Source organism: Urtica dioica, chromosome 11, assembly GCF_054948205.1.
Source record: "Urtica dioica subsp. dioica isolate 48M chromosome 11, U.dioica_male_clone48M_v1_H2, whole genome shotgun sequence".
Lineage (NCBI taxonomy): Eukaryota > Viridiplantae > Streptophyta > Magnoliopsida > Rosales > Urticaceae > Urtica > Urtica dioica.
This window is the reverse complement of record NC_142766.1, coordinates 21,085,155-21,153,254: the sequence shown is the minus strand read 5'-3', so window position 1 is coordinate 21,153,254 and position 68,100 is coordinate 21,085,155. Positions and strand designations below refer to the sequence as shown.

At 35.7% G+C, this 68,100-nt stretch overlaps 11 protein-coding genes and 3 non-coding genes across 15 annotated transcripts in view; 7 read left to right on the top strand and 7 right to left on the bottom strand.

Moving 5' to 3' along the window:
• The window catches only part of LOC149382295 (myelin-associated oligodendrocyte basic protein), a 3,240-nt gene extending 234 nt beyond the window's left edge, over window positions 1-3,006 (bottom strand). Inside the window, exons 1-6 of the mRNA XM_089601815.1 lie at window positions 2,134-3,006; window positions 1,539-1,641; window positions 1,352-1,407; window positions 1,023-1,187; window positions 263-376; window positions 1-151 (exon numbers count right to left, since the gene is read on the bottom strand). The exon at window positions 1-151 is cut by the window's left edge and continues 234 nt beyond it. Coding sequence (XP_089457941.1) covers window positions 59-151; window positions 263-376; window positions 1,023-1,187; window positions 1,352-1,407; window positions 1,539-1,641; window positions 2,134-2,811 — 1,209 coding nt within the window. The 5' untranslated portion in view covers window positions 2,812-3,006 and the 3' untranslated portion in view covers window positions 1-58. The remainder of the gene's footprint in view (window positions 152-262; window positions 377-1,022; window positions 1,188-1,351; window positions 1,408-1,538; window positions 1,642-2,133) is intronic.
• A 2,191-nt stretch (window positions 3,007-5,197) lies between these two features.
• On the top strand, window positions 5,198-7,146 carry LOC149382294 (Ribosomal protein S24e family protein). The gene is made up of 5 exons (XM_089600903.1): window positions 5,198-5,370; window positions 5,775-5,816; window positions 5,927-6,097; window positions 6,667-6,753; window positions 6,856-7,146. The coding sequence occupies exons 1-5, from the start codon at window positions 5,299-5,301 to the stop codon at window positions 6,886-6,888; spliced, it is 405 nt and encodes a 134-aa protein (XP_089457029.1). The 5' UTR covers window positions 5,198-5,298; the 3' UTR covers window positions 6,889-7,146.
• A 3,087-nt stretch (window positions 7,147-10,233) lies between these two features.
• LOC149382293 (Cytidine/deoxycytidylate deaminase family protein) lies at window positions 10,234-13,063 on the top strand. The gene is made up of 5 exons (XM_089601750.1): window positions 10,234-10,420; window positions 10,914-10,973; window positions 11,575-11,765; window positions 12,318-12,422; window positions 12,565-13,063. Exons 1-5 carry the CDS (start codon window positions 10,258-10,260, stop codon window positions 12,751-12,753), a joined length of 708 nt encoding a protein of 235 aa, XP_089457876.1. The 5' UTR covers window positions 10,234-10,257; the 3' UTR covers window positions 12,754-13,063.
• A 1,098-nt stretch (window positions 13,064-14,161) lies between these two features.
• On the bottom strand, window positions 14,162-16,265 carry LOC149382292 (putative transcription factor At3g04930). Its single transcript, XM_089630562.1, has one exon. The coding sequence runs from the start codon at window positions 15,854-15,856 to the stop codon at window positions 14,582-14,584; it is 1,275 nt and encodes a 424-aa protein (XP_089486688.1). The 5' UTR covers window positions 15,857-16,265; the 3' UTR covers window positions 14,162-14,581.
• Window positions 16,266-20,919: 4,654 nt separating this feature from the next.
• LOC149382291 (uncharacterized) lies at window positions 20,920-21,993 on the top strand. Its single transcript, XM_089630563.1, has one exon. It carries the CDS (start codon window positions 20,972-20,974, stop codon window positions 21,842-21,844), a length of 873 nt encoding a protein of 290 aa, XP_089486689.1. The 5' UTR covers window positions 20,920-20,971; the 3' UTR covers window positions 21,845-21,993.
• Window positions 21,994-22,967: 974 nt separating this feature from the next.
• On the top strand, window positions 22,968-23,886 carry LOC149382290 (Rubredoxin-like superfamily protein). The gene has a single exon (XM_089630564.1). It carries the CDS (start codon window positions 23,183-23,185, stop codon window positions 23,792-23,794), a length of 612 nt encoding a protein of 203 aa, XP_089486690.1. The 5' UTR covers window positions 22,968-23,182; the 3' UTR covers window positions 23,795-23,886.
• A 420-nt stretch (window positions 23,887-24,306) lies between these two features.
• Window positions 24,307-32,793, bottom strand: XRN4 (exoribonuclease 4). Its single transcript, XM_089630561.1, has 22 exons — window positions 32,353-32,793; window positions 31,547-31,649; window positions 31,396-31,472; window positions 31,129-31,320; window positions 30,846-30,965; window positions 30,650-30,712; window positions 30,404-30,544; window positions 30,157-30,321; window positions 29,907-29,984; window positions 29,220-29,306; window positions 28,538-28,630; window positions 27,999-28,094; window positions 27,855-27,925; window positions 27,322-27,450; window positions 27,127-27,203; window positions 26,992-27,032; window positions 26,818-26,892; window positions 26,395-26,546; window positions 26,210-26,314; window positions 26,023-26,098; window positions 25,543-25,619; window positions 24,307-25,347 (listed from the first exon to the last, which is right to left on the bottom strand). Exons 1-22 carry the CDS (start codon window positions 32,545-32,547, stop codon window positions 24,810-24,812), a joined length of 2,751 nt encoding a protein of 916 aa, XP_089486687.1. The 5' UTR covers window positions 32,548-32,793; the 3' UTR covers window positions 24,307-24,809.
• A 7,432-nt stretch (window positions 32,794-40,225) lies between these two features.
• Window positions 40,226-43,472, top strand: LOC149382288 (cysteine synthase). Its single transcript, XM_089601569.1, has 11 exons — window positions 40,226-40,418; window positions 40,742-40,796; window positions 40,898-41,007; window positions 41,184-41,241; window positions 41,339-41,602; window positions 41,723-41,860; window positions 41,953-42,004; window positions 42,193-42,272; window positions 42,492-42,551; window positions 42,743-42,823; window positions 43,159-43,472. Exons 2-11 carry the CDS (start codon window positions 40,755-40,757, stop codon window positions 43,249-43,251), a joined length of 978 nt encoding a protein of 325 aa, XP_089457695.1. The 5' UTR covers window positions 40,226-40,418; window positions 40,742-40,754; the 3' UTR covers window positions 43,252-43,472.
• Window positions 43,473-46,383: 2,911 nt separating this feature from the next.
• On the bottom strand, window positions 46,384-46,547 carry LOC149382287 (U1 spliceosomal RNA). Its single transcript, XR_016293975.1, has one exon. It is a non-coding gene; the product is annotated as a U1 spliceosomal RNA (small nuclear RNA).
• Window positions 46,548-47,112: 565 nt separating this feature from the next.
• Window positions 47,113-49,009, bottom strand: LOC149382286 (F-box protein At4g09920-like). The gene is made up of 2 exons (XM_089601472.1): window positions 47,771-49,009; window positions 47,113-47,289 (listed from the first exon to the last, which is right to left on the bottom strand). The coding sequence occupies exons 1-2, from the start codon at window positions 49,007-49,009 to the stop codon at window positions 47,113-47,115; spliced, it is 1,416 nt and encodes a 471-aa protein (XP_089457598.1).
• Window positions 49,010-51,457: 2,448 nt separating this feature from the next.
• On the bottom strand, window positions 51,458-51,624 carry LOC149382285 (U1 spliceosomal RNA). Its single transcript, XR_016293979.1, has one exon. It is a non-coding gene; the product is annotated as a U1 spliceosomal RNA (small nuclear RNA).
• A 4,579-nt stretch (window positions 51,625-56,203) lies between these two features.
• On the bottom strand, window positions 56,204-56,366 carry LOC149382284 (U1 spliceosomal RNA). Its single transcript, XR_016293978.1, has one exon. It is a non-coding gene; the product is annotated as a U1 spliceosomal RNA (small nuclear RNA).
• Window positions 56,367-56,915: 549 nt separating this feature from the next.
• Window positions 56,916-60,026, top strand: LOC149382283 (cysteine synthase-like). Its single transcript, XM_089601585.1, has 11 exons — window positions 56,916-57,064; window positions 57,306-57,356; window positions 57,460-57,572; window positions 57,661-57,718; window positions 57,822-58,085; window positions 58,333-58,470; window positions 58,570-58,621; window positions 59,126-59,205; window positions 59,422-59,481; window positions 59,572-59,652; window positions 59,765-60,026. The coding sequence occupies exons 2-11, from the start codon at window positions 57,318-57,320 to the stop codon at window positions 59,852-59,854; spliced, it is 975 nt and encodes a 324-aa protein (XP_089457711.1). The 5' UTR covers window positions 56,916-57,064; window positions 57,306-57,317; the 3' UTR covers window positions 59,855-60,026.
• Window positions 60,027-61,865: 1,839 nt separating this feature from the next.
• On the top strand, window positions 61,866-65,769 carry LOC149382282 (bifunctional L-3-cyanoalanine synthase/cysteine synthase D1-like). 2 transcript variants are annotated; one of them, XM_089601849.1, is made up of 10 exons: window positions 61,866-62,018; window positions 62,177-62,289; window positions 62,375-62,432; window positions 62,938-63,201; window positions 63,305-63,442; window positions 63,867-63,918; window positions 64,913-64,992; window positions 65,075-65,134; window positions 65,231-65,311; window positions 65,424-65,769. In XM_089601849.1, the coding sequence occupies exons 1-10, from the start codon at window positions 61,980-61,982 to the stop codon at window positions 65,511-65,513; spliced, it is 975 nt and encodes a 324-aa protein (XP_089457975.1). In that variant the 5' UTR covers window positions 61,866-61,979; the 3' UTR covers window positions 65,514-65,769. The 2 variants fall into 2 exon arrangements, with proteins under 2 accessions (XP_089457975.1, XP_089457977.1); XM_089601851.1 differs by lacking the exon at window positions 61,866-62,018 and having other exon boundaries at window positions 62,226-62,289; window positions 62,380-62,432.
• The last annotated feature ends 2,331 nt before the right edge of the window (window positions 65,770-68,100 follow it).

Below are 68,100 nucleotides of genomic sequence, written 5' to 3'. Positions count from 1 at the left end.
ACAAATCGATTCTTACCCCATTAAATATTCCATCAAGCGAAATAGCATACATCTGCGCTTACAAAGGCCTCAGAAGAGGATAATCTTCAAGTAATTCACGCTCTGACAGTGTGTCGTTTTCATTCTGCGGGGTCCACAGAACTTCTACTGCCTGCATCGAGTATGAAAATAGATTGTTACTCCAAGGAATTCTAGTTTCTAGAGCAGACACGGAATATAGTTGCAGATATGAAGCAAAAATTGGTGATAGTATAGATCTTACAAGAATTTTGCTCGAAGGAATGGAACCAAGCTTTTGCAAGGCTTCCTTTAGCTCCCTACCACCATTGATAAGAGGAAGCTTATGGACTCCTTCAGCGGCCACCAAAATTGTTATCTGAGATAGAAATTAAAAACACCAGAAAGAAAAGATAAATTAATCACACACTTCATCGCTACGAGATACGCCTACAAGTACTGGACCAGTCATGAATTTAGTATTCCAAAAGCAAACGAGAGGAAATTGTGTGTGTGCGTGTTGAGTTTTTCTCTGGCACGAACAAAGAATCAAAATTCAGAACCATGAGATAGAACGTTAAAATCTAGGTCTTTTCCATCATTCAAAGCTAAAGAGAGACTGGGGATTATATCGTGTAACCAGTGAATACGTAAACTTAATAGCTTAGTCAACTATCAGACAACCTTTAACATCCAAGAGCAACATCATATGTTTGTAGTTCATTGTTAGGACCTCAGATATTAAGGGATTTATAATAATTAGTAGAGAAGTTAGGGGTTGATATAGAATATCTAGAAGTTGGTTAGCTTATAAATGTCAATGGTTAGTAGAGAAATGAGGAAGAGAAAAGAATAGTCTGAGCATTTTGTGAAGGAGAAATTCCTATTTGTCAAATGTCCGATATCTTGTTTCGTTTATATTCAAATTAGTACAACAAAAATTTCAGTGCGTATCATTCATACCATCAACAAAAAAACCTGAACTGTATAAAAACTTAAAGTAGGCAACCATAAGCTGAATTTACCACTATGTACTCATTGCTAAAGCCACTGGCTCTCTGGGTTGAGGTGCTTTGCCTTTTTATGTTGTTCACATTGACAAGTGTCTCTTCGTCAAATTTCCCACGCTCTTCAATAGAGAGTTGATTAAAGCGCTTCTCTCCATCCTCCATGCTGCGCTTTATGTCCACCTAGTACATCACATCAAGGTCCGAATTCACAGTATAAGATGTAAAATCCCTCCGTGGTGATAGAAAACCTCATATCACAGGACATTCAATTATATCATAGAATCCAAAATGAAAAGCAGAAGACACAAATTCACGTTGTCAAGTAACTGTTACTGTAGACTTACTGATGTATAACCAGATATGCAATAGTCTGGGTGCCGAAGCAAGGATAACGTTGTCTCTGCAAAAAAAAAAAAAAAAAAGGTATGTTTCATTAATATCTAGAATCTCTATTAATCAAACACTGATAGAAATGGAATATGCTTTGCTCAAAGAATAACTAGAAAAGAAAAAAAAAATTATATGTTTCACCTGTTAATACATAGCTTAATCCCGAAGGAGTAGAGGTATCTGCAGTTTTGGCAATCCGATCAAGATCCCTTTGTAGTGCCCTACCCATGCCCAACAACGCAACCTGTTTTTAAGTTCATAAATTATGATGATGAAAAGCCATGTTCAAAACTCTTGATAGTATACAACCATATCAGCTGATACATTAGCACCAAATTAATCAAAAAACCTTCCAGGGCTCAATAGCACAGCATATTTTGACGTAAAGCCGATAAACTTTGTCCTTTGTATCTCCCAACATCAGAATTTAATTTTTCTCTAATGAAGGAGTGAACTTTGAATCATTAAATTTGTGAAATGCCGCCAAATAGTCATTCACCAAACTTCAAAAACAAACCTCGCACCACCACATTATTTCAATTCACTACATTATTACAAAATTGACGGCGAATTCAGGACCTTCAAATTATCATTCCTACTTAAGAGAACTAGACATAATACAACATCGCGTAGAACTATCCCTACTCAACTATTTAGAAATGTTAGCAACATTACTAGCTTCGATTTCTCCAACACTACCGATTAACAACTAAATAGAATCCCAATTCCGGATTACCTGAACCTTGAGAACGCTTGTTTTCTGAGTGGCAGTAAGAACACTATCATCGGAGCGGTCCGATAGAAATCCGGAGACCAGTACAAAGGCCGCAAAGCCCGCCAGTATAAGGAAGAAGCTCGAACCGGCACCGAACCCCACCGCGGGCCCCAGGAAACCCCCACCTCCGAATCCAAACGGCGACGGAGCGTAGTACGGCGCAGAATACGAGAAACCCGAGTTCCCCGGCACCGAGTAGCTCCTCGACGAGGAAGCCGCCGGAGCGCGCGAAGAGAACGACCTACCGCCCATCCTCCCGCCGGAAGCCGCCATGGCCGACCTCGGATCGTACATGAGAAGAAGACCTAGCAGGACCGCCGCGATAGCTGGTTTCTTCAGCGACTCTATGGCCTTGACGATGCTCGTGGCTACGATTTCGATTGGACTCCGACGGTTCTCGGCGGGTACAGAGACAGGGTCGACCGGTTTCTTGGATGATAAGCAATTGACGGTGAGCTTGGCTGAGTAGCTAGGGCTCGCGAGGGAGCTAGGTCTGCGGATAAGGATACCGTTGCACCGTGGACGATGACGACGACGGTCGTTCTCGAGGAGAGCCGGGAAGCTCCGGTTCCATTTCGATGGCCTTGTTTCAAGAAGCAAAGAAGCCATCGTCGTCATCGACGTTGTTGTTGCAGCCATAGATTTGCTTTTTCTTCAGTTGAAAGTGAAATAAGGGAATTTGATTGTCGATTTGGGGTTTCTGGTTTTGATCGAATGCTCAGAGATTTTTTTTTTCTTTCTTATTTTTTTCTAATTTCCGAAATGGTAGTTTAGTGTTGTGGACAGGGAGCTCTCTCAGCCTAATCTTCAGATCCCCGAAAAAAATCATTTACTTGCATTTATTTATTTATTTAGGGACTCTTAAAACCCTAAACACTTAAAAAAAATTAAAAAAAAAAAATAAAAAAAAAAATTAAAAAATATAATCAATCTTATAGCATTTTTAATAAAAATTTAAATATGTTTTAAAATAGTAACAAAATTAACAAGCTCATAATTGAGACATTAATTATTTATTTAACTAAATTTAATTTAATTTCTTCCGTACAAACATACCTGGATTGAGATATTTAATTATGTAGACCTACTAGTAAACTTAGGTTGTGATATATAATTAAAATTCGGTTTCGATCCGACGTAAATAAATGAAAAATATACTAATTTTGTAAATTAAAAAAAATGGTTAAACGGTTCTTATAAATAACAAAATGAGTAATTATAATTGTTAACGCTTTTTGGGAGGGTACAAGTGTGCAATGTACTTTTACCTCGATGGAAAGTCACCGGAGGACAATGCCACGTATGGTTCTCTCTTCATAGCGCTCGCTAGCGACGGACAGACATCAAAGCTCTATTTGAGTTGCCTCTGCACGAACGGATCGAGAGAGGCAGGCACAAAGTTCACAGCCATTTCGACCAACTGCTCGAGGTTGGTCCAAATAAGCTCAAGTTCTGTGGCAGGATATCAAACATTAAAATAGTCTATTTGCATTGTCTGAAGAATCAAGTTAAAATTCAAGAAGTATTGGATACTTCATAATGTTAAGCATTGATGATGTACTTGTTTATCAATTGCAATAAATTTAGGTCAAAATTTACATCATTAGCTTAGAATTAATATATAAATCCATCCAGTCCAATAACAACACTGTGATCTCCTTGATCCAATCCATGAACTTTATGTCCGCTGAACTTTGATAACTACTATTAATCAAAGGATATACTTCTTATAAATCTATGTTATTTATTGTGAATTGTTAATAATGGCTATTCATAATTTTTTGGGAACTATCTCTAGAATCCTATGACAAATTATGATGAGCCATGTGACATTATACTTAAAACTCAACAAAAAGGTCGAGCATAATTTTTATCACCCATTAAATTTTACATTGCCAAAACACTATATTTTGTTGGTACATCAACTCTAAAAAAGTGGGCAAAAGAACAAAAGAAGAACCCAACAACGCAACTTATTCCACCACCAAAAAAATAAGAATTACTCCTACTTGTTGATTTCATAAATATCAAGATTAAGGTATCAAATAATTCTTATTTGTCAATTTTGTTCGATTAATATTGTCATTGTCTAAAGGATTGAATGCGAGCAGGAGAATAAATTTGGAAATTATTGTATTGTGTCAAAACAACGGCATCAAACACAAATTATGAACAGCATTTCTACTATAATGCATGTTCAAAATGCAAGAGAGGAACCAATTTACCGAATAATCGATGCACATGCCAAAATCGTAAAACTGAGAAAAGTAAAGTCCATGGTATGTGCTATACGTATAGTAGTTGTTAATTCAAAAACTAAAATTACAAACAATATTTTTCTCATGTGACTTTATACTTTGTAGGTTATCCATTCAATTTATTTTGACGGATGGTTCAGAGAAATTGGAAGCTACGTGCTTTGGTTATACTACTGAAAAAATCTTCTCATGCGAGGCTTCACAAATATCCAACATTCTGGAGCAAGTAAATGAATATATACATATATGTATTGCTTATATAAATATTTAATAAATTAAAAAATTAATCGTTATTCACATCGTGATACAACAGGGCTCACAAAAAGCTTTCTTGAAGCCACTATTAAAAGCCAAAGAAGCTATCATAAAAGCATTTTATGTTCAAGATACAAAAATTCTAAATTCAACATGAATGCAACACCAATTCACCGTTAGTCAAGTTTACATTTTCACCGAACTTAATTTTAACGATCAAGGATTGAAGAACAATGATGATGAGCACTCCACAGGAGCATCCACCTAAAACAAAAAATCAAGATTTTGATTAAATGATTTTTTATTTTATTTTAAAGGAGCATTATGCATTTTATTTTGATTAAATCTGTCCAAGCGTTTAAATTACATGCAATTAACTCAAATTGTTGTCGTATTGATTGTCGACGTTTTGTTGTCTCAAGATCGAAGCCCAATTCACTTAAATATTTGGCCCAAAAATCAGCCCAATGGGTCATAACCTAATTCCGATATATATAAATAACATTAGGGTTTAGTTTTTGCTCTCTTCTCCACTAACGTCGTTGCCGCTGTTTCTATCTGTACCTCCGCACCCTCGCGATTAGCTGCCCCCTCAGCTCAGCGACCAACAACAATGGCGGACAAGGCAGTTACCATCCGTACCAGAAAATTCATGACGAACCGGCTTCTTGCCAGGAAGCAATTTGTAATGTGTTTAAGCTTTTGATTTTCTCTACGCATGTTCAATCGGCGATAAGACGTTAATTAGGTTTTGTGTATAATAGAGAATAAGTCTTGTTTAGGGTATAGAAGTAAGCTTTGACAGGATGTTAGTTTCTTTCAATTAGTTGATCATTGGCGTTTAGGCAAATTAAAAATGGTACTCGGATCGAGTGTGGTTTGTTAAGGGTTTGAAAACGGCACTGAAATTTGAGATTGCTTCTCATTTTGTGTTTTTAGGGTTTTCCTTTACTATATTATTCATAAGTTTCTCGCCTCCAGAAAGTAGTTAGTAATTAGGTTTTTGTCAATCGCCTTAGCTTAAATAAGTCCACGAACCAAAAACGCCTAGTGTAACTAATCGTGTTAATTATACTCTTTTTTTTTCAGGTCGTTGATGTTCTTCACCCGGGAAGAGCCAATGTTTCCAAGGTAATATAGTTCATTGTAGAAAATAGTTCACAGTTTCTTAACTGATGTATTTCAATATACTTCATTACTTTTGAGGTAGTTATTAATGATGTTTTCTTCTTGGATTGAAGGCTGAGCTGAAGGAGAAGCTCGCTAGTATGTATGACGTGAAGGATGCCAATTCGATCTTTGTTTTCCAGTTCAGAACCCACTTCGGTGGAGGTAAATCAACCGGATATGGATTGATTTACGACTCAGTCGAGAGTGCAAAGAAGTTCGAGCCTAAGTACAGGCTAATTAGGGTACGTTTCGACTTTTCCAGTCCCTGTTTTACTTTGTTCGTGGGTATTATAGGTTCTTGTTTCATATCATTATTGAATATAAGTCAAGACCCATTTGCTTCCCATTTTCTTTCGAAGTTCTGAATCGCAAACCTGTATTTTGCAAAGTGATGAGTTTACTAATACTAGAAATGAAAAAAAATTGAACTAAATAGCATTAAAAACTAAAATGGACAGGAATTTCCAGACCAGAAAGAAAAGTTACCACTAAATTGTATACTTTGTAGTTGTACTCTGTTTCGCCGAATCCACGGGACATGGTCTTTAATTTTAGTGCAAGTAATCGAAAGAGGGATAAGAACTGAAAAGATCATATATACTTCCCATCCCGAAAGCGACTTATATTTATAGCACACATGTATATAACTCTTTTAGTGGTTGCCATACTCTTTTGATAAATGTTCTTTGAATGAGTCCCATCAATCAGTTTTTTTTACCTCCTAGGATGAACTTGGTCAATCCATGGTGTCACTTGACTATCATTTAGTAATTTGTAGTTCTAACAACAATTCTTATGTTCCAAATGCCAGAATGGACTTGATACCAAGGTAGAGAAGTCAAGGAAGCAAATGAAGGAACGAAAGAACAGGGCGAAGAAAATCCGTGGTGTAAAGAAGGTATGCTAATTGTGGTTTTTAGGTCTTTGGTTTATTATTCTGAAATTTGATTTTGGTTTTGTTTCTCATCGTACTTTTTCCATTAACTTGTTTTTTTCTCAGACCAAGGCTGCCGATGCCGCCAAGAAGAAGTGAGAATAGAGACTTGTCTTCTGGTGCTGATTCCGATTTGCGATGATGATGATGTATCACTAGCCTTGTTTTCTAATTAGGGTTTTTTGAGGTCATATATATTATGGTATCAGTCAGTGTGGATGTCATTCTGTTTTAATGTTTAGTTACTTCCATCAAGTTTTGACTTTTATTGAAGGAGAATTTTGCAACACTTATTAGATCAAAATCTAAAAAGATATTTTTCCATTTTATCAAAGCAATGATCTTGAGTTTTTTTAATCTTCAAACTTGAATACTAATAAGTGTGTTGTCAAAGATTGTTTCTATTAGTTATATTGCAGACTTGCATTGTTCGCTCATACGTTCTCTGAATAAGCTATTCCAGTTTCATATAATTATTTGCCAATGATTTTCTTTATTTGCTCGAAATGTTGCTTACTGTACGTTTTAATTTGATGTTTAACCGTTGATAAAGATGGAGTCACACGTGAGTCACAATCTTATCGGACTGAATAAAGTTTGGGTCTTATCCTCTAAAATAGAGATAATGGGATCAAAGATAAATGAAGAAATTACCTTTGGATACTGAATTTTTTTATTTTAATCCTTAAAAGCGTGTTATTTTGTTAACAATCACCGCTTGAATCCCACCATTTTTAGAGATCTGTTATTTATTTTATGAATTAATTCCTTTTTTACCTCCCGAACTCGTGCCTCGATTACATTTCACCCCCTGGACTCGGAAATATTGCAGTTGCCACTTTCGTCAGTATTTGGACGTTAAGTTAACTTTTTGATGACGTGACAATATTCTAAATACTTTTAATATTTAAATATTATTATCAGATTAAATAATTAAATATTTCTCTCTCTCTCTCTCTCTCTCTCTCTCTCTTTCCTTTCTTCTTCTTCTTCTTCTTCTCCTTTTCTTCTCTTAATCAAATCGGCTAAGGTGGCCTCTCCTTCGAATCGCCACAGAAGCGCCAGTATTCGGGACTTTTCTTCGAAGAAGCCTGAGAATGCATAGGAATTAGAGAAGCCTAAGAATCATCACCGTGCACGGCAGCCCCACCCCCACCCCAAGGAACGCCTCCACCAGCCCCGCCGACACGACCACCCTCCGCCGACACGACGCAACGCCTATCGGCCTCTTCTTCTTCTTCTTCATGCTTCCCAGGATGGGGGACCTCAGGGCTCCGATCAGGAAAGAGGTCGTCAGAGAGCCGAGGCTTCTCGCATTGGAGGTCGGAGAGCTCTCTCGCTGCTTGGAGCTTCTGAGGAAGCTGAAATGCAGAGAGGCGATAAAGGAGAAGATCCTCCGCGAGGGAGAGCTTAGAGCGGGTTTCGACGTGAAGCTCAGAGTCGATTTCCTCTGCGGGCTCGGGCTGATTCGTAGAGACGCGTTCGACGTGCTGAGGAAAGAGACGAGGGCTATAATCTACGAGATCGAGGACATCGAGACCGAGGTCGATTTCTTGGTGAAGAGGATGAGATTCGGCGTCCGGTGCTTGCTCGACGTCCGGTGAAGAGGATGAGATTCGCCCGAGCTCGCTTCTTCGAATTCAATTGAGAATAATATGTTTCAACTAAATTTATTTTATTTCTTTATTTATAGCTAATAGTGTTAGCGTATATTTCTACTATATATGGGTGGGAATTGGGATCTTATAAATAAGTGAAGTTGTAAAGTTAACGATTGTAATAACTTGAAGAATTCTATTCAGAGAAATAAACCAGTGATATATTTTTTTTTAATCAGAAAGCATTGATTTAATTCTATGAACATCAATTAATCTCTACAATTACTGGAAGTATTAAAAACTTGTGGCACTTTAAAAGTTTGTTTTTAACCCTTATTTATTTTCTATTTTTATGCATTTTTTAGTCTCAAGTTATATAATTTTGTCCATGTCCGTCCCCTCAATTTTTTTATTTATTTTATATTTTAACATACATTTAGATGACTTATTAGGCCATATGCCTGGGTTACTGGGTAGTGGGTAAGGTAAAGTTAAAAATTGAGACATAATAATGTCGTGGGTTATGTTTTGACACGTGAGCTATATACATGGAGAAAAATGTGAAAAGGATGGGAACCCTTTCTCTTGTTATATTATATTATGTATAAAAAAATCGATGCATGATACACAAGATATTTCTTTATTTGATTTGGTTTGATATTATATTTTATTATTAGAAACGAATCAAAGTCTTTAAACCAAAGTTACAATCGGATCAACGTAAATTTGAGCAACTTTTTATCTCCGTTCTCATTTAGTCTAATAAAAAGACATTTTCCACAAGTTCCCAGATTATTTAGTAGGATAGAAAGTGGAAGGATTAATTAAGTTAGAGAGATTTTACTATGAAAATAAATCTATTTGTGTTGTTTAGTAAAGACGATGGAAAACAAAATGAAGAGATTAAGAGGTATTAATTTTTTATGAGACCCACCAAAAACTACCCTTGACGGATTGAGCAGGATAGAAACAAAAAATTAAAGTAAATTACATACGTACCATTTAATACTATAATTATTAGAGAAATTGTCTCATTTGTCATCAACTTCATAATATTTTCCAATTTTCAACCAAAAGATTAATTTGGCTTAAAATATCACCATCTATGTCAACATAGATGTCAACAATGCTGACATCTAATAATGAAGGACAAAAATAGATGTCAACATTGTTGACATAGACGGTGGTATTTTGAGCCAAATTAGTCTTTTGGTTTTGGTGGAAATTGGAAAAATGTTATGAAATTGGTGACAAATGAGGCAATTTCTCTAATTATTATGCAAAAATAATGACAATTTAGTAATTTTAGTATATAAAATATCAATCATTTATATCTATTTTAATTTATACCTAACAAACAAATAAATAAATTATAATATTTTTTCACATTATATCAATAAAGTTTTTAAAAATTTATAATTCGCTTCTTTACTTTCTTTTCTCTTCCCTGCTTGTTAATATATCCATCCATTTTTTTCCCCTTCTTACCGAACAAAACTAATTCTAAAGAGTGGTATATTCTAAATTATTATAAATTATAAAGGAGCATTGTACTTTTGTATATTTATAATTGGAATATTAACTACGACCTTTTCCATCACTTTATTCGTCATAATCCTTAATTCCAACGTTTGTCCACGTTGTATTAGTACTTCTTACTGAGGTATCTAGATAAAAAAAAGGTTATTTATTTCTAAACGTATAACATTATAGCACGGCTCTTGAAATTAAATTTACAGATACATCATACATACAATAATAAATTAAAACAAATGTCTTCAAATCAACCAAGATTCCCATTTGTCTAACAGCTTTACACACGTCATTTTTCTTTTAAAACTTAATGACCAGTATGTAAATACATACGTATATGATCTTTTATATAACTGTAAATTCGTGGACCAAGTCTTCTCGCTCCATTTTCTCTCTTCTTTCTATCATTTTTATCCTCTCTCTCTCTCTCTCTCTCTCTCTCTCTCTCTCAATTACACATATTTTCTCTGCTTCTTCTCCGATCATGGAAGAGGCGAAAGGTAATGCTGATTTCACTGTCTTAATTTGAGTTGAGATTGCGATAATTTATGACCTTTTGCTCCGCTTCGAACTCCACGAGATCCGTACTATGCGATTTTGATGTTTCAATTCGACTTTCTTTGATGATGATCTAAAAAGCCGTGAATTCTTCGCATTTTTCGGCCGTGTTGAAATTGAGTTCTCGGTTGTTTTAACTTCTTTTTCGTGTAGATTTGACGGTTCAGAATTTGATTTATCATGAAGTCAGATATTCCGTTCTTATTTCGGTTGTTGTTATACTAGTTTGTGTTTTAGAGTATTTGAGGTTCGATTAGTGCAGTAAAATAATCGGAGCTCGGAATCACATTTTAAGATATGCTTGCTGTAAAAGTGAGAAATTTCTGAAAGTTATGGGTTGATTAAGCAAGATCTGATCTGCATTTTGTTGTGTGTGTGTGTGTGTGTATTTGTATTAATGTATCTTCAATCTTTTTATTTTTTATTCTTTTTCAGTTGTGGAGGCAAAAGACGGAACAATCTCTGTGGCATCTGCATTTCCAGGGCACCAGGAAGGCAAGGCTAAATCGATTACTCTCTCTTTAGTCTTTCTCGACGTTGCTTATTGGAAAAAAACTATTTTTTCTTGTGTGTTTACTAATTTGCAGTGGAATGAATAGAAATAATTTCAATGATAGCGAAAGATTTGTAATAACTAATTCGCTTAATGCTTTTAATTATCTTTTAGTCGTTATTGACTATAGAAGGTATCATTAGAGTTATGAGACTAGTATAGTACAGATGGAGATATTGGCCTACCTCTTTTAATTGTGATTTGATGTTATCAGCTAGTTCATTTTATTGTGTTCCTAATATTCTCAATTCCTATCAGACCACCCGCCCTTTACGTATCATAAGAAAGAATCCAGTAGTCAAGCACCTGATTGAATGGAATCTTTGAAATTGAGTCTGCTTTTGGTTGCACTAATCTGGAATATGTAAATAGAATATTCCTAACTTTGTATTTTTAACTCTTGAGGAGAGAGAACAAATAAATCACCTTCTTGTTCGCCTGTTCTTTTCATGTGATGTAATAGAAAAAAAAAGTTGATTTTTCATAAACGGCTATGCATTCAGATTTTGATTTTGCTTCATTACCATGGAATTTTGAACACAGTTGTACAAGACAGAGACCAAAAGTACTTGACACAGGCAGTGGAAGAAGCTTACAAAGCGGTTGATTGTGGCGAAGGAGGCCCGTTTGGGGCGGTTATTGTTCGCAACGACGAAGTTGTGGTGAGCTGTCACAATATGGTCAACAAACACACCGATCCCACTGCCCACGCAGAGGTCACCGCCGTTAGAGAGGTTTGTTCTACTGACTGTTTCTGCTCCTACATAAATTTTCTGACAAAATCATGTATAATGCTTTTTAGAAAATTTTAAGTTTGTTTTTATTGAATATTTTTGAGGTTCACTTAATTGTTTCCAGGAAAATTGTGTTTTATTGACTCTAAACCTTTTTCGAGTTTCAAATGCTTTGAGTTTCAAGTTGAACCGAGTATTCAACCCATCAGATTTTCTTTTTCATAATAAACTTGATATTTCATCATTGACACTACAGAGTAAGAAAGTTCAATGATAGTTGACAGTTTACAAGGGGTTTGTTTTCTCCCCAAAATAATTAAAAAAAAATCCTAAATTTCACCCAAAATAAGCTCATCTTTACCCTTTGGTCTTCTCTTATTTGTACGAGATAGTTGATTCAACTAACTACTAGTTTCTAAGTACAATATTACACTCAGGTTCCATTAAACTTTCAAACCGCTAGTGTTGCATATTTTCTGAACTTGTCTTATATCTTGTTCTCGGTTGCTCTGGATGTTGATTTCACGCTCGGGGTTGAATTTTTCCTCTCAGGCTTGCAAAAAGCTCAATAAAATTGACCTGTCCGACTGCGAAATTTATGCTTCTTGTGAGCCGTGTCCGATGTGCTTTGGTGCAATCCATCTCTCGAGAATTAAGGTCTCGTACTCTCTTTTTCCCAAACCCTCTTTGTTAAAACCTTATTATGTTCTCACACAGTTCCATGCTATAATACTAGCTAAAACAAGTCTGTTTCCTCTGAGTTTTCACTTAACACACTGTTTTTTTCTTCTTCAAACAGAGGCTGGTTTATGGTGCCAAAGCCGAGGCTGCCATTGCAATCGGGTTTGACGACTTCATCGCGGATGCGCTGAGAGGCACGTCTTATTATCAGAAGGCTAGTTTTGAGATTAAGAAAGCTGATGGAACCGGAGCTCTAATCGCCGAGCAGGTTTTCGAAAATACGAAGGCCAAGTTCTCCATGTACTGATCCAGTGTCATTTCCTCTCTGGGATCATAAAAAAAAAATCGACTTTACTTCGCTTCATTTCGTTTCTATTTTCAACTAATTGAAAGAAAGAAAGGAAAAAAAAAATCCCTTTCCAGAAAGAGACAATTTCTCATCATTCTCAAACTTGGACATCTATTGGGACCAAGTGTAAATTTAACTTTCATGCATATTTTAAATTCGCTTTACTCTGTTAAAGGTCGATGTTCATTTGAAAATTGCGGAGACCTGTTTGTTTACGAGTCTTACTCTTATATAAGAATTCGACTCATTTATTTTCAGCTGTTTCTAATCAGGAATTGTCAAATCTTTTGAAGTGTTCTGTCAGCCTTCACTTGCAAGTTCATCGTAAATTTTCAATCCCAAGTGCATTGACTTTTAATATAACATAAAAAGCTTTAAATTAGAAATAACATAAAACCATGATTTATTAAGAATTTTAATGACAGTTGTCTAGAAAAGAAAAATCACATCATTAGTACTAGTATCTCGTACTTTTGTTTCCCCCTTCTTTTTTTTTCTGCTCATGATAACATTAACGACCAACTGTCTTTTTGCTTCTTAATGTCAAATTAACTCCGCGTCCATATTAAACTAGGTCTACACTAGGGAAGTAAATTACTATTTATAAAATAAACGTTCAATATTAAAGCATAAAAACAACATCGCTAACTACTCATTCCATCACTTTCCATGGCCGTTCGGACTCGGAAAGCTAATAACCTTTCAATAAATTCGAAAACCAGTTTTGCAAATTATTAAACAATACTAATTTTTTTTAGGGGAATCTGTCCATTCCTCCAAATGTTAACCTTCGCCAATTTAAAGTCGTTAATTCGAAGCCAATATAAGACTTGTTTAAATGGTATTGGCTTAATGGTAGCCGTCCATCCATCCGCGTGTAAGCGGCTTAATGGCTACCATTAAGCCATTAAATGCGGTAGTGGTTACCATTAAGCCAATGTTAGCGGAAGGGTACCGATTCACATTTGTCAGTGGTCCCAAATTGTACCGTTATGCAGTATTCAATTGCTTTGTAACGTTAAAAAATTGTAAGAATGAATTTCAACCATTGAAAATTTAATTTAATTTAATTTTTTTTATTTCTTAACGGCTTAATGGTAGCCGTTAAGCACTTCCGTTAGCTACCGCTACCGTTAAGCTAACGGTAGCAATTAATGGCTTAACGGTAGTACCGCTACCATTAAGCCGGTGGTAAAGCCTTAACGGCTAAATGGTAGCCACTGGTGGCCGTTTGTATGACCTCAGACGAGTGTTTTAACTAGTCGCAATGTGGAAACAGGATAAGATTACACGTTCAAAGTCTGAAAGCCTGTGAACTGGAAAATGGCATAAACTTTCTGACTTGTTCACTTGGTTCAATAACATATACAGGCAAAGCATTAGGTATTCACGCTCATTAGAATGACTATGTCGCGTCTCAAGAACTACAATGCCAAACAGAAATTGAAACACAACTAAAAAGAGAGAATGATTTCCCACTAATGTAACTGTTTATTCACACAATAACAAAAAAGAGAAGAAAAAAAAAACAAAGCAAACAAAAACCTATGAACAGACTGTCAAACAACTAGATAAGTACCCAGGAAAATCATTATTCAAATCCCATCTGTTGTATCTCATTCCATAGAAGGATGATAAATACTACAAACTACACTATTATCTCATCATCAGATAATCAAACTCTTAAATAAAATTACAAATAAAAAAGAGTAACCTTCGAATCTTCATATATATATATATATATATATATATATTTTGCCTCATTCAAAAAGGTTTAATCTTCGAATCAATTACCACCCCATAAACCTCCTTTGGACCTCAAATCATCCAAAGCAGCTCTGATCTGGTCCTGCACAAGCTCCAGCCTTTTGGAGTAGACTTCAAGCTCCAAGATCTGCTGTTTCCGCCACCGTTCGTCGCCGGCGACCACGGCTGACGCGGCCAATTCTCCGAGCATCCCCATATTCACTGACGGAACGCCGACACCGAATCCCATCGGAAGCGGATTCGACGCCACACCTCCGAACCCTCTCGCGGCGGAGAAGTGACCGGGAACGGAGGTCGTACTTCCCTGTAAGAGTTCCTTGAGAAGCGGCGAAACGTAGTTCCTCACCGTCTCCTCTATCAAACCCCTGACATCGCCGTTGCTCGAGCTGTGGCCAATTCCACCATGGCTGTGAGAGATCGGAGTCGAATTCTCTACAGGGAAACCGCCGCGTCGGTCTTCAGTCCTCAGATCGGGCTTTGACCGCGATCGCTTCCGCGACCTAGCCGACTGCATCGGCGTCGCCATCATCGCCGGCGTCGATCTCCTCTCGAACGCGAATCCTCCGGCGGAATCTTCTCCCTTGATCTCCACGGCGAAGATCGGAGGCCCGGGGCTCGGATCGTCGTCGTCTGCGGCGATATCGACGCCTCCGACGCCGATATCCGCCCAGATCTTGCGAGAGATCTCGAAAGTCGCCTGATCGTGAGGGCTCTTGAAGGAAAACTCCTTACCGGACGAGATTTTGCTGATGACGTTGCGGTACTTCTTCTTCAACCGCCGAAGCTTCTCGACGAGCTGGTTCTTGTTGAACTCGAGCTGAAGCTTCGACTTGATCTGATCGTAGAACAGCGCGGTGTCGTTCTGGCCGTGGTGAGTCGTCCTGTTTCCGCGCTGAGACGAGTAGTCCAGAAACCCTTGGAGGAGCTCGATCTCGTCCTCGTCGGTCCACAGCCTCTGGAAAAGCTTCCGAGAGTCGTCCGTCGGCATCGGCATCGGCTTCCTCTCTCCGAGCGGAACAGCGGCGGATGGATCGGCGGCGATAACGGCCGTGGCGGTGAGGATCGACGACGGAGGAGGCGAGGGATCTCCGTTGGGGATCGCCGGGAGAGCGATTGTCACGGTGTTGGCCGCGGCCAAGGCGGCGGCGGAGACGGCGTCGTTTCCGGCGGAGGAGGTTGACGGAGATGCGTCGATCTCCTCCTCCTCTTCCTCGTCGTCCTCGTCCTCGTCGCAGGAGGAGGAATCTAGGTCCTCGCTGGGCAGAACGTCGTGGTGTTTGTCGGAAGAAGCCATGGAAGCGAATCAAGGTCGAGAGGGGAGAGAGAGAGAGAGTTAGGGTAAAGTGGTTGAGAGGGTTTAGAGAGAGAGAGGAGAAACAGAAGTGGGTTTCGTGGTGAGTCAGAGAGAGAGAGGAGAGAGAAAGGTGGTTAGAGAGAGTTAGACTTAGTTAGGCGGAGAGCGAAAGGGGCTCGGTCACGAGGTATAGCGTGTTGGACTGCCTCAAACGCTACGCTGTTATTGGTCCCGACTCTCTCTCTCTCTCTCTCTCTCTCTCTCTCTCTCTCTCTCTCTCTATCCCTCTCTCTCTCACGCGCTCTCTCCCACGCGCCCAAATATGTTATGAGGTATCTTGTGGGAGGATTAAAGTTAAAACTTGAAACATTAAAAGTGTGTTCTTTGTTTGCATTTACTTCATGCATTTGTCTAATGTTTATATGTAAATTAAATACAAAATTTGAATGATTTTCTCTTCTATAGGTTATGCGTTAAAAAAGATCAATTTATAGCCAGCGAATTTTTTTTTAATTTTTTTTTTAATTTAATTTTTTTTTTGCGAACGGTCATTGTTGTTGTAAGTTAAAAAAAGATCTGGCCATTACGGTGAAAAAATAAACGACATAAAGCATAAAAGGAAAACGAAAAAATACATTATTCTCTAGTTTTGGAAAACGACAGATGTATAGTTGTCTCTTTCACTACTTGTAAAGATTAATTTTATTTTTAGAATGACCTTAATGCTCCATGTTGTGCATGATTTGAAACAAACTTGCAATGTGAAATAAATGTCTATCGTTTTAAAAGAATAGGGTAATCATTACGAAATCTATTTTAACTTTTGATATAGTAATCAAAGTTTCAAATGTCGTCGTCGTTACGAGTTTCTTGATTCACAAAAAATCGACAAATCGATAAAAAATAGAATGAAGAAAATGTGGTAAAATATATTAAATATATATCTAATATATACATTGTATATAATACATTCATATATTTATCAATTTTTATAATAAAGAAAATACATTATGTATATAACTTTTATTTTTATATAAAAAAAATTGTATATATAATATTGTATTAAACTATTAATGTGCTTGTAAATAGTAATGTAACTATGTTGTTATATATACTATTACTAGCACGTACCCTACCTATGTTGAATATTATCTATAACTATACATTATACTCATAACAAATGCTTTTTAGCTATGTACTTTTATTGGTCATTGTAGTTTTTTAAAAAAAAAAAACATTCATTGCTCTTATGCATGAAAAAAATGTCGTTTTCGTTACCGTTTCGAGCCTCCTGATTTACGGAAAATCGTCATACCGATGGAAAACCGAACGGAAAAATTGTGGAAAAGGGCAAGTGAAATGCCGTTTTCGATGGAAAACCGACGTGCTAACGAAAAACCGAACGGAAATAATGTGGCGAAACAAACACACACACACATATATATATATATATATATATATATATATATTTGTAAATATAGTCCAAATTTGAATATATACCTTCATATAATATATGTGTATATTAATTTCTCTTAATATATACATGAGCAACCATATAATAATGTCAACATGAAATCCATTCACATTTCTAACCATACAAGTTCTCACAATACATATGTACGTGAAGCTCATTTAAATATTCCAACAATTTAAATATCAAGTAAATCATAAACTTACTTGAAAAACAGAAAAACAGGAAAAAAAAAAAAAAAAAAAAAAAAAGTTGCTGGAAAAAATGGTAGTTCGCCGGAAAAAATAGTGGCTCGCCGGAAGTCACGGTGGTTCGCCGGAAGTATTCAGAAAAATCTGAAAAAAATATATATCATAGATCACAACATTTCAAACAACTTTAATGAAGAATATTATGTTAAAAAAAATCATTTTATAGACCAAATCAAGGAAAATAAAATCTGGGTTTAAAAAAAAAAAAAAATTACAGAAAGTCGCCGATTTTCTCCGCCCGTCGCCGACTTTTTGTGGAAATCAACTTGAGCAAGTCCGATTCTCGCCGATTAGCAACGAAACTCAACGACATGCCGTTTTCGGCGACTTTCGGGTGAATAAAAGAGGGAAAACGGCATCTATGCTTTCTCCGGCCGTTGGACCACCGAAAACGGCTTTTCCGGCGAATGTTGGAGAATTTCGTCGGCTTTTAAAACCCTGCTCTTATGTACCTCTACACCCCAGTGATCACCAAATTTTTATGGACTATTTATAACGATTCTCTCCCAACTCTTACACAATTAACATTCTATCCCCGATGTTAAAAACGTACAAAATTAACATTGAAAGCCTCCATCATAACAAACATACCCATTCTGTTAAATATTTAACATATTTGAGACAATGTGGAGTTATATTTAAGGGTAAATTGTAAATTTAGTTTTAAATCATTTTTTAAAATTTTTTTTTACTCTATCTATCTCTCTCTCATTTTTCTTCTACTCTGAGCACGGCCACACCGAATCCCAATCCTCGCCACCTTCTTCTTCAATGGCGATCAAGCTTCGACGATCTCCGATCGGACGGTCAGATTTTAATCCTCTTTCTCAATTAAATTTATATATTATTATTTTTCATCTGAAACTTTAAAACTTCGAAAGCAAATACAGAAAGATTTCAACAAAAAAGGCTTCGTGTAGTTTGAGAGAATGAGCTTGAACTATTCTCTCCGGTCAGACTCAAGAGGCAAAACCGCAGCTTCAACGTCGAATGATTTGACATTTCAAGATCAACGCCGATCGCGATAAGACATTGATTCTCGAAGATGGACTCGGTGGTCAACACCACCGATGTTCTCGACTGCGATCAGTCAAACCATGTCTCATGGAACGAACCTTTAAAATTTGATGATGGTGAAGATGACGAGGGAGAGAGATAGAGAGAGAATTATAAATAGAACGTTTTTTAACAGAAGGAGTGTGTTTGTCACGACGCAAGCTTTCAAGGTTAGTTTTGTACGTTTTTTTTAACATCAGGGAGTAGAATGTTAATCGTGTAAAAGTTGAGGGGGAATCGTTGTAAATAATCCATTTCTTATTCTCTTTATGATAAAAAAAAAATCTCTTATTCTCGACCTCTCGTCGTCTCTCTCTCCTCTAAAGTCTAAACCACTCCTTCTCCACCATATTCGACATAAACCACCTACCATCTTTCGCTCTCATCTTCGCCATAAACCACCTACCATCTTTCGCTCTCATCTTCGCCATAAACCACCTACCATCTTTCACTCTCATCTTCGCCATAAACCACCATCCATCAAATATGAGATTTATTTTTATAAATCGAAGCCGAACCTCGCCACAAATCGTCGACTGTCCCCGGCTTTTTCACGGTCTTCAACTAAAGCGCGACGAAACGACAACGACGAGGACGATTTTTGCCGAATCTTCTCTTCACCGAAAATTTTTAAACATTTTATTTTCTCCGATTTTCTTAAAATATGCAACGCATTTTGGCTGATTTCTAGGCTTTTATAAAACGAAAAAACGGCAATGGTTTTTTATAGCGAAATGACCTATCGTTTCTCCGATTTTTGAGCGACATACAACGACGAAACATAAAAATTCATACTCGTCGGCCGTCAGTCCTCCGGCAGCGCCTTCGTCGGTGAAAATCGCCTACTTTCGCCGGCATTTAGAACCTTGATAGTATTTTTTTTTAAATGCGTATTTGAAATTAGTGTTGGAAACAGAAAAACCTTGAAAGTGAAATTATATAAGAGTTATATAGTAAAGAGAAATTACACTTTTATGATTAGTGAAGAAAATAATAAATTAAACATATTTTTTGGTTAAATTATGAAAATGGTATTAGATAGTTATTTCTTTTTAAAAATTACACAAGAATCTATGTAAAACACTCCATATATGTAAGTATAGAACATATTAAAATAAGGCACAATACGTGTATAAGGCGCATTAAAATTTTGAGTATTTATTTAGCTCTTTAAAAAAAACCCACAAATAATTAGCGTAGAGATCCAAAACACCCTAGTAGTGCTCAATTTGGCCACCCTCCGACTAGTTACAGGAGCTCACTGACTTGCCAATGCTAAATTTGGTCGCATTCGCAACCAAGTTTTGCGTTGTCGCTTATTAAAAAAAAAAAAAAAAAAAAAAAAGAGAGCTTGATGTTTGGGGAAGGCCAATCAAGTAAGTTCGCATGTAAAAAAAAAAATCCAAAAAATGCACACAGAAATCCCATGTCTTAATTTGTGGGTGTGTTTAATTATTTACTATAATACTCAATGTGAAGATACGATTTGACCGAGGATTAAAAAATTATATAAATATAAATCTGTAACGTGTATATATATATATATATGTATATATATATATATATATGTATATATATAGTTTTAATAAAGGCTGTTGCTTCTAATTCGGCCATCGTGATTTTTGTCTTTTAACAAAATTAGGCCATCGTGATGCTATAAAGCTTAAGATTCTTTAAAATTCAAACACATAGCATGTTATATTAATTATCAATAAATAATGACACCAAACATAATTAATTCTAAATAGCAAAAGCTCTGCTCCTATATATATTTTTGCGTGGTGTCCAATCATGCCTCAAGTATCTAATGTCCATCTCCATTCACAACATTTTGTTTAATTTTTTATTTTTTATTTTTTGCATATTGCCAACACACGTTTATAAATATCGTTTCACAGCAATAACACGGTGGTCATGCCTTCCCACACACAAACCGACTAAGAGATATGTGTATTTTTAGCCAATCATATATTGATGTTAAAATTTCCAAAAAAGCTTTTAAAATTTGATAATATATTTAAGAATTTGTAAGATTATAACACGAACTCAAATCAAATCCTTATTCCTGTATTTATTTTGGTAGACGAGCAAAGGACGGCATTTATTATCGGCGACAAAGCGATGCTCAATTCCTCTAACATCCACACCATTATAACAAACCAAATCAATAACCACCATTAATAAATTAATGCATTAATTATTTCCTCAACAAACCTAAACATAACAATTACCTTGTCCTATAAGCCCCCCCAAAAAAAAAAATTTAAAAGAAGAAGATCAATATATCATCTTTTCTTGTTTTGGACACAATTGTCCAGCAAGAAAGAAGAATAAAAGATGACATATTGGCCGTACATCGTCAATTGGATTTTACCTTCTCCTTCTTCATCATCTTCCGAATATCACGAAGACGACGACGACGAAACCAACCAATCGCCGATCATCGGTGTCATCGAGAGCGGCGATCAATCGCGGGATATCGACTCGGTCGTGTCTCCCTCGTCAAGCTCAAAACGACGTCGTACAGAAGAAAACGACGACGGTTCAACGAGGGTGGTTTCGCAGAAAAGACTCTGGACCAAAGAAGACGAGCTCGAACTTCTGCATGGATTTTCGGACTACACGTCAAAACGACGTAAAACCGCGGAGAATAATAATAGTAACACCAACGTTCGAATCTCGAAAGACCAAGTGTCGTCGTTTTTCGAGACCCGCGTGGCTTCCGATCTGAAGACGAGGTTCAGCAAGAACCAGATCGTGGACAAGCTCAGGAGGCTTAAGAAGAAGTACCGAAACATTTCGGCCAAAGGCGAGCCGAGCTTGACGGGGTTTCAATTCAAGACCTCTCACGAAAAGGTGACTTTTGATATGTGCCGAGAGATATGGAAGATTGATGATGAAACGACAGGTCGTTTATGCGAAGAGAAGAAAACGACAGGTCGTATCAAGACGAGGTCTGCTCTGAGTAATAATAGGTTGAAAAGTAATAGCGAGGAGAGTGATACGGTGGGTTTGGTTATGGAGTTGGGTTTGAGTGGTTACGTGGTTGAGTTGATGAGGTTTGGCGATGAATGCGATCGCGATTACGCTGACGAGGATTGGAAGGATGAGAAGATATTGGAGTTGGAGAGTTATTTGAAGAGATTGGAGATTGTTCAATCTAAGGTCAAGGCTTCTTTGGACAAGTTGAGAGCAGACAAACTAGATTGACTTTGGTTAATTCTATTACCTTTAGTATACTTGTATTTCTGATCACTCTCGTGACTCATCTCGTCGGTTATCATTGTTGTTCGTTCATGTTTTATATGATGAAAATGAGAAGGAAAAAGAGATTGATGATGTTATTAACTACTGAGTTTTATAAAAACCGCTTCATTGATGTTTTTTGTTGGTTCCAATAACTTTCAAGATAGTGAAGCTACACTAAATAAGTGAGAGCACATATTGAGGTTTTTATTTGTGCATTGAATGGTAGATAAAATGGTTATAGAGATATTATAGAAAATGAGTTAAAAAAAAAAAGCCGCATTTTATTTGTTTGGATTAACTTTTGTAACATTTTATGTTTTTTTTTCCTTGTGTAGTAAATTGACGCAGTTATCTCATTTACAATGAACAAAGTTATTCATGACTATAAATAATAGTAATTGACTATAAAGTACACCCGTCTAAAAATATGTAATAAAATTGAAAGAAAAAATATATAATAAAAATTATAAAATTGTAAGCTATAAATTATGACTTTTTAATTATGTTCATAAAAATAATTATATGTACTTAAAATTCATAAAATTTAAAGCTGTAAATTTTGATCTTTTATTTATGCTCATAAAAAATGATTTTATACATACTGAAAATAAAATTCATAATTTAAAAAATGAGTAATACTACATACGTCTTGAAAGTGAGATCTTTTGAACCAAAATTTTCTTAACAGGTAAATAAATTACGACTGCGATACATCGCATTCTTATGCAACAACGAACCATAAAATCATAATCTTTTAACAAACTTTATACATCAGTAATATTTAAGCTTTTTTTTATTACACTTTCAAGATGTTTTATGTGTTATCATAGTCATAAGACAACAAAAAAAAGGAGGGGACTGCCATGATGCTCCACGTATATTGAACGCGATGTATTTATGTCCCATTTTAAGTTTGTTTTAAAACCAATGTTCATTTTTAGTGTTAAATCACAAGGAAATTGATGAGTTTATTTTTTATTGTCCCTCCATTTCTTGTCGTTTGTCGCCACTGTCGTACTTATATATTATTTATCGTCGTTTCTGTGAGAGCACACACGTAAAGCCGAGTCCAAACAAGCGATTAATTTCCCCACCTTATCCAAGAGTCTCACAAACGTAAGCATATGCTCTGCCATGGATCCCATTCCCTTCTCCTCCACTCACAATCTTCCTCTTTAACACATTTCTTCTTTCTTCTGTACAGAAAAAAAGAAAGTCAAACAGCAAAACACACCACAACACCAAGGAAAGGAAAGGAAAAAGAAGAAACATTTTTGGATATCTTCTCTTCGTTATATCATGGCCTGTGCAACCACACGACCCACTTTCTCTTTCCACATCTCGACCCCATTTTCCCACACCACCAAACCCAAAACCCACTTCTCTCCGAATCTCGCCCAGCCTCTCTCGCTCTCGCTCTCTCTCTCGAGGAAGAGAGAGCTCGTCGTCGTCGTCGCGAACTCCATCGACGTCTCGAAAGAAGACCAACCCACTTCACCACCACCACCACCGCCACAGCTAGAACCAGAACCAGAGGAATCGAAATCGGAATCGGAATCGGAATCGTCGCTGGACAAGCGAAGGCTAGAGGAGAAATTCGCGGTGCTGAACACGGGGATATACGAGTGTAGATCCTGTGGCTACAAATACGACGAGTCTTTGGGCGACCCTTCCTATCCCATCCCTCCCGGCTTGCCCTTCGAGAAGCTTCCGGAAGATTGGAGGTGTGCCACGTGTGGGGCGGCGAAGAGCTTCTTCGTCAGCAAGAGCGTCGAGATCGCTGGCTTCGCTCAGAACCAGCAATTCGGCCTTGGAGGCAACACGCTCACTTCCGGTCAAAAGGCGTTGCTTATCTATGGAAGTTTGTTGTTCTTCTTTGGCCTTTTCTTGTCTGGCTATTTCCTTCAATAGCCATTTATTTTGCTTTATCTTTTTTGATATATATGTGAGGAAGATCTGGCTGGTTGGCTCAGTGATTAATAGGAAGATATATTGTAAAGTTACATGCTTTATACTTTGTTTTGCTCGTTCGCTGGGATTGGGATTGGTTCATATTTTATTGGCATTTACTAAAAAATTCAAAACATATGGGTATGAATCTTTAGGTGGTCTACAAATGTGGTATTTCAATAATTTTCAGCTGTTAGAAAGTCATCGTAGGAAAGAAGTAGCTGTTAGAAAATTGGTTAGATTTCAGAAGCCAAATAACTTGGGATGTTAAGTTCAACTAACCAAAATGGGATTGTGTGTTCAGCACTATAGTTTTTTTTTTTTTTACGTACTTTTTTGCGTGCCAAAAAAAAAATGGAAAGCGTGAGCGCGAGCGTGGCACACGAAATTTCAAATAAATTCAAGTTCTGAATTCTGATTGGTAAAAGTAAACACACGTATTTGAAATATTCAAAGAGGAAATAAAATGAATAGAAAGTTAAGAGCAATATATAAATGAAAACCTTTCTTACAGCTGGAACTCCAAATTCATTCAGTCGTGTGCCTGACCCGAACACGTACCAGCCAGCACATGGAAGCTTGTAACAATGTTTTTTTTTTTTCCTTCTTAAAACAATAATATAAAAGCATATAACACATGTTTTTCCCCCAAGGTATTTCTGAATATAAACAACAGTGTTACATGAACAGTCTCTCTCCGTTGCGGCCCAGTCCGACAGTGAACTTGTAACTTCGTATTAGTAGGCTCAAGGAAAACCTGGCTGCAACTTTGACTTCTTCTCCGAGACAGCTTTACTTATCGCCATGAATCAGCCACAGTAGAAGTAAATACTCATCGATTGAGGCAATCAAACTCCACAAGCTTCCGTCGAAGCACGATAGCTTTACCCATTCGGACCATTTCACCGGGATTCATAGGAAGTCGCCACCGGAGAGGAGATGATAGAGCAGACCACAAGCAGAATCGGCTCACCACTCAGGCATGGTCTTGAGGAGACCGTGACTTGATCTGATAAACCTTCTTTCCCGGCTTCTCGTGGGACATGGCGTCCTGTTGCCAGGTGTACATTCCGCCATTTGAATTCACGGGTTTGTCGATCCACATGGACGGCGGCGCCGGAAGTGGACTCGTGTACTGCGAGTATTGCTGGGACGGGTTTCCCATTCTCACACTATTCTCATCCAAAGAGGACATCCCGATCTTCATGTTGCGGTACTGCTCTTGATTCGGAGCTCTGGAATTCTGTCTCTCGTTTTGATACCCATTTGGAGGCGGAAATCTAGGCCTTCCCATGATTCCCTGGGGATTGAACGAGTTGTTGTCGTAATAGTTTCCCTCTTGTCGAAACCCTCTTTCGTACCCAGACGGTCCAGCGGGTCTTGACATCGTTGGATATTGGCCCGAAAAACCTCCCGAGGGTGAACCATTAGCTTTCAGATTCAGTGTGTTGTTGACAAGACGATGAGCTGCTTCTCCCAAACGTGGACCAGCAATTGCCCCATGCACTTGTGGCCTGCCAAAAAAAAAAAAAAACTTGAGAAATATTATACCCTAAGGACGATTTCCCTCGCTTCTTATCTTCTCCACTTGGATAGATTTTTGAGTTGATATAAAGAACATGCTGAAGCAGGTAGGATTCCAATTTAAATTTGAAGAATAAAAACAAAGTAGAATTTTTCTATAAACGTAAAGAAGATGTTATTCGTACCTTTCCCTGTGCGGGCGTCTGGAGTTGTCTTCATGCCATAGCACGGGAAACGGTTTTAGATCTATAGGTTTCACAATCTGAAGATAAGAAGTGTCAAAATTTAGACCACGTCTTCAGCTAAGTTACAAAATACAATCGGCACAAGAAAACATATGGACAAGAAATGATAAAACATAGAACAACATGAACGTCTTAGGCCTGGCCAGTGACCAAAGATAAAAGCTGTTAGTATGCATGAGCATGGTAGAATATAGTACATTTCCAACAACGGGTATTTGGGCACAAGTTCAAATAATTTATACATCTTTTCTCCTGACAAAGTAGAAATTTCAAGAGGATGCACTAAAATCTTCAACTAAGTCTACACAAAAGGGTTCCTCTATTCTTGGCGAATTCGATGAAGCATTAAAGAAACATATTTACAATAGCAATAGATTACAAAAGTATCCTCTTATATTCTTGTCATAAAAACTTAAATACCTTTTTGGGGGCAAACACGCCCTTGGGAACTTCTGGGATGTGTCTATGCTTAGCAGGGTTAAGATACGCGACAACGCTACAAATACGGAACATCCAATGTCAAATAACAATCAATTATTATTTCTCAAGCATAGCAGTGATTTTATCATTATTATTTTAACTTGAGAAGCATAGCAGGAGTACTTACATGACTTGATTATTCTCAATATCTGGCAACCCACTGACAGGTGAACAGACTGTGATTCTCATCCCACTCCTCTCGCACAACCACAGATACCCATTCATGCTACCACTGAGAAAGACAATCTTTACACAGAGTCCAAGGATGATGTTTGCAAAAGAAAGCATCAACAGAAACAATTATATAATCACCTGGCCTTTATGTCAATCATGCAAGGAATTCTTAATGATTGGGGAAGCTGATAGTTAAGTTGGTAGTACAAGTAGATTTGTGAAGCCAACGGATGTGTACGATGCACATAAAGCAAATCATTTAACACGCTGTTTCGAATCTTCTCTTCGTGCTGTTTATAGCAAAATTGAAGATTTCTCAGGTCAGCATAAAAGGTAAAAGTACTATGAATACGTAAAAGTAGATATCATCAGTTCTTACTATTCCCATTCGCACGACTGCGATCAAATGTGAAATAGTAAAATAGGCTTTAGAAAAATCGATAAAAGGCCAAGACAGAAGAATGAAATTGATTATTGTTTTGCAATTCCATATAGAGCAGCGCTGTAAAGAAAATTATTTTGAGTGATTTATAATATCAATCAGACTATCCTCTATCATACCGTTAACGTATCTTCAAGCTTCCTTGTTGCAGTGAGCAACTTCCTCTCCTCAATGAATGGCAACTTCGCCACTCCCTGATTCAATGAATGAATAAATTAATCAATTAATAACACAACGTTTGCTTAGTTTCCCTATTATCATTCAAAATTTTGACACATATTGTTAGCACGTACCTGCCATGCAAAGCGCTTGCCATTCATGTCAATCTCAAAATCTGTATAAGAAAGAAGAGAACAGCTAAAGTCCTGTTGAAAAGGTAAAATCAAAAGCAAAATAAATCATAATCTTAACCTATATCTACTATTTACCAGAAGGGTAGAATGCATGAATTGGTGATGATGGATCGGTCATCAAGTTTCTAAACTTCTCGGGCAGAGCACTTGAACTGTAAGAGGATATTAAAAAGTTTACTTTTCCCCAATATATCAGGAAGGGAAAGGTAACCATGCATGTTATCACCTTCACCTCAATACGTTTATTTAGATTCAAGGGGAGAAGTGGACCTGGCAGCTGGTAAAGTTCCCATGAGCTGATCAAATGGTTTGAAAGGCTCTCCCGGGAAAAATGTTATCTCAAGATCAGTCAGATTTTTTAGGTCTGAAGCAAATGGGGCATAATGGTATGGATAATACCTGGAACAGAAAATTTTCTTATGTAAGGAAATTTGTTATAAAATAAATTTATGTAATATAAGCACATAGGAAAAGTTAAAAAAAAATTGAGCATCATGTTTTTTTTCTCATTAAGTTTTAAATCGCAACAAGATTAAATACACATCTTATGAAGAACCAAGAAACAAACAAATTCAGTAGATGCCTGATAAAGAGATTGATAGACGCATAGACGCACAGACTGGCTGGCTGGTGATAGAGTTAGCACCCTCCAGCACAATAAAGGAAAGAGTTTTAGGAGTTCTGGATACTTTCTGTTAAATACTTCATTTATCTTTATTTGACAATGTTCATTAAGCATCAGAATTATTTTGTCAATTTGTCAAACAGACTACTTTTGTTTTTAATTGAACAAACAAACTGACCAATTCCACGAGCAAACACCTTGGTAGTAATACCGACAAACCCAACATAAGCCTTCTACGTATTTTAAAACCTGCACAAACGAACCATAAATACTTAAATAATTTATTAAGACTTGATTCCTCAAAAACTGCAGACTAACTTACTGCATCGTTTTTCACTTTTTCAATCTCCTCGGTGGTTGTTGCACTAAACTTCTCATCGTAATACCTTTCTTTGTAACCAGCCTCCCCTAGCTTAACCTGGGACACACAGAGTTACGAAAACCTCAAGTATTTAATATAAAAGAAAAAAAAAATCCAGCTATAACGTATATGTATTACTTGTCGTATTTAACATGACTGGACACTAAACAGACCACCATATGCAGGATGTACTAACGAAAAAAAAGGTAGCTTGCATATTGGAGCAACAAGCTACACACACACGTCGGAGCCCAATCATCTAGATCTGTGAAAGATCTCAAATATACCTTTTACAAGATATACTTCTATAGTTTTTTTAATCATTTTTTTTTTTACTTCTATATGTGGCGTCAAAGCTTTGCTTGACTAAATCCACGAGGCCCTGGCATTATTGGCCGGGAGACTACTGCAGGTACCATGTTTTTCCCAGTGGTCAAAACGATTTTGGTTATACAGAATTCAATACAAAATTAATAGAAATGTGTAAATAAACCAGAAACCTTGTCTGGAGCTTTTTCCTCCACTGAAGCCTGTACTTCAAGACTTGAATTTCTTTTAGCTCTAAGTCTCATCTCCTCGTTATTGTCATATGCCTGCTCACAAATACCATGGTTAAGAACTTCCTCCATTTACTGATAAATAATTATATTTGAAAACTAGTTTTTATAGACATGCCAACGGCATTGGAATCACAATGCAAGAATGTCATTTTCCAACCCAACCAAAAACAGCATAAAAAATAAAAAGCAAGTTGTTCTCTTCAAAATATATTATTTCTTTTCCTGGAAAAAGCTGCAACAGAAAGCACATCAAACATCGGTATGGGAAAAGAAAAGAAAAAAAAAACCTTCTACAGTTCACCAAGTGTACGAGTAATCATACCACAAGACCAGTGCTTAACCAATGTAACTTACAAACACCTATACTTGGTTCTTTAAACTTACACTAAGGTGATTACACCGGTCCTTAACCAATGTTACCTACAAGACCAGTGCGGTATTTTTCAGCCAAACCTACAATGTTAACATGAAATTTTCTGTTGGCAGTTTCTCTCAATGCAGCCTAGAAGTACCGATATAACCTAGAAGATGGCTTAGTAAGCTGCAATATAAAAAGTACATTATGGAGGGGGGAAAATAAAGCAGGTCAAACAAAAATTAAATCATGGAGAAACCAGTGTACCTGCTGAATTCGAGTCCGCTTTTGAAATATTTGATCTTCATGGACAGCAACAGATTGAATAAAATGCTCAACTTTATCTAATAACACCTGGCATGTAAAATAGTTGACGTGCACAACTTGTCAGTAAATCCAATCCAGGCACCATATACCTGAAAACTAGAGCGCCTAGATTCATAATTTAAACAATTGACCTCAAACTTTGAACAGATAAAATCCCACACACGTGAGAAACAAGAATAAAACAAACTAGAGCAATATTCAGCAAGATAAGATAAATAGGCATGATGACATCAAAGAAGGAATTACTTAATACATTATTTAAATAATAATTACAAATAATATTCAGTATGTGAATTAAAATGCATCGACTATTTTGTCCTAGACTCCTAGTGGATTATACTATTATCTTAAATGCCTTTCATCATGCAAAGGAAGCTGAAAAAAAAAGACTTAAATCAATAGGCAATTCACAACGGAGTTCAACAGTAATGTGGAGAATAGAGCAATCTCAGTATTGTTTCAGGCATAAACACATTTCTTGTTGCTTTAAACGGATAATATATTCTACTCTATTAGAATTTCAACAGAGTTACTGTAACACATTAAATTAAGAGCAATGCAAAGGAGTTGGATCAGAATGAAAACTCACAATCATGCAAATCACAAAACATGGATGAAAATATTTACCTCACCCGCGTCAGTAAGGTAACCCCCCATAGCACCAAACTCTCTTCTATAAACATGCATCAACAAGTTTATGGCACCCTGGCACAATAAAAGTTCATTATATGTATAGCATGATACCGAGAGCTTAAAAAAACATGGACAAGGGATTTGGTGGCTAAAATTATAAGCAATACTACAGGAGTAATTAGCGACAAAAAATTTGAGTAAATAAAACAGATTACGTTAACAATCCAGGGTCAACACCAGGTACCTCTCTGATCTCCAATGTGGGCATATGTGGGAGAAAGTCATTGCCGACGAAAAAACAAAGGAAGACAAAATCATCCACTATACGCTCAAAATCAATTGCAAATGGAGGTTCAGGAATGTCCATTTCATGTTGCAGATACTCTCGCAATACCCAGATGTTGAGGAACTGTTCAATTATAATGTTTTAGGAAATAAAGAAAAATTTGGGGAAAATTTTAAACTACAAGAGCTGGAGCCGACTTTCCAACCTGATATTTCTTCTTGTAAATAGGAGTTTCGTCAACATTCCAATCTAACGGTCCATCTTGCTTACCACGACATTCAGCGGCAAGATGGCCAACCTGACCACAATGAAAGCATTTTTCTTGTTGCCCAGGCTGAGATATCACCTGTACTTTGAACCACAAAAGAAAAAGGCGATGTAAAAGTCATGTAAGTAATAGACTTATTTAACCATAAGGCTTGTTGATAAAATAAAAAAACCAAAATCTGACCTCTCTTAGTATTGAAAAATGTATCTCGTGCGTAGCTAAAGACAACATAATTAGATCTGCATCCTGGTTGTGATAACAGAATCAATTATAGTTAGCCAAAAAGTTATTGGAGTACCTCATAGTAATATCTATATGATGAGTGGTAAATCGAGGATAACCAAAATGATTGACAAAAATAATGTTATAAAACACTCACCAGACCATAGAGACAATGCCGGGTATTAGGATCAAAACCGGGAATATTGCGTTGCAAACGTATGTACGACATAATTTTGTGCTCCCCCTCGCCAGGAACATTCGAATCAGAAAGAATAACCTTCAAACACCCAAAGCATGACGATAAATAAACTTATGAGACTTAAGGTATCCTGAAAACCAGAAGCCTATTGAAAATTGGAGACAAGGAATTACTCCACTTACAAGGAATCGTCCGATCATGAAGAAAGGAGGACGCGGATTAAGTAAATATTCGAACTCACCTTGGTGGACCACCATCCAGGGTTGTTGTTCAGCCTGCTCTGTACGTAATACTGAAGTGCCACTGAGAGAACTCCCATGAACTGCGTTCCAGGAGTTATAACATTGGAGTCTGAAGTTTCAAGCTTTTCTTTAAGTGTCAAACTTCTTTCCTCCGCCTCGTATGCTTGCCTCAACATTTCTTCTTCGGCTTCCTAACATATGTCAAAAAAGAATTAGTTCACTAGCCAGAGATCATCGTCAACCATTACGACAGCAAACAGTCTTACCTTGTCTGCTGCATCCTTGGCAGCTCTAAAACGTCGAGTGCGTTGCTGATTCATTTTTGCTCTAGGCGCTACACCATCTGCAAAGTTCAATTCACAGAATGATTTCCTGCTAGAAATGATGGTTCAAATCCACATTAGGTGCAGCAAATACCAATTGCCAAAAAGAGAAGTTTTCTCGGTCGAACTAATGAGAAGATATGGTCAATGTACTCGAACATCAATTTGAATACATCATTATAGGTCGCAGGAGCAGGCTGCACGAACAGAAAATTATATGATCAGGGAACAACCTGTTTTGCAATAAGCTATAATTGGTTTCATCCTTAGAAAATAAGGCAACTAGCTAACAGCCCCAATTTTAACACTACAGAAGAAAAAAAAGTTCCACTTTTTGAACCCTACTTCTCCTATATGAGGTTTTATACGCTAAAAATAAAGGTACTTCTAAACAGAAAAAAAAATGTTATTTTTCACCCTACGAGAAGTCATGAATGCATTTCCCTCCAATTTCCGGTTCAATGTACAACGGATTTCCAACAAAGAGAACAAGGAAAAGACCTGATTTTCCAATCAAGCCATGTATTCTGTCTCTTGTAAACCTCTTAAAAAAAATGACCAGAACTCGTACTTCTAATCCAGCATAAAATTTCTCCCATAAAATCTTCAATTCTCCTCTAGCTTGTAAAAGAAGAAGAATATTCCTTGCTCGGTTATTTCCTCTTAAGGAATTCAAACTCAAAAACTAACAAAGACTTCTTACAACCATACTAAGTTGAGAAGAAGGAAGAAAATAAACTAAAAACAACTGAAACGCATTGATACAACAGTTCATTTCCTAGCAAGGTTCAAGCTCAATCACCAATTTCGCTTCTCAGAATCGAAGACATAAAAAACCTAAAAATAAACAAAAACATTAAAGCGCACACACACACACAAACAAAATTCGGAGGTCCAAACCTTTCCCTCTGGATGAAAACAAGGATGAATAATGCCGTTCATATCGAGATAGAGATTGTCGAACTCCATTCCGTTGGGGTTGGGTTTCGAAACATCGATCGGCTTAGAATCTCCGCCGGAACCATCCTCAATGACGTCGGCGATGGCCAGGGGATACCGATCCGCCAACCAGCGGTAGAATGCCGGAACGCCCATGAATTCGGTGTGGTTCGCGTCCTCTAATCGAGCGCTTCGAGGAGAGAGAAAGATACAACGATGAGAGTCTAGCCTGGTCTAGAGAGGAGAGAGAGAGAGAGAGTTGGGAGAGTCGGCGATGGCGGTGAAAGGACTACTGTGTCTGTGTGTGTTGGCTTTGCGTGCCTCGGTCCGGTTCTCTCTGGCGGGGATGTAGAAGAAAGACGATAATAACCTTACCATGTAGATCGTGTGCGTTTCTTTCTTAATCAGGTATTGTTTGGATGTTCGTACAGTCGTATTCTAGTCTCGGATAAGCTTGCTCCAACAACTCTCTAGCTAAGCAGTAAGAAGGAATCTGGGCCCTAAATCTAGCTGGGCTGGCCCTTAATGAAGTGATGTAAATATCTCATTGGGATTAAGAGTGGAAATATTCTCTAATAATCACTTTTCGTTTTCTTTTTTCAATATTAGTCATTCAACCTATTATTCTTCATAAATAACTGTTTTAGTTTTTGAGATGTCCATTTTGCCCTTGATAGTTGTTAACCAGATTTTAATAACTGTTGACCAGATTTCAATAAATGTTAATCAGATTTCAATAACTGTTAACCAGATTTTAATATACCAATATTTTGAACCTGATTTCAATAGTAATTAATCAAATTTCAATAATTGTTGTCGATGAAAATCGGCCAACGTGGAGGACTTCGGGCGGTTTGACCCAGGGCCTAACCAAGTGGCCGCGCCCAAGCCGGATTCTAGAAACTCGAAAGTCACGAGTTTCATCTCCTAACTCAATAACGTTCTTCGTTCGTCGCGGAGATCTGAGAAATAAGAAGAAGAATAAAAAAACATAAGCTAGAAAGGTGCAGAGGCGGTGTCTTTGGCGTGCACTCTGATACTCAACATTAGTCTGATTGTTATGTGTGTGAGGTGGGGGTGTCGCTATTCTTTGGGAATATTTGAGAGAATCAGGCTCGATCAGAGTGAAATTATGTGCGGAGAGTACTCGACAACGTTTTGCAACTCTGGAATCGAGTGATTGTGTTTGAGAAATAATTGTATATATCTTTTTCCCTTTGAGAAGATGGGTATTTATAGTGGTTGGGGGGTTGAAAAGAGTCCCAAAAGTCGGATTTGGCGAAGACATGACGTGCGCGCCAAGGTGTTTTTTTGCTCCTTTTCTTCGTTTTTTTGTGTTTTTTCATCGTGGACTCGTCTTGGATGGACTTTATAGCCTTTGTGGGCCCAGATAAGGCTTATTTGTGGGTCTCGTTTGGGCTTTGACGTGAAATTTTTTGTAAGTCACAATGAATTTAATCATTTCCGAAAATGACCGACAACAATAACTATTAACATAATTTCAATAACTGTTGATCAAATTTGGAACACAGTGGTATTTTTCGGAGAAAAGGGAAACGATTATTGTCGAAATGTTTTGAAAACATGAGTGAGATATGAAAAGCGACGAAAGTTTTAGGCTAGTTATGTAATTTTCTCGAATTTAGACGTGAGCATGTTAATTGATTATGTTTATATTTAAGATCATCATGTGTTTATACTTTCTTATTAAATTTATATGTATCTATCTTAAAAACAGTGTAAATTGGATCAAACCGGCCTAAAACTATATGGCATCGGATTAGACCGTGCACACCACTAACAAGTGGTTACTTTTGACATGAGAAAATACCTGAGGTAGCTGAAATCTTTCAATGGATAAAATGTTCGATTTAATTTATTATGAGGCTTCGAACTCTTGTTAGTGGATTTGGTTTTTCACTCATTTTTGTATAGTATAACGTGTGATGATAATAATACTACTAATAATAATGTAGTGTGAATTAAATAGAATAAATAGGAATGCGGAATAAATACAATAATGATAAAATGAAAACATACATTCGTAAATGTTTGAATTTTTTTTATACAAAGAAAATAATAGAAATTAGATACTAATAGGAATATTTGGTTCACTTTCAAGTGTATAGTATGTTATTCATAGTCTTTGATCATCTCATATGAGCTTTGTGTGCTACATGAGACACGTCGTGGTTGAATTGATGTTCTCGAGCTAGCTCGCGACATGTGTTTTCCTTGTTCATGAGTGGTTTGAACATGTTATTTAACCCGATTTTGTCTTACACGAAACTGATTTTTTCTTGACTCTATATTTAGCTCGGTGCTTAAATTTGTAAGGTCCAAATTCGGCTCTGTTTATGCATACCGAATTTGATCCTTGCAATGTATTAGACCTAAAGGGCCTAGCTTAGGCTAGCGGGCATAAATTTTCTTAATTTTTCCACAAATTTAAGTCTGCAAGGCCTAATTACTATTAAAAAAATGATGAAGTTTTACACCAATAGTCACATGCTTTTAGGAATCTCACTTTGATTATGCATGTTACACTAACAATGATTTAAAACATAATGAGTTACTTCAACCATTTTTAATTAATTTTAAATGAAACTCTACCCCTCTTACCAAAAAACAGGTATTTGGTCAAATCGTTTAGAATCAGCTAAATATAAGTGCACGTAAAAAACCATCATCTTGACGAGACATGTTAGAAATCTCACATTGAAAAAGAATGAAAACTAACAACTGTTTAAAGTCATGGTTACTTCCCTTATAGTTATCTTATTTTGAGATGGAACCTCGTTATACTTTAAATTTCCAACACTCGCGTTCAAGATAAGATGCATTATGGAAATACTAGGGGAAAAAATGTGATTCCCTTCTCCACGTCCTCAACCATGATAAGAGAAGATATATATTTAATCCAGCCCAAATATAGAGAAAATATAAATCAAGGGGTTTATATAATTAAAAAAAACGAGGGGACTAATCGTTAATTTTTTTAAAATTTGAAATGCTAATTAGAACGTGCATTAGCATTTCAAGCCACGATATCTTTCTTATTTTTTTTAACAGTTTGTTATTTACATAATGTAACATACATACACAATTAAATGTATTGAATATTAAAATATAAATGAAAAAAAAAAAAATCAAACTCATACATTGCTGATATTAAACTCATACAAGAATAATACCTCACACGAAAAGAGAAATGTAAAGTAAACTAGAAATAATACCTTGCAAACATATTTGTATAAATTATTTTAAATACATTCGATGACAGCATATAGCACAATATTTCAAGCTACATACGATACGATAAGTACAAAATAAGCAGACATAAAATCACTCATCGTCATCTCCAATAAGGCATTTCCAGCCGGATGTATTAAACAATTATCCTACGGTCCTAAAGTATATTATAATTCGTATTTAATACCAATTGTCAGCAACGTGTTTGACAAGAGATACAACAGAAACTTATAAAGTATATTAAAGTCAATAATCTAATGTTTTTTTTATTAAGCCGAGAGATTATAAAAATTGATCGAATCCTCATCGAAATCTTATTCGAATATTTAAATCAAATAAATGATAAGCGCTGAATTTACGTAGTTTCGCTTGTTAATGTCCAACTCATACCAGCAATGGTATGGTAGGTGATAGAATAATTCCATCTATATATTATGATTGTTGGAGAACTCTTTCATACTTCATATATAGCCTGATTGGAAATGATAAAAGAGGCATAAATTACCTTGAAAAAAAGGTCATAGAATTCATGATAACAGCTGATTTTTCTTTTAAAACAAAGAAAAGTAGATAATAATGAGGAGAATTTGTTACAATTAGTTAATTTTTGATTTTTTTTAGGGTCAAGCGGCTATATAGCCAAATAGAACTTAAGCTTTTGCAAAATAGCCATAGTTTGTCAACTATAAGCAAATTAGTCAAAGTAAGATTAATTTAAACTGGATTAAATTTAATCCCAACGAACTATAAAGACAGAATGTAAGCTTTATGAAGGCTGGATTAAAATTAATCGAGGCAGAATTAAAAGTCGTAGTACTCTCAATTGACTATTTTGTTATACCTAATGAAACTATGGCTATTTTGCAAAAGTTATAGTTTGAATTGGCTATTTCATACCATTTTTTTCTTTTTTTTAGAGATTAGTTAACAACTAGCCTATTTAGAAAGGAGATTTTAAATTATAGCCAATCTATTATTTTATTTAAAACAATAGCCAACATGAAACTCAGTTACCCAAAATGCCCCCACAACCCTCGTCAAAACTCCCAGAGCCTCTCCAAAGCTCTCATCCGCTCCAAAATCGCTGCCTTCCTCGCCTCCGACACCTCCGCCGCCGATCTCCTCGTCGACTCCATCTCCGCCGCGATCCGCGTCCTAATCCTCCCTCTTCCTCGTCTCCACCGTCATCGCCATCGATTTCACCGCTCGGAGCCCAATTCTCGCCATTGATCCCATCGGCGCCTTCGTCGTCGGCGGTGGAAATCGTTGAAATTACCTCCTCCTCCTGCCGATCGTTGTTGATTTCACCGCTACGAGGCCGATCATCGCCGTCGTCATCGTCGGCGACGAAGGAGGATGAGTTACGGCCATAACCAATCCTCAAGGAAGCTCTCTTCCACCCTAGCCTCCTTACCCAGGCCCTTCAACCCCCTTCGTGGGTCCTCCGCGCCTCGCTCGATCTCGATCTCTCGCCGGCTCATTATCACTCTTCCTCTTCCGCCGCAGGCTCTCCCAACCCGGAATCTCCCTCCGCCGATGAACCCGACGGTTATCTCTCTGACGATCCGGCTCGTGCCTCCTGCTCCGCTAATCGTCGGGCCGATCGCAAGGAGGATTCGCTCTCTTGATTCGATTCCTTTTTTTTGTTTTGTTATTATTATTCAATTGGAATGTTTCGGTTGAGGCTTGTGTAAAGGAACCGAATTCTTGTGTTGCGCAATCTTTGCTTGCGCGAGAAATGAATTAAAAAAAATATCTTGAGTAGCTCTGTCGCTATTGAATAATGTTTTGTTAGAAAAAAATCAATTTATATTTTCTTGACTCAAAGATTAGTTATTGGAAGCTTGGAATTTTTTTTTTTTTTTTTGTGGGTTTGATATTTTCGGCCATGTGCGATTAGATTACAAGGATATACTTTTCTACTATGATTTACTGATTGTAATTCTGCTTGTGATATTTTAGGTGTATGGTTAAACGTATTTACTATTGTTCTTGTTACGGTAAATAAGATTTACTGTTGTTCTTGTTACGGTAAATAAGATTTACTTTTGTTCTTGTTACGGTAAATAAGATTTATTGTTATTCTTGTTACGGTAAATAAAATTTATTGTTTTCTTGTTACGGTAAATAAGATTTACTATTGTTCTTGTTATGGTAAAAAATATTTACTGTTGTTCTTGTTACGACAAATAAGATTTACTAATTTTTTTTGTTAATAATATTAACCTAAGGGTATTATTGGAATATTGGAATGTTATCATGATAAATTTGCTATTTTCTTAAATATGTTAATAGTTGGGCTATAATTTTAAAGTATGGGTGTAATTTTGGCTAGTTGTTTAGCCGGCCCTTTTTTTTAAGATTTTAATCAAAATTTCATTTTATTAAAAAAAATATATCGGGTCAAAGTAAAATAAATTAAATATACTTTGACTTAATAGGTTTTTTTTTTAATAAAATAAATTTTTGGCTATTTTCTATAAAAACTATGGGCTATTAATTTATTGGCTTAATTGTTCTTAATAATAAATTAAATGTTTTTACAATAATATTGTTGTATGTGTAATAAAGGGAAAAATAAAAAGCAGATTACAAAACTATTTAATCTTTTATATGCTTCCCCTCCAAAGAAAACAAAATTACATTCAAATATTTGAAATTGTAGATAACTGATGAATTTATCGTTTTGATATCGTCTTGAATATATACATATTAATAATAATTAAAATTACTAAATTATTAAAATCAAAATGTAGTATCAGATCTCAATATTTTTGTTGATTTTATTTATTTATTTATTTTTTAAGGGCCCAATTGAGATTGATTTTGAATCAACGACCTCCGATATAATTTAGAGGTAGTGAAGAATTACCAATTAAACTATGCTATGTATCACTTATTGATTTTATGTTTAATTTGTTTAACAATGATAAATTACTTATATAAATTGTCAACTTGAGTATAAAAAAATTAATAATATAATGATCCTGTTTGGCATAGTTTTGTTTTTAAAAAAGTGTTTTTAGATTCAGTTTTTGAAAAAAATTGTTTTTTTTTTTCAAAAACTGACAGGTGTTTGGTAAACTGTTTATAAAACAGTTGTTGCTGATAACAAAAGTTGATTTAGCGTTTGGTAAAATAAATATATTATAGCAAAAAGACTAAAATAGACATGTTCTTAAAAATTAGGGCAGTCTAGCAAAATAGCCAAAATGAAATTATGAAATTTGAATCTATCCTATGTTTGACGATTTTTAGAGATATAGCCAAATGATTTATGTGGCAATAATTAAGGTCTAATTTGCCCTTATTTATTAACAAATTCGTCACTTTCTCTCTCTTATATTTTTTTTAAATAATATTTTTTTTTTGCATTAAAACTTCAAAAATTCATATATTTCTCATACGAACTCAAAATTGAGTGATTCCAAATCTTACGGATTCGTGACGCCAAGATCTTCAAAAATAGATCCATTGTGTTTGATGAAAAATCATTTTTAATATCATGGATGTAGAAAAATCATGTTATTACCTTAAATATGGAAATAATTGAAATTTATAAAAAAAAATGGAAATGTAAATATAATACATTAAACATAATTTTTCATCAAACACAATGGGTCTACTTTTGAAGATCTCGACGCCACGAATTTGTAGAATCTGAAATCACTCAATTTCGAGTTCGTATGAGAAATATACGAATTTTTGAAGTTTTGATGCAAAAAAAAATTATTTGAAAAAAAATATGAGAGAGAAAGTGACGAATTTGTTAATAAATAAGGGTAAATCAGACCTTAATTATTGCCACATAAGTCATTTGGCTATATTCCTAAAAATTGTCAAACATAGGCTAGATCCAAAATCACATGTTTAAAGTGGCCTAATTACTTACAAATCTCTAAAAATTAAATAAAAATTATTAATATATTTATTTATATGCATATATATGAATGATATTTTTTTGTCAAAAAAATCAAAGAGAAAAAAAGATAACGTAACAACACAAACTACTTTTGGACTCAAACGACCAACGATATTCCAATAAAATGCAAAAATAATTTTTGAATAAGTTTCACTCTTAGATAGAAAAAAAAGATGAGGCATAGAGAAAATTTATGTATTATATATGGTACAAAAATTCTCACAATTTATGAAAGGAGATAGAATTTAAAATATCATACAGATGACTTAGAAATACTTTGTACGAGGATATTACGGTAATTTGTATAACAAACTTAAAACCATTTTTTCTAAAAGCTAAGAATCATAATTTTTCCATCTCATGTACAAAATCTAAAATCCATTTTGAAGTTTTTTGTAAAAACAGTTTTGCCAAACACGAGATAAGCAGTTTAGTTTTTTCTAAAAATAAAAATATGGCATTTAATCTCAAACGCAGCCAATTTTGAATATTTTATTAATTTTTTTAAATATTAACTATTTTACTAATGAATTAATTTAAATTATTATTTTATAAAATTTGTCCTATCTCATTTTTTAATCGTTACGAATTGATGATCGCGCTGTCATAAAACTGACAATACCACTAATCTGGCCGTATTACATATCCAAATACAAATGCAAACAATGCCGTATTTTTAATGGAACTAAACAAAAATAAAATAAATCCAGCGGAAAAAACGAAATAAAGACAATATCTCAACACGAAGAGTCGCATCGCAGACGAGATTTTTTTCTTTAAATCATCGTCTCTCTCGCTCAATTACCACATACAAACACTCTGTTATCATCGACTCTTATCCCAACGAAACAAGGTTCGTGTTTCACTCGATCGAAATCCAAACTTGCGTCTTTTGATTCAATATAATCGCTGTTTCCATGATTATGTTCTTACTTCTCATGTGCTTTCCGTGTTGAGATGATAGAAGAATCGGTTTATTTCATTTCATTCCATTGAGTAGCTAAAACTCGAGGTTCAATATCAATCCACTTATTATATTGGGCTGAATACGAGAGCTTAGCTTGCTTTGTTGATATAACCGGCTACTAATTCGTAGTTTTTTTTTTTTTTTTCATGATTGATGCTAATTATTCATATAATGTTCTTTATTTGTTTTGCTATGGGTTTGTTTCGTAGTGATCTTGCAAAAATGGTGGAAGAGAAGGTTATTATCGCGAAAGATGTTACTGAAGTAAGCCCTCTGATATATTTCCTCAAAAAACATCACAGTTAATTTGCATATGGTATTATATCATAGCTCTTGCTGTGTTTTTTTTTTACACTTATTCACAGTTGATTGGCAATACTCCTTTGGTCTATCTCAACCGTGTCACCGAAGGCTGCGTGGGCCGTGTTGCTGCAAAGTTAGAGATGATGGAACCTTGCTCTAGCGTCAAGGACAGGTTTTTTTTTTTTTTTTTTTTTTCCTTTCTTTTTCAATTGGATCTCAATATCCTTCAATTCTTTTTTTTTTTTTGAGTCATAATTTCCAAGATTTTCCTAGTTTCAAGCCGAGTTGATTCTATTGAAAAAAACTAGCCTGATACTTCTTTTTTCTCTTTTTATATTTTCGTTGCAGGATTGGATACAGTATGATCTCAGACGCCGAGGAGAAAGGTCTTATCAAACCTGGCGTGGTTAGTAATTTCTGTTACTAGTCGTCGGCTTTGTTAGATATTATGTGTATATATATTTATATATTTTCCTATGATATAAAGATATATTGCTGTGCAGAGCGTTCTTATTGAGCCGACAAGCGGAAATACGGGCATTGGGTTGGCATTTATAGCAGCTGCAAAAGGCTATAAACTGATAATCACAATGCCTTCTTCCATGAGTCTCGAAAGAAGAACTATCCTCCGTGCTTTTGGAGCCGAGCTTGTTCTCACTGACCCAGCCAAGGGCATGAAAGGTGCTCTTGCTAAGGCGGAAGAGATAATAGCAAAGACCCCCAATTCTTACATGCTTCAGCAATTCGAAAATCCTGCCAACCCGAAGGTATATTTTTCTCTGTTTTTTTTATATTTAATTTATTATATTTTTTTAATTGTATATATAATGTAGGCAAGCTTGCATTAGATGTTTATTTTCTTAAAGGCTTCTCATTGGTTTGTCTAGGTTCATTATGAGACCACTGGACCAGAGATTTGGAAAGGCACTGGAGGGAAAATCGATGCTTTTGTTTCTGGGATAGGGACAGGAGGCACAATAACCGGTGCAGGAAAATATCTGAAAGAGCAAAACCCCGACGTTAAGGTGGGTTATTATGTGTTTTGAAGGAGAATAATCACTGAAAAAATGAGATCCTAATAGTTTATTAATATGAGCTATACGTTGTGAATTATTAGCTCTATGGTGTGGAGCCTGTTGAAAGCGCTATCCTGTCCGGAGGAAAACCTGGTAAATCCTGATTTTCACTCGTGCCAATTTTATATACATCTCATTTATGATTACATGATATTTGACTCTTGATATTTTTCTATCAAATATTCAGTTACGACTGCTATGATACGTTCAATAAATCATATCGTAGCTGTTTCCTTGTTCTGTTAAAAAAATAAGTTGATGAAATGAGTATGGGTGTGTAGGTCCTCATAAGATCCAAGGAATTGGTGCCGGATTCATTCCTGGAGTATTGGATGTCAATATACTCGACGAAGTCATTCAAGTACGCCTCGTAACTTGTAATTAAATGAAATACAAATATGGATTCATTTTCTTCAGTTCTTGAATATTACGTACTATTCATTTTCTTCAGTTGATTTTTGCAAAGAAAGAAGTTATTTTCTCATTGATGAAACATGTATGTCAGTACATACATGCATGATCAAAACTATTGTATGGTTTGGAGTTTGAGAATGAATCATTTGCCTTGTTGTCGGTGCAGGTAACGAGTGAGGAAGCTATAGAAACTGCCAAGAGTCTTGCCTTGAAAGAAGGTTTGCTGGTACGTCAAGAGACCTGATTGAGGCGCATACCTTTTCCTTTCAGCTCTTCATGTATTTACCCTTAAATAATTAAGTCTTTTGTTGCCGAGTATATATATATATATATATATATATATATATATATATATATATATATATATAAATATACCATTCTAAATACAATGGTAGTAAAGCATAAGATGTAATGCAGGTTGGGATATCATCCGGTGCTGCAGCCGCAGCTGCAGTGAAGCTAGCCAGCAGGCCAGAAAGTGCCGGGAAACTGATTGTAGTAAGTTCAATTTTTCTTCCGTTTAATCTTTTTTATTTTTACTAGATTAATAAGAGGGAAGTTGAAATATCACGGCAAATGAATTCGTATCCTCAAGCCACACAGAGATTAATTAATTGAGCATCCAAATGTTGGAAAAAGCCGTTTGATATTGTGGTTTAGAATAGATGAACTTCCATGAGTTCTTTCGATGTTATCCATTATGAAGATTCTTGCTTTATTCAAGGACCAACCATATACAGTTCGTAAAAGTAAAATGTTGTTTCTACTACATTTTTTTGGTTCCAAATAACTATAACTAAAAGCATGTTATTTATCTTCCAAAATATGAGCAGGCCATCTTCCCCAGCTTCGGGGAGCGTTACCTCTCCACTGTCCTGTTCGAATCTGCAAAGCGTGAGGCGGATAGTATGGTGTTCGAGCCCTGAAATGTTTCTTTCTCTATCAGAAAAGAAAAGAATCAATCACTTGTGCTTCAAATCACATTCAGTTTCTCTTTTTTTTTTTTTTTTTTTTTTTTTTTTTTAAGATGACTGTACTGGTATAGTTTGGTCTTTGAATAAGATTTGTGGGCTCCTATGACTATGAATAATGGAAAATCTGTAATTTGCATGAACTGAAACTAGAATCGTAAGGGACTCATTTTATACGACTGTTTCTAAGATTATTTTCCTACTATATTATTTTTCTTTTCCTTGATAACAAACGGCAAAATTGTGACCATCCATTTGGTCCACTCCTGCAATACAGCACATCAAGTAGACCCTCCCTTGATTTCTACATGCATAAGACGACAGGCAGATTAGGTATTAGTCCAAACCGCTTAAAATTATACTCAATTATTTACATATTTAGAAAAATAGTCAATTTATTATAATAACATTATAATATTCCAGTAATACTCTTAAGGGTTGTTATTATTAATTGTCAGAGTAAATAATATTAATGGTAGCAAGAAAATAGTAAATCTTATTATTCGTAACAAAAACAACAGTAAATCTTATTAATTGTAACAAGAACAATATATCTTATTAAACTTCGGATATGTGCAGTCGCATGACTCACTGATGTTCGAGATCGTTTCCGAAGGAGGATCGTCATGGTTAATTGAATTAACCTTCACAGTTAATCCGATTAACTATCACAGTTAATATGCAGAACTTAACTTGCGACCTTCGAACGGCCGGATCGGCGCAACCGCGAGACTCTTCGATGTTCGAAATCGTTTTCGGAAGAAGTTCATCACAGTTAATCAGATTAACTGTATCTGTGTTAATTAGATTAACTGTGACAGACAGTTATTCAGATTAACTGTCGAACGAAAAACCCTAAAATCTGAAATCGCACCTCTACCGCCGCGTGCGCTGGCCCCGCCTTCGCCACCCTCGAGTTCGACACGCAATTTAACCTGGAATTTGACGACCTGAGCGACAACCATGTCGGAATCAACCTCGAAAGCACCAGTGAGGGGAACCGGTGCGAGCTTCTCCAGAAGGGACACGAGGCGGTGACGATGGAGTCCGAAGCTCTTTCTTCTTCGCCGGCGAAAATCCGGTGGTTCGTAGAGAAAGATTGTGGTGTGATATTTGAGTATGCGATAGATGTATTTTTGGGATGTTGACCATCTTTTCAATTTATTTTAATCTCAACTATTAATAGAGGCTAGAAACTAATAAATCTCTTAAAAAAAAGAAAAGAAAAAAAAAGACAATGAATATAAATAGGGTTATATAGCTAAATAGCCTCCCAGTTTAGACGGTTTTGGATTTGGCCATCATTTGATTAATTTCGGGTTAATAGCCAGATCCATTTATTTACACAACATCAAAATACCAAAATAACCTCAACTGTTCCCGCCCATTAACATGCTGAAAATAAAAACATTTAAAACAAAATATTTGGATAATAACTGCTCGCGGTTATCGATGAGCATCATTAAGATCATTAATTAATTTTTTTTTTCTCTTTTCTTGGTCATACTTTGACCGGGCTTTTTGTTAAATTTAAAAGGCTTCTTCTTCCTCTTCCCGTCACTCTCTTTCTCTCTCTCTCCAAAATTTCATTTCATTTTTTTTCCTCAAAACTACAATTGACCATATCTCTATCGTTTGAGCTCCGATTTGGGTGATTCCAAGTGCTATGAACTCGTGTCGAAGAGAGGTTCAAGAAAACACCTATCATGCTTGCTAAAAATTTCGGTTCATTGTCGTGGGAGATCTCCGGAAAAGACCTCCGCCCCAATGTTGAGTTTTTCGATCGCCGGAGGGAGGTGGTCTTCACCGTCGGTATAAAAATGAAGTTCATGACATGGGTAACAAAAGCCCTCATGAAATTCCTTCGATCGGTGGTCGGAGATGCTCCGTTTTGCTCGAGGTACGTTATGGAAATAAAAAGGGCTAGATCTATGTTGATGTGTTGTAATTTTGATTAAATTGAGTTCGTCATGGTATTTAGAAGGTGAAATGTGTAGGGTGGGACTAATGGCTGATTGTATCGTTCTTGCTTGGTTAAGCTTTGTCGTTGATTTTTTTTCTCTCGTGCTCCCTGTTTGGTCTGACGGGTTTGGATGAATTGAAGCTGTTGAATTGATTTTTGTTGGTTAAAATTGAAGGCTGAATTTCAATCGCAGGCTCTGGTTATTCGGCAAAGTCTGGGGCGTCGTGTGTCGGTGCTGAGGAAGGCGGATTTAGTTCGATTTGTTTGAGAAGCGGTTAATAATAATATTTTTTAGAAGCAATTAATTGTTTGTTTACAGAAAAGAAGGAAGATGGGTCAGTGATTTGCGTGACGAGGAAGATGAGTTTTAATGGTTATTTGGTTGTACAGAATAGGATGATTCGTTTTTGTTCGGACGGTGTATATTGGTGTAAATACAAGCATATTTACGGTATATCCGTGTAAATATAAAGCATATTTATGGTATATTCGTGTAAATATAAAGCATATTTACGGTATATCCGTGTAAATACAAAGCATATTTACAGTATATTCATTGTAAATACAAAGTATATTTACAGTATATTCGTGTAAATAAACTGAAAAAAATTCTGGAAATATTTTGGACGTTCTAAAATTATGAATATATGAAAGACAAAATAATATCAATAAATGAAGAATATATTTACAGATTTTATCCAAAATGAATTGCCACGAAAATAGAAACTAATTAACTAAAGTCAACGCTGAAAACTTCCAAATACATAACAATAAATGCGCTGGAAACTTTGAAAATCTGCTGGAAAATTCAAATTTGAAAACTTCCCTATTCGGTTTCAATATTTGATTTGAAATTAAAAAAAAAAACTGCCTAATTAAAAAAATCTTCTGAATTAAATAAAGGTAAAAGTGTAAACTAAATTCAATTAATAAGCTGAGTTTGGCTAAAACTAAATTGGCTATACAGCCAATTATTTGATATAAATATTCACAAAAACGCATGGAACTGCAAACCTATGTTAAACATTTGCTGTCACACCATTTAACTTGTTAAAAATTTCACTAACTTAGTTGCTCGATTAATTATTAATAAAATGTTGTAAATTTATAAGACTGAGAATTGGGCAGGGGCTGCGCGAACGCAAGCCCCCATGGGAACAAATTACGACGTTGGCTCTCCTACGATGAGGAGACCATAGGCTAACACCCCTCCGTATAGTGCAATGGAGGCCACTAGCCTAGGCCATGAGCCTTCTTGATCGCCCATTGACCCCGTCCAGGTAAGTACTTTGAACATCGTTCTTTCTCCTATTTATACTATCCTTTGCTATACCTCATCCTTTATTCCTTCTCGATGTGGGACTAACTTTCGCTTGCCTTCTCTTCTCTTATTATATTATGTACTTGCTCACGAATAAGAAAACCAACAAACTTAACCTCACTTAACTAACCTATAATAAAAAATAAAAAAAAACAATATACCAAATAACTCTGTGAATTTTCAAATGATAACTCTCAAATAAAGTTTTAATTTGATTGTTTAAATATTAATAATGTATTTTTATTCATAATTAAAACTCTCGTAGTTAACTATTTTCTAATTATTAAATAATTAGACTATAATTTTAACGGAAAAAATCTAAATCCAAGCCAGGAAAAGTAAACGAAGGATAGATTTGTAAACTCTATTGTCTCCATGAACTTAATTTCATAAATCCAAAGAAAATACAGATAGCTAAATTCAACATAAAAGAAACCATCAAAATAAAAACAAATTAAAAAAAAACATCGCATATCCAAGATATTGAAATACAAAATCCGAAATAAGTCCATAGAATTAAATGTGAATCTTATCAAAGATACATTTTCTCTTCTATGGTCAACGTCTCCATCGACGGCGAAATCCAGCCCAGAGACGCCTTGAAAATCCTTTTCCGAAACAATGCGTTTTCCATCTTCACCTTCAAATGCTTCAGAGTGGGCAAAGGCGGATTGAACTCGTTCCTCAACTCAGTTGGAATTATGAGAGCCTTCAGAATCAAGCATTTAAAGGAAATGATAAATTAATCTTAGATACGATAATCTAAAGAAAATGAAAGAAGGAGGCGATTGTGTTTTGTTGAGAGAAAAAATATTATCAAATTCATAATGAAATTGATTACGGAAGTTAATGTTTGAAGAAATTTATATAAGGATAGATCGATTGTAACAAGCTCAAACTAATTGAGCAAAATGACTTATTTTACAGTTTTATAACTATAATCAATCTTCAAATTTCATGCTTTTTTTAACAAATCTGTACTAGAAAACTAGAAAGAAAAAAAAAACACATGAATATGTTCTTATTTTATAATCAATCTGACTTATTTTGTAGCCTGTTTCAAACTTCATAAATGAATATGCTCTTATTTTTATTCCCTCTACTATCCATAATTAGAAAAAAAAAAAAAAAAAAAAAACAAATTTGTACATAAAGTCAACTAGTAGACAATTAAAGAGAAGAAAATGTACCTTTTCAGTGGTGACCCAAATAGACAATTCCTTGCAAGAGTCTAAATTTGCTAGAAAATGTATCAGATTGGCGTACCACTGCTGACTATAATTTGTAGTCGACGAATTCCATGCAAAGATTGCAATTTCTGCTACTAAAATTACGCCGCACTTCAAAGTTAAGCCCATTAATGATTGATCGCGGTAGCTAAAGAACTCCAATTTCGGCGCAATTATTGTTGCTTTCCTCTCGAGGACATGCCCAATTTTCTTCACCACAAGCCTCTCTAGAGTCTCACTCTCAATCTGGATATGCACGAGGTTATCACAACTGTCCAAAACAAGCTCCTTCAGAAACGGAAGCGCAGCGACCAAATCTTTCAACGACCCGTCTCCAAAACTCGCATTCGACAACGACAGGTGCTTGATAGAAAAACACGAGGCAAGAGCCAAGAGACAAGCTTGGTGACTATAGCCTCTGTCATAGACAAGAGACTCAACGTTCTCCGCTTGTACCCGAATCTCCCTTGTATGACAAGCACAACTATCTTGAATGATCTTCACGCACTTGAGACTCGGACTCTTAACATCAGAGTTTTTCAAGTCTACGCAATTTTTTAGGATTAGCTCCTCGAGAGAAGGGGAAGCGGACAAAAGACTGCTCAAATGATCGTCCGTTAGTCCATAGATCTTCTCAAGCGAGAGAGATTTCAACGATGGAAAGTGACCAAAAGAACAATTTCCCTTTGGCCACTCGATGCCTTGGAGCTCAAGATACTCCAACGAGCGCATGCGAACTAAGAATACTTGCGGGAAATAGTATAAGTGCACCTTTTTCCTTTCCACCCCGGCGGATAAAAAGTGAAGCTTGAACTTTTTCACATGCTGTGAAACAACGGAGTCCAACCAATTATCCACGCGCGATTTTGCGCCGTGATACTCCGTAAAAAGGGCGAAATCGGTAACTGACTCATTTGTGTATCGCCGGTGATGAGAGTACTTGTCCATTAACTTATTGAATACTATTTTATTTCGATAGTTTGAGGACCGAGCTTTGAATGATGGGACGCGGGCCCATAGTAGTTCCCATCGCTTCGAAAGGACACTCGTTTTGACAGCCGATTTGGTTGGAACAAGAGAGAGAATGCGAAGGAGTACTTCTTCTGGTAAATTTGATATGACATCTGCATCATTATTGTCCTCGGATTCTTTAGTGTCTTCTTCTTTTTTGATCCGCTTTTCTATCCTCTCGGTAGCCATACCAACAAAAAACTGAAAGAGAAAATCATGCCACATGTAGATTTGATTACCATGACAATTTGATAAATCATAAAATGGGTAAGAGAGAACAACAAATATTTCACAAATAATTATCATATATACATCCAAAGAATGACATAACAACTTGCAACAGAATTAGAACCACGTAATTTTGAGTGCGAGGACCCAAGTGAAAAAGTAAAAGGAAAAAAATTAGAAAACAAATTTCCTATTGGTTTATGGTTTGAATTTACAAAAATCTAACCATCTATAAAAACATCTACGAAACTCGTTCAGATCATAAATCGCATGTCATTTTCTAACAATTTTTTTTTCAACTAACAGTATTCACGAAAAATAAACAAAATTTCACGGCAATTGATAGCTCTTTTAAACATGGGTTAAAACAAAGGCGGCCGTAGAGCAATCTTTTAAACATCCATAATTATGATGACAAACCTAATACTTCAGGACATACTACATCTTACAAGTACATTTATTTTTTTTAAATCAAACTTTGATTTATTAAAATTTAAAGCAATATATAATATGAAATAAAAGCAATAGACACATGAACACTAGTTATTATTGTAAAGCTTTAATGTATGGCATCTGTACTTATTGTTTTAACTTAGAGTTATTAGTCTTTTTTTATAGGTAGGCATGATACCCAAATTATAAGTTTCAAATTTGCTCTCGTTAAATATTTTTCACCATTAGAAAATATTGGGCATCTAAATCTTCTGAATTGAGATAATTGGATTGTAAAACTATTGAAGTTATCGAATAGGCCAGAAAAACATAGATTCATGAAAACGGTTCTCCGAGAGGAAAGACATCTAAAATTACGAGAATAATAAAATTGTATTATAAGCAAATGACTTACACTAAAAAGAAAAATCGTTAAAGACTTACAAGTTCCGAAGGAGTACTAAGTAGAGGCAGAGCTTTAAGAAGAGAGGGGTCGTAAAGTAAAAAGGAAAAAAGAGCGGAGAACCAAATCAAAGGAATGAATGAATAAGTGAATGAATTGAGATTTTATATAAAAATGCGATGCATTGGTAGAAGTGATAACTTAATTAAAAAATCTAAATATCTTAATTATTGAACAAAACGCCTGTAATCTAGATTAAATTCGTGTTGCGGTCTACTTTCTTTTAGAAGATATTAGTTCAATTTCTCACCGATGTAAAAAGAATTATTTTTTAAATTTAAACGGTAATGGATTTTTTTTAATATTAATCCTCTAAAAAAGGTAAAACACTGTTGAAGGTTTACTGATTCTTTTGTATTTAATTTGGATTTTAATTCAGTGATAAGATCCTATTAATAAACATACCATATTCGGCATCCAGTACTTATTGCTTTTTTCAGATTTTCCATGTAAAAGCTGAGAAGTTACAAAATTATTAGTCAAACTTTGAACTTGCAATGAACTTAAACGGGAAAATATATGTGGGGCCCACTTGGTTCATGTGGCCTAGAAGAATGTGTACAGTGACTGTTCACAGAGTTTGTTAAGCTTAAAAAGGAATGTTGACCTTCATAGCATTTGGTCCAATATCCATGTCAAGCCAAGTGTTTGGTCGAAGCCCAAGGAGCCTTGAGTTTGTCTGTTTCTAGAGCTTGGTTTCAAATACCGCGGATTCTACATGCCCGCAGTAGAGTTTCGAGTATATTCCGTAAATATCTTATTTTCCGCAAAAAAAAAAAAAAATCACAAATATCGAAAATAATTTCATCAAATTTTGTAACTTTTTTTACAGATACCTCAATAATATTTATATAATAAATTCCGGAAAACCTTTGACACTTACCACGAAAGATAAGCGATAAACCAGTAAAATTGAAGTCATGGTACGATAACGGTAAGTTAATCCTTAGTCTAGTGCACCTCCAAGATTCTAAGCAACACATTGATAACCGCATAAAACACTCTATGTGACCAAGCTAGTTCTTGAATTTAAGTTAATGTATTAAGAGTTTGATTTTGGGATTATATAATAAATCGCGGTAAACCTTCGACACTTACCACAAAAGGTAAGCGATAAACCAGTAAAATTGAAATTACAGTACGATAATGGTAAGTTAACCCTTGATCTACGTAAACCAAGCTAGTTCTTGAATTTAAGTTAATGTATTAAGAATTTGTTTTAGGGATTATATAATAAATCATGGTAAACCTTCGACACTTACACAGAAGATAAGCGATAAACCAATAAAATTGAAGTCACGAATCACAGTACAATAATGGATTAACCGACAACCAATAAAATTGAAGTCTCGAATCACAGTACCATAATGGATAACTGACCAAGCAATAAATTAATCCTCGGTCTAGTGCACCTCCAAAATTCTAAGCAACACATTATAAACCACATAACACATTTTCTGTACAACCAATTAAAGTTGATATATTAAGAGTTTGATTTTGGGATTAGAATCTGGGTAGGGGCCGCGCGAACACAGGCCCCCAAAACCACAAATTACGACGTACAATCTCCCAAAAAGGGGAGATGTTAGGCTAGTGCACCTCCAACATGTGCAATGGAAGCCACTTGCCTAGGCCATGGGCCTATCTGATCACCCATTTCAGACCCCGTCCAGGTATGTAAGTTTGAAGAGTCACATGCTCTTTCTTTTATATCACTTCTCTCACCCAAACTCGCTTCTTCTCTAACCATGTGGGACAATGCCACCTATCACTCTCAAATCTCAATCTCCTCTCTAACTAATGGTCTGTGGGCTGAACTCAAAAGACGAGAAAATACCACGGCCTAGATAACTTTTCTTTGACAACTAGCCACACTAATATTTTATTATTAAAATATGCATCATACTAATATATTTTTTTATTTTTATTTTTGTATCCATGACGTAATATTGAAACATAAATAAGTCATAGACTAACAAAAATTAAAGTTAAGTACTTACACTTTGAAAACCTTTTTTTATTGATTGATTAATATATTTTATTATTATTTAAGATTGGATAAACCTATAATCTAATAATTATACTTGGATTTGGGTAGGAATTGGTCACAAATAACGTGGTCGCGGGTCTTTCTTGATTACTAATTTGTCCAACCAAACCTCTCGACCTACGCATTCGGAAACCCCTTTCTGTCTTTATCGACATAAAAACTTTTGGTCATTAAAAAGGACAAAAAATAGTCTCTAACTTAATAGAAACTTCTAAGCGTTAAGGACTGAAACTACCCGTTATTAGGAACTAGAATTTCCGTTCCAAAACCAAAAAAATTTCCGGTTCTAGAAAAAATATAACCAATTGAGCAAAAACTTTTTGTACTTATTTTCCCTTGATATATGTATCGTTACTTTACATAGGTTATTTATCATCGACATGCATTTGTTGGGTATACCATATTCATATAGATGGTCAATATAACTCTTAAAATAACTGATAAACATTCCAAAGATTCAATATACAATTTTCATTAGCCAAATTTAAGAAGAAAGAAAAGATTGAGACTTGGGATTAGGTGAGGGCCGCGCGAACGCAGTCCCTCACTGCCATAAATAACGATGTTGACTCTCCCTCAAAAGGGAGATCATTGATCGCCCATTGACCCCTCCTAGGTAAGTACTTTTGTCACGCCCCGACGAGTCGTTTATTTAGTTAGCAAACTTGTGAATTTTTTTTTAAACATAAACGACACGACGTCATGACAAACCTTTCGTATCTATACACAACACCATTCTATTAACTTAAAGTCTACATGCTTATACGACATAACAAAAGAAACAACCTACTTGACCTTTCGGTTTTAGAAAGACTCCACAAAACACAAACAATTCACAAAACATTACTCAAAAGAAAGCCCATCATGTCAAAGTAGCCCATATAAGAAGTCTCGTCCATGTGGAGGCACTCGCCAGTCAACCCACTACTGTATATGCAACTCTTATTTACATTCCTCACCTGTATCACAAAAACGAGTGAGCTAACGCCCAGTAAGCAGAAATAATGCATATGATATAATTTTCACTTTAAAACTCAAGCAATTTTTCCCATCTTTTCTTCTTTTGAAAACTCTTCTTAGTTGCGCTCAAGGTGTGTGTTGTAAGAAGTTCACTCTGGCCAATTTCGCATACATGCATGACTAACGCCGCAACGGTAAGGTGTCCAGCACTGCATACAGCTCGGAAGTCACAACCATAAGGTGCCCAACACTATATATGGCCCGAAACTACCCATGAGACCGATCCTATCTCACGAAAATACAGCTAACTCTCCGATCTTAGGAGTTAGCCGAACTAGTTCTCCGATCTTATGAACTAGTCAACCATTCATGGACGACCCACAACACACGTCCTTCTTTCGAAAAACCTCGTTTCTCGTAAAAAAACTCTTTTATCATTTTTAGATGAGATGCACATGAATGCAAATGCAATAAATGCAATCATCACATACCATATCATGTAAATGCAAGCACATAAGCGACACACACAACACATCGTTTTTGTGATACAGTCGGAATGTTTCTACTTACCTGATTCACAATCAAACAGAAAGATCCTACTCCGACTCCTAATAGTAAGTTCTCGTTACTTGTAGAACGTGAAGCTTCTTTTCGCGCGATAACGATTATCGACTTCAAAACCTGTAACACGTCTAGCGAATTGAAATTCTTTGTCGAGATTACGCTATGACCAAGACTTGAGATATTTGGGAAGACTTAGGTTCGTTATTGTCAATCTCAGGTTTCGAACTACGTTCTTATCTTGTTTATTGATTACAAGAATCTTGGGTAAATGATTTATTTTTTACCCATTTATCCGGAATCCATATCTAAATCTCTCGTAATCATTTTCATACACCCGAGTCAGCTCTATCGATTTGATTCCAAAATCTTTACAACATGTTTAGCATATTAAATATCCTATGAACCAGGATTCTTATTTCTGTGTCCTTTTATCGGACTTAGAACTTGAACTACGCTAAGAACAAAATGTAAAATAAAATTCTTCAAACGACCTCCGCATGCGGATATCGTGAGTGACTCACGAGTCAATAGCTGATTTTTATGAAACTTTTGAATCTCGTCTATTGAAGTGAACTTCTCCGAACCGACTCGTTACGTTACGTTTCTTTCGCGATAAAACTGCGCAAAACACAAGTCATAAAATTTACTGACTTGTCATAAAAATTGGCGAACTTGTCACAAAATCCGTTAAACCTTGAATTGTCGTTGATCTAACCCGACCCACACACTTACTTTCAGATAATTGTACGAGCCATATCACGTTAATTCAAAACAAACCGAGCTTAGCACACTTCCAGTATTTCATTCTCATTATCTATCACCCAAGCTTCAAAAACTGGAAACAAAGCAAACCCAAAACCAATCGAGCATCCAACATATAACATCAAGCAACTACAACAACAAAAACACACGGCCAAAAGAAATCAGAGACCCATCTTTACTGTCATACACTGCCCCAAAAACAGCAAAACAAAAACCCAAATTTTCGTCCAAACAACAACCAGACCAAAAAATCTCATATCCGAGCAGCAGCTAAAGAACATATCATAACTTCAGTTACACAAATAGAAATCCAACGATTCCAGTTTCATAACAAAATTAACTTCCCTATCTTTCTAACGATATAAGCCGAATTTGGATCACGACAACTATCTCAAACACATCCCGCAAAATTGGTTCACAGGTTCGGAGTTCCAGTTTTTTTCTCAGCTTTGAAACACTGATTTAAAAAATTCATATCTCATTCAATTATTAACGGATTTCCACGTTCTTGGACTTTTTAGAAACCTCATGAAGTCTATTATTCAGAAAAATTAACAAGCTAAAACATTTTAGAACATAGCAGACTGGATACGTCCGTATTATCATATTGTGCAGTTTAGTTCATGAGAATTCAAACAACATCAATAAATCTCTAGAAATTGAAATCAAGGAAACCACGAGCCAAATAACAATTAATCTCCGAAAGCATCAACGAGAACAAAAGCATTGAAACCCTAATTCGGACTTAACATGAGAGATTTCGAATCTCTTACCTCGTTGACTAGCTCGAACTCTGACGTGATGCTCAATCCTTCTTCTTAACGAAAATCATATCAAAACCTTGCAGAAAATCGACACTCGAGCCAACACACGAAGCTCAGACGAATTGAAGAACAATAAGAATGAAGAAAAACGAAGAGTAACGTGATGAGAAAATCTTTAATTATTTTCGAATCTTTAATTCCCATTCTTGATTTCTCGTCCTTTCGAGAAAATCCTTTAATGGTACTTTTGTCGTTCACAAGCACAAAATTCAATTTAAACGCCCAAGTATTTTCAAAACCATTTTCTCGACCTTTTTTTTAAAATTATTATTTACATAAATAAAAGTCGGTATTTTACAACTTCTAACCCTCACGCCCTTTCATTATCTATACCCTCTCACCAATACAATTCATCTCCTTCCCTTCCCATGTGGGACTTCCTTCTTTCTTTTCACAGCCTCTCTTTTAGTTAGGAAAAGTATTATAAGTATATATTATAACTATAATTATATACCTCTTAGGCTCTCACATAACATATTGTATGATATAACATTAGTCTTTAATGTTACTCACTAAGCTAACTACTAACTACTAACTGCTATTATAAGTTATTAACGATATTCGTAACAAAACAAAAATTTGTTAGGGTAATATACACTATCCATGGAGATTAAGTATCTATGAAATAAGAAAAAGACCGTATTGATTGTGTTATCTACTACATTTTTCTTTTACTTGGTAACTATTTTTTAATAATGAAATGCATTTTTGGGGTATAGTATACCCTATTGATAGAGAGAGTCATGTGTAACTCTTCAAATAATTATCAAATGAACAAAACTTGATTAATAACCAACAAAAATAATGAATTTAACATGAATTCATATTTTTTTATAAACTAAACAATGAAGAAAAAAAAATGAAGGAATAACGTTTAAATAAACAAAATGATAGTACCGTAATGTAATTTTTGGATTAATAGTCACACTAGTTAAAATTGGCTATTCTGTGTAAAATTTTAAAGCGTTAGTTATTTTACAATTTCAACGTGTCTTAAGTTCATGTAATTTTTTCTTAATATAAAGCTAAACTAAATTACGTAAATCATAAGAGTATAGTGGTAAGAGTGGTACGTGGAAAAAAATTAAACTTGGATTGGGTGAGGGCCGCGCGAACGCAGGCCCTCGCTGCCACAAATAACGACGTTGACTCTCCCTCAATGGGGAGATCATAGCCCAACGCACTTCCTTAATGTGCAATGGAAGCCATTGGCCTAAGCCATGGGTCTTCTTGATCGCCCATTGACCCCGCCCAGGTAAGTACTTTTCACCGAAGCACCCTTTCATTATATATACTCTCTCACCAACTCGATTCCTCTCCTTCGACTTCCCATGTGGGACTTCTTTCTTATCTTTATGGATAACATATAATAAGTCCAGTCCTAGTAGCTCTGAGAAATTATAAATAAATCAGTGTTGTTTGTTTGTTGGGGTTTCACATGCTCTTTTGAGAATGACAGCCCGCAGATTTGCTTTTTTGGGTTGGGACCCCAGAGATATTCTAACTTAACAGCTTTGTGGTTGAGAGAGTCTGTGAAACGTTTTTTTTAGTGAAGGCGACGAAGAATAACCTTACTATTATGAGTCAAGTTGTTAAGCCAATCGGTGTGACCGCTGTGAAGCGCAAAGGGTTAAATGACCTTATGCTGTAAGCAACAAAGAATATATATATATATATATATAAATATTTATAAATAATATGAGAAAGGGACAAAGCTTTTAATCAATGAATACTGAATTATATGACATGAAAGCTACTCTCAAATTCAGACGTCATTATTTTGTCGTTTTCTATTTAGGGAGAGAGACTATCAGGATAGACTCTCCTCTCTTTAATAACCTTTTTTATTCCTCTCTTCATTTTCTTCTTTCGTTCTCTTCTTCTTCTTGATCCAATTTTGGGCGTGAAATTGCTTGTCGATTAATTGGGGATTCTGAACAGAAGAGTACATTATTAATTAGGTTCAACTTCGTTATTAACTGTCTGTCTTTATTATTCACAAAGTTTTTTTTTTATACCAACAATAGTCTTTTTGGTGGCGTGTGTTTGGAATTGGAACCATCTTCTATAGAATAAGTACTTGAAATTGCAAATAGTAGAACTCTTGAAAAGTAACTCTGATTCTTCCACCAATTTTATCTTTCCGTACCGTTATTTTTAGCTTAGAAAGAGAGACACCAATTTTGTCGTTCCCTGTAACAGGAATAGCATAAAATGGAAGACAAGTGCAGAATCAAGAAAGATGTTACAGAGGTAAATAAATAAATTTTATTATTGGAACACATATATAATTAAAGTTAAACCAATGGACATGATGAGTAATTTTTTTTTTTTTGTTGGCCTTTGCTTGCTTTAGCTGATTGGCAATACACCAATGGTGTATCTCAACAACGTTGTGGACGGTAATTGCGTTGCCCGAATCGCCGCCAAGCTTGAGTCAATGCAGCCTTGCTCTAGCGTCAAAGACAGGCATTGATGATTATCAATGATTATCAATTTCCCCTTCATCGAGACGCCACAATGATTAACGATCCGTTTGATTTTTTTTTCCGTTCAGAATAGCGCATAGCATGATCCGAGACGCAGAGGAAAAGGGTCTGATCACGCCCGGCAAGGTTAGTTTTTTTCTTTTCTTTTCTTCTTTTTTCGCTAAAAGTTCATGCTTTCATAAGCCTTGAACTAACTTGTAATCGACGGGTGGGATTTGTTTTTTTGAAGACGGTCCTTGTGGAGCCCACGAGTGGAAACACGGGCATCGGATTGGCGTTCATAGGAGCGATCAAGGGCTACAAGGTCAAGGTGACAATGCCGTCTTCACAGAGCATCGAGAGGAGGATCGTGCTCCGAGCGTTCGGGGCCGAGGTTTTCCTCACCGACCCGGCCAAGGGCTTTCAAGGGGGTCTTGACAAGGCATTGGAGCTCATGGATAGCACGCCCAACAGCCATATGCTTCATCAATTCGCAAATCCCGCCAATCCAAAGGTAGTAATACTCGACGTACATTACCATTTTTTTTTTTAACAAATTTTATTATAAAAAATTGGTAGAAAATTATAAATTTAACATACTCAACTCAAATTGTTAGTTTTAAATGCCTTATAATTAAAAAATGAATAAACAAAAAACCGGACCAGATCAGATCAGATCAGAGAAATTTGTACATCCCAAGGCGTTAAACCTTGTGAATGTTGTTGTTGTTTTTCGTTTTTTGATTTTTGTTTTTTTGCAGATACATTATGAAACCACTGGACCAGAGATATGGAGAGATTCGGGAGGAAAAGTCGACATGCTTGTTTCGGGGATTGGGACTGGGGGTACATTGACGGGTGCCGGGAAGTTTCTCAAGGAGCAGAACCCGGAGATTAAGGTTTATTTCGAAATATATACGTGCATCTATTGATAATTAGATAGAGAAGTGATTGATTATGCTTATAATTGGATTCTTTCCTTGTTTGTTTTCTTACAGGTTTATGGGGTAGAGCCAGTCGAAAGTGCAGTCTTGAGTGGTGGGCCACCCGGTGAGTTTTTAAATCTCATCGTGTCCGTATAATAATTCTTTTCGGGTTGGAACAGGATGGGTAGGATATTCCTACAAGTTTGGATTTTAGATGTTTAATCATGTCCAAACTTGGATTATTAGGAATTCTATATTTTCACTAAACAACCCTTTAGTGAATTAATACATCAGGTGATCCGGTCGTGATCGGAGTCACCTGAGCACTTCATGTTGTAAGATGGTTCGGTTCTTGGCGGATGGTGATGTGGCAGAGAAGAGAAGTGCATTGCGTTTGATACTTTCTCTGTGATATATGATATATCCCTAAACTCACTAGGCCTTCTAATTGAGATCAATGTTTGAATGGGGGCTCGAATTGATCATTTAGAAAAAAAGAAAAGAAAAGAAAAAAGAAATAGGGTTCTGTTTGGCTTTTTTTTTTTTTTTTTTTTTTGCTGCATCTCATTTTGGTTCGACATTCATATCCCGAAAAGTTCATTTTTTAAGCAACGTACGAATGTTACAGGGAAGCATTTGATTCAAGGACTCGGAGCTGGTTTGATACCAGATGTTCTGGAGCTTAGTCTGCTTGATGAAGTTATCCAAGTAATTTTTATATAATTTTTTTTTTTTCCGCCATAAATTTATCACAATAAAGCCCTAGTTAGTCTAGTCTCGAGCTCAAATCACTTTCAAAAACCTGAGTCCATGATCAAGCAAAGCGTTTGGAAATCAAGCAATCTCGTCCAACTATATATATATAAAACAGTTTATGATCATATAGATAGCCATTATCTGAATTACTTATTAAAAACATTTCAGGTATCGAGCGAAGAAGCTATTGAAATGGCCCAACAGCTTGCTCTAAAAGAAGGCTTGCTGGTTAAGCAATCCGAAATTTACCACCTAATGCCCTTTCCAATTCAAATCTTGTCTGACTAATCCAAGTTTTTATTTTTATTTTTTTTGCAGGTTGGCATTTCATCCGGGGCCGCTGCTGCAGCTGCGATTCAGCTCGCAAAGAGGCCGGAAAACGCCGGAAAACTCATAGCAGTAATGAATTTCACGTCTCTTAATTGGAAGTTAATAGTATTCAAGGGACTAATAAACCAATCTCACTAACGCCATTACTTGTTATTGTATTACTTTCTCTCCTCTTTTGCAGGTTGTGTTTCCGAGTTTCGGAGAACGTTACTTGTCCTCTGCGCTCTTCGATTCAATCAGGCTCGAAGCTGAGAACATGCCTGTTTACTGAAAAGATCATTCGCCGAATCTGCACTCGCTGAACGACGATTCTTGACTGAGAGCTTTAGTCACTTTTGAATAATAAACTACGACATTGAGTTTCTCAGCAAACTACTCTCACATTTGGGGAAATTATTATTTAATCATTGATTCGCAATATTAAATTATCTCCACGTTTTCTATCTTGTGTCTTAATTGTAAATGCATGGCCGTAAAAATAATAATAACTAATAAATAACGAGGAAGTGTTTTCATCAAGGTTCTAAACGCCGGAGAAATTTGCCGACATTCATCGGCGAAGTCGTTGCCGAAGCACTGACAGCCAACGGAGACGTGTTTTGTCGTTTCTCCGTTGAATGTCATTCGAAATTCGCCGAAACGACGCGTCGTTCGGCAAAAAAAAATGGTCGACAATTTTGATGAGCAAGTACTGCATTCGCTGAGTCCTCTCCGTCGCCGGCCCGGCGGCTGCAGATCGCCACTAAATCATTCCGATGAGATGATCTAATTTGGGGGCAATTTTTCTGGTTCTGAAAAACTAATTTGAAGTTGGAATTTAATTGTTTATGTAAAACAATGAGAGTTTGGAAAGAAAAGATTTGAGTTTGAAATTTTGAAATGGCTTAATGTTGAAGAAGAAGAGATGAAGATGGTGATGGTGGTGCGTGCAAGATGGCTAAGTGTTGATTTTTTTTTTCTTCACTTTTTTGGTTTGTTTGTATGTAAACGTCAAATTGCTGAGGTGATGGTGGTGTTTATTTTTATTTTCTTTAATTAATGACTATATTGTTTTATTGTGATTTGTGACTTCCTACGATACCTCGTTATCTTAGGCTCTATACGAGTATCTTCGATCAACACCTATCATATTTCTATGTTCTATCTAGGGCGGCTGTTTATTCGGCATTTCTATGGTATCTTAGAAGTTGTTAGTTAACATTATAGCTCACATACTTCTAAGACTTTCTTCATAATGATACTACCAACTATTCATAATAGTATTACTGAATATTTCACCTGGAGTCGTCCTACTACTTCAAAACTTATATCTAAGAATATAAGAATCCCCATATTTCATGGATCTTTTACTATTCTATGTTCGTCCCGAAAGCTGTGTATAATTAACTAACGGATTGCTCTTAAAATAGACAAAAGGAGTATAATGACACAAAAAATGACATTGAGGGACAAACATGTTGTAAATATGTTGTAGTTCAGGGGCATTTATGCCATTTATTATTATTATTTTTTTTTTTATCATTTATATATCGGTTGTTTTGCAAAAAAAAATATTATCAGCCACCCTCAAATAATTTAAATTTTGACTATATTTACAAGTATTTTTCTATGAGTTTATTTTGCAACATTATTTCCGTTCGATTTTTCATGAAAAACGACATTTGAATATGGCATATCAGTTGTCTTTTTCCACATTTTTTCCGTTCGGTTTTTTTGTCGGCGTATCGATTTTCCGTAAATTAGGAGGCTCGAAACGGTGTCGAAAACGGCATTTTGAACTTGGTTTTCATAGACATTTCAGCTGCAATGTTATGTTATTTGTGAGACGCCAAAGAAATGGTAAACTCCAATTTGGCTAGCTCGTATGATGATTTTTTTTTTGGTCCATTAGATATATAATTATATTTATAGTTTCACATTAATATATAACCAACATTTCGTAAATCTTAGAAAAGTAACTGTGTCGTGTCCATGTATTTATACGTGTAAAATTGACGTAAATATTTGACTCTTTTATTTAAATGAAAAGACAAACCAGGAATGTCACGTCATATTTATTGCTATTTATTTATAATTTAACAAACGTTGACTATATAACAATCACAAACGTTTTAGTTGACTACTTAACTAATTTTTTGTATTTTTTTTTTGGTCTCCAAGCTTTAAAACATGCTTTTAAAATTGAACAAAAATAAGAGAAAACTGTACTTGAGTCTTTTGGGAAAGTAAGAAAGCGATTTGAGAACAGAAATTCACATCCCAATTAAAAAAGTGGTCCCAAAGTGATGACTTTGCTGGCATCTTCGTTGATATTTAGAATTCCTAAATTTGCTGTAGATGAGAGAGAGAGAGAGAGAGATTAGCATATCTTTGAGAAGTGAAATAACAATCTCAACATGGAGACCGATATCAGAATCAAGAAAGATGTCACCGAGGTAACAATCTACTCCTTCAACGGCCTTCACTTCACACTCAGAACCCAAGTTAACCATGTTTTCAATCTTTCTCGAGTGGAGTTCTAACTATTAGCTAACAATCTTGCTTTTTTTTTTTTTTTTTTTATTATTACTATTAACTCGCCACTGTGGTTCAGTTGATCGGCAACACTCCAATGGTGTACCTCAACAAAATTGTAGAAGAAGATTGCGTGGCTCGTATCGCCGCGAAGCTGGAGACCATGGAACCTTGCTGTAGTCTCAAAGACAGGCAAGTGAAATATGTATATATGTATATGTAATCACGCCTTAAAGCTTTCCTTCTATTAATTTATTTTTATTTTACTTTATTTTAGGACAGCATATGGAATGATAAAAGATGCAGAGGAGAAGGGTCTAATTACACCAGGGAAGGCAATAATACTGATAATTAAAAATAAAATAAAAAACTTATGGCAATAGTATACATATATTTCATCAAAGCTCACATAACTAATAATGAAGCCATATACATGAAACAAACTTGTTAATTGCCTTTTATCCAACCTTTAGTTAATAACTAGAAATTTAGAAACTTAGGAAAATAGTCAATTTAAATGTTTGACATTGTCAAATAATCAACGCTTAATAAATCTTAAGTAAATAGTCATAAAAGATGACTTGGCCTAATATATTTACCTAAGATTTAGGTCTGTAAATATATGTAAGTGACTATTCACCTAAGATTTAACAAATGTTGGCTAATTAGCAATGTCAAATGTTTAAGTTGGTTATTTTCCTAATGGATCCTTAGAATTTAGCCAATTTGATTACAAGTGATAATATTAATGAAAATTAACCAATTTAATAACGTGGTAATTTAATTGCCTAAAATGCAATTTTAACGTTTCATACCTTTTTTTTTCTTCTTCCCATGAAGACGGTTCTGGTGGAGATCACGAGCGGCAACATGGGGATCGGGCTTGCGTCCATAGCCGCAGCAAAAGGCTACAAGGTCAAATTGGTCATGCCGTCAAATTACAGTGTGGAACGGAGAATCGTGCTCCTAGCTTTCGGGGCTGAGGTGTATCTCACGGACCCTTCAAAGGGCAACCAAGGGGTCCACGACAAGGCCACGGAGATCTTGGAGAGCATCCCGGACAGTCACATGCTCAAACAGATCTCAAACCCGTCCAATCCCAAGGTGCCAAGTGTCTTCATTTATTTATACGCGGGAGAGACAAGGATAGTGACATGGCAGAGTGTTTTATTTATTTATTTATTTTTTATATTTTTTTTGTGAGCAGGCTCATTATGACACTACTGGCCCGGAGATATGGAGAGATTGCGGAGGGAAAGTTGATGCCTTTGTTGCGGGGATCGGGACCGGAGGTACTCTCACTGGGGCCGGGAAATTCCTCAAGGAACAGAATCCGAATATCAAGGTCTAGTTTTTTATTCGTTCATGTAGTTGATATTGTTATAAATCGATGACCATTAAACATTAAATGCAAAAAACAAGGAAACACGTATATGCATGGAAATTTCAAGATGGAAAAAATCACGAGCAAATCAGCAGCAACGGAGCTAACTAGACAACAATACGAGGGGGGCTAGATGAAATATTTTTTTTTAGAGGAGGCTAATATATGAATTTTTTTTCCATATATATTTTATGTAATATTAAAACATTAGAAAGAAAAAAAAAAGCAGTAGATATTTACCCAAAACAATGTGACATGCAAATTTTTGTCGCATTGTGGCCAACAAAACTCTACAATTTTTTACGTATTTTCTTTTTTCATATATAGCTAAGTTGACTGATATAGATATTATAATTCCATTTTGCTTATATGTGTTTATGTACAGCTGTATGGAATAGAGCCGATCGAAAGCTCAGTCCTCAGTGGCGGAGAGGCCGGTGAGAATTCTTTTTATCTTCTTCCTTGAGGCTTCGTTTGGAACCCGGAAAATAAGAGAGAAAGTAAAAAAAAATAAAGAAAATGAAAATGTGAGAAAAAATAATAGAAAAATTCAAAATTCTAATAGTGTTTAGAAGTCATGAAAAATATGAGAGAAAATTAACGTGAAAGTAACGATGAGATAAGAGACGGAGCTAACTTAGGTCTACGGTGGGCTTCAGCCCCCCTCAATTTTTTTTATTTATATTTTTTGACCATTTTTAAAAAGTTTTACATTTTTACTCTAAAAAGTTTACACTTTTGACCCTTTTTAAAAAAAAAAATTCATTTTTGCCATGAATTTATTTAATTAGCCCCCTAATTTTATTTTTTTTTACATTTTTTGCCCATTTTTGAAAAGTTTTACATTTTTTACCCTAAAAAATTTACACTTTTGATCATTTTTTAAAAAAAAAAAATTCATTTTTACCATGAATTTTTTTAAGTAGCCCCCTCTCAAATATTTTTTTACTTACATTTTTTGTCTATTTTTAAAAAGTTTTACATTTTTTACTCCTAAAAATTTACACTTTGGACTCATTTAAAAAAAAATTCATTTTTACCATGAATTTTTTTTAATTAGTCCAACTAAATATTTTTTTTTCAAATAAGCCCCCTATTGAGTTTTTCTGGCTCGGTCCCTAGACGAGACACAAATGTGATACCCTCATAGACAAATGTGGAGATTTTCATTTTCCATTTGATTTTCGAAGGAAAATGAAATATTCATTTTAGTTATACACTTCCATCGCATTTTCCATCATATTTGTTTTCCACCTTATTTTCCTCAATCCAAACAACCTAAGTAAAATATGAGGGATTTCCATTTTCCTTTCCCTCCTATTTTCCGAGTTTCAAACGGAGCCTAAACCGCATTGAACGGTTACATATCGCGTTGTTTAAAAAGATTACACAGTTTTATAAATTGTGTGTGATCTGCGATAAGTGAGATAGGGAAGCATTTGATACAAGGAATCGGGGGTGGCTATATACCCGATGTCTTGGATGTTAGCCTAATCGATGAAATCATTCAAGTGAGTTTTTTTCTCATCTAATAATATTCCTAAATCTAAAATTTGGATTTGGTACCATTTCTCACCGACAATGTATTGACAGATATCGAGCGAGGAAGCCATCGAAACTGCGAAACAGCTTGCCTTGAAAGAAGGTTTGCTGGTATGACATCACTCTTAATAAACAGCTTACCTTTTTTCTTTCTGATTCTACATTTATTTTAACTTCTTTTCTGAGGAAATGTTATATATCTGCCAGGTTGGCATATCCTCGGGTGCTACGGCCGCGGCTGCCATTAAGCTGGCAAAGAGGACAGAAATGGCGGGAAAACTTATCGCCGTAAGTTTTTCTTCTTTTGATCTATTTTATTGTTCTTTTTTTCCTTCTAAGTTATGGTTTGCTTGGATTGTAAGAAAAGAAAATGTGTGTTTGTTTGTTTCTCTCGGCGTAGGTCGTGTTTGCTAGCGCAGGGGAACGTTACTTGTCCACGGCGCTCTTTGATTCACTTAGGCACGAAGCCGAGAACATGAGTTTCGATTGAAGAAAGTGACGCACTTTGATTGAAATAAACATTATTGTATTAGACCATATCGATCCAAACGAATTCTTTAGTCTTCAAGCCTGCCTCAATGATGACTCATTCCAACTTAATGCTGATGGGGCACTCCTCTTAATGGGGGGATTTGAGTAAGAAAAAATATTCTAAATTGCATAGGGGTGTGAGAAAAAAAATTATCTAGGGGAACATATATGAAAAATTATATAATTTTGGGATAAAAAATGATAAAAAGTTTTAATTTTGAACAACTCAGGGGACACATGTCAATGGTCTTAAGCTAGCTCCGCCCATAATCCCAACACTATTCGTATGCATTGACTCACTGATTGAGATAATCATGGGCATTCTGTTCCAATTAGGTCGGAAATCCAGCACTATTCAAACAAGAAAACTATAGTCCATTGAAGATCAAAATTCCATGTTTTCGACATATAGTATATTTTTTTACGACGAAATGTTACATGTTTCAATCTTAGAATTTATTTTTAATGTGTATTTTCATATTATTATTAAAATTTTTACAAAAAACTACCACGGTAAATGAAGTTGTAATTCTACCACAATTATTTATTTAAAATCCATACGAAAAATTAGAAAGGCTAAAAAAATAGCATTGAAGGAAAAATTAGAAAGGCTAAAAAGAATTCTGAAATGAGCTAGCACGCTGATACCTATCATTTTTCGCAAAGCTAAACATTTTTTCTTGACAATGCCGATTTTCATAACACACTGCCCATCAGTATAGTAATCTCTAAATAAGTGACGGGGCGGATCATATCAAAGAACAATCAATTTATGCTTTTTAGAAATAAGGAATGAAATAATAATCCAAACGTACAAGTGTTCCAAAAAATATGTAGGTGGGAATCTCATCAAGCTAGCTAAGAGGCCAGAAAATGCTAGAAAGCTCATCGTTGTAAGTCCGATTATTCATTTTATTTTTATAGTTTTCCTTGATCTTGCATTAAGGAGTAAAGCTAATCATATTGTAACTTAAAAAAAATATATCGTGTTATGACGATCCTTGTATTATTTTTCTTAAGTTACAGGTTGTGTTCCCTAGTTTTGGAGAGCGTTACTTGTCCACCGTTCACTTTGATCCGTACGACTTTTTACTGAATAATTGCTTCTAACATATTGGTTTTTTTCAGCGTCTAATTTTATGATGAACCTTGAAGTTATTTTGTTTCCGTATAGACCTGCATAAACTCAAGGTAATAAAATATTCTAACTCAAATCCAAAATAAACTCAAACCAAAATTCAATTCCACATTCATTTTCTACATAAATATCAAATTCAATATTCAATATCTATATAATTTAGACACTAATAAACAATTCTAACCTAATTTCAACATAAAAATACAAATTAAATAAAAATACAAATTAAATAAAAAAAATACTTACCCGGAGTGAAGATGACGAGCATGAGGCGTGGTGAGTCAATGAAGTTGTCGGAGATGTGGGTTGTGGTCGGAGGCAAGGTTTGTGGGTTTGTGTGGGGGTGGGTCGGAATGTTTGATGGGTTTGTGAAGAGTGGGTTTGGTGGGTTTGGAAGAAGGAGAGGCGGAGAAGAAGAAGGAGGGCGGAGAAGAAGAAGGGGGCGGAGAAGAAAATGGGGATGGGGAAGAAGAAATGGGCGGAGAAGAAAAAGGAGGGCGGGGAAGAAGAAGAAGGACAGAGAAGAAGGAGAGGGTTGCGGGGAAGAAGAAGGGCGGGGAAGAAAAAAAGGGTGAGAAGAAGAGATAGGCGGAGGAAGAAGAGAGAAGGGCGGAGAAGAAGAAGAGAGAAAAGAGAGAGAGAGGGCGGCGACGGCGGCGGCGGAGGAAGAAGGAGGGGCGGCGAGTGGGCGTGGGTTGGAGAGAGAGAGAGAGAGAGAGAGATAGTGAGTTTGGGTCGGGGAGAGAGAAAGAGAGAGAGAAGAAGAGAATGAAATTTCTAAAATTTTTGAAAAAAAAATCGAGAGGGAAGTTTTTAAGTTCCAATCTGCGACATGTCGCCGCGGCCAAATATATACGTGGCCGCGGCGAAATGTTTCCACAACGAGTTATTGTACCGTTGTGGAAACAATTCGCCGCGGCCAAGGATTAAGCTCGCCGCGGCGAAATGTTTGGTTTTACAGTTCTCCCACAACGGTACACTGTACCGTTGTGGAAGAGTTTGGCCGCGGCGAGTTTATGCCTTGGCCGCAGCGAGATTCAACAACGGGTCACCATCCCGTTGTTTAAACCTTAATTTTTTTTTAATTCCACAACGAAACGCTGTCCCGTTGTGGAATCATGACGTTTCCACAACGGGACAAGAGTCCCGTTGTGGAATCTTGATGTTTCCAAAACGGGACAACTGTCCCGCTGTGGTTGTGGAATATCCGTTGTGAAATCTAACATTTGTAGTAGTGATAGCAATCACAAGTGTTTGGTATGCATCTCAAAAACTGTTTTTGAGATAAAAAAATTGGAAACAAAAGTGAAAATTGTGTTTGGTAAAATTTTCGGAAAAATTTTTTAAAAATTTTTGAAGTTGTTTTGTAAAAGAGTAAAGAAAACTGAAAACAAATAAAATGTGTTTT

What these genes read in the sequence shown, in the direction of transcription:
- XRN4 (XM_089630561.1), bottom strand. Translation starts at nt 32,547, where the DNA reads ATGGGCGTTCCGGCATTCTACCGCTGGTTGGCGGATCGGTATCCCCTG. An exon ending in CTGGATGGTGGTCCACCAAG is followed by an intron (nt 30,966 to 31,128) that starts GTGAGTTCGAAT and finishes GGGTGTTTGAAG; the next exon opens with GTTATTCTTTCTGATTCGAA. An exon ending in GGTGTTTGCTCGTGGAATTG is followed by an intron (nt 27,451 to 27,854) that starts GTCAGTTTGTTT and finishes TTTCTGTTCCAG; the next exon opens with GTATTATCCATACCATTATG.
- LOC149382288 (XM_089601569.1), top strand. Translation starts at nt 40,755, where the DNA reads ATGGTGGAAGAGAAGGTTATTATCGCGAAAGATGTTACTGAA. An exon ending in AAAATCCTGCCAACCCGAAG is followed by an intron (nt 41,603 to 41,722) that starts GTATATTTTTCT and finishes TGGTTTGTCTAG; the next exon opens with GTTCATTATGAGACCACTGG. An exon ending in TACTCGACGAAGTCATTCAA is followed by an intron (nt 42,273 to 42,491) that starts GTACGCCTCGTA and finishes TTGTCGGTGCAG; the next exon opens with GTAACGAGTGAGGAAGCTAT.
- LOC149382290 (XM_089630564.1), top strand. Translation starts at nt 23,183, where the DNA reads ATGGCCTGTGCAACCACACGACCCACTTTCTCTTTCCACATCTCGACC.
- LOC149382286 (XM_089601472.1), bottom strand. Translation starts at nt 49,009, where the DNA reads ATGGCTACCGAGAGGATAGAAAAGCGGATCAAAAAAGAAGAAGACACT. An exon ending in TTTGGGTCACCACTGAAAAG is followed by an intron (nt 47,290 to 47,770) that starts GTACATTTTCTT and finishes TTGATTCTGAAG; the next exon opens with GCTCTCATAATTCCAACTGA.
- LOC149382282 (XM_089601849.1), top strand. Translation starts at nt 61,980, where the DNA reads ATGGAGACCGATATCAGAATCAAGAAAGATGTCACCGAG. An exon ending in TGCTGTAGTCTCAAAGACAG is followed by an intron (nt 62,290 to 62,374) that starts GCAAGTGAAATA and finishes ACTTTATTTTAG; the next exon opens with GACAGCATATGGAATGATAA. An exon ending in TGGCGGGAAAACTTATCGCC is followed by an intron (nt 65,312 to 65,423) that starts GTAAGTTTTTCT and finishes CTCTCGGCGTAG; the next exon opens with GTCGTGTTTGCTAGCGCAGG.
- LOC149382283 (XM_089601585.1), top strand. Translation starts at nt 57,318, where the DNA reads ATGGAAGACAAGTGCAGAATCAAGAAAGATGTTACAGAG. An exon ending in TGCTTGATGAAGTTATCCAA is followed by an intron (nt 59,206 to 59,421) that starts GTAATTTTTATA and finishes AAAACATTTCAG; the next exon opens with GTATCGAGCGAAGAAGCTAT. An exon ending in CTCTAAAAGAAGGCTTGCTG is followed by an intron (nt 59,482 to 59,571) that starts GTTAAGCAATCC and finishes TTTTTTTTGCAG; the next exon opens with GTTGGCATTTCATCCGGGGC.
- LOC149382293 (XM_089601750.1), top strand. Translation starts at nt 10,258, where the DNA reads ATGATCTTTTATATAACTGTAAATTCGTGGACCAAGTCTTCTCGCTCC. An exon ending in AGGTCACCGCCGTTAGAGAG is followed by an intron (nt 11,766 to 12,317) that starts GTTTGTTCTACT and finishes TTTTCCTCTCAG; the next exon opens with GCTTGCAAAAAGCTCAATAA. An exon ending in TCCATCTCTCGAGAATTAAG is followed by an intron (nt 12,423 to 12,564) that starts GTCTCGTACTCT and finishes TTCTTCAAACAG; the next exon opens with AGGCTGGTTTATGGTGCCAA.
- LOC149382294 (XM_089600903.1), top strand. Translation starts at nt 5,299, where the DNA reads ATGGCGGACAAGGCAGTTACCATCCGTACCAGAAAATTCATGACGAAC. An exon ending in CTAAGTACAGGCTAATTAGG is followed by an intron (nt 6,098 to 6,666) that starts GTACGTTTCGAC and finishes TCCAAATGCCAG; the next exon opens with AATGGACTTGATACCAAGGT. An exon ending in AAATCCGTGGTGTAAAGAAG is followed by an intron (nt 6,754 to 6,855) that starts GTATGCTAATTG and finishes TTTTTTTCTCAG; the next exon opens with ACCAAGGCTGCCGATGCCGC.
- LOC149382291 (XM_089630563.1), top strand. Translation starts at nt 20,972, where the DNA reads ATGACATATTGGCCGTACATCGTCAATTGGATTTTACCTTCTCCTTCT.
- LOC149382292 (XM_089630562.1), bottom strand. Translation starts at nt 15,856, where the DNA reads ATGGCTTCTTCCGACAAACACCACGACGTTCTGCCCAGCGAGGACCTA.